The sequence below is a fragment of the Copadichromis virginalis genome, unplaced genomic scaffold (assembly GCF_057382275.1).
Source record: "Copadichromis virginalis isolate Kocher_CV1m ecotype Utaka unplaced genomic scaffold, C_Virginalis_male_GT1.1 unmapped_scaffold_1, whole genome shotgun sequence".
NCBI lineage: Eukaryota > Metazoa > Chordata > Actinopteri > Cichliformes > Cichlidae > Copadichromis > Copadichromis virginalis.
The window spans coordinates 10352655-10424743 of record NW_028188589.1 but is presented as its reverse complement, the minus strand read 5'-3'; the positions used below and the strand labels follow the sequence as shown (position 1 = coordinate 10424743).

The 72089-nt window shown below is 42.8% G+C and overlaps 2 protein-coding genes, 1 long non-coding RNA gene and 1 pseudogene across 3 annotated transcripts; 3 read left to right on the top strand and 1 right to left on the bottom strand.

Annotated features, from left to right (window-relative positions):
• Window positions 1–3696: 3696 nt before the first annotated feature.
• Window positions 3697–5387, top strand: LOC146679816 (phospholipase D1-like). Its single transcript, XM_085450304.1, has 3 exons — window positions 3697–3918; window positions 4209–4457; window positions 4881–5387. The coding sequence occupies exons 1-3, from the start codon at window positions 3697–3699 to the stop codon at window positions 4932–4934; spliced, it is 525 nt and encodes a 174-aa protein (XP_085306430.1). The 3' UTR covers window positions 4935–5387.
• Window positions 5388–14621: 9234 nt separating this feature from the next.
• LOC146679813 (protein NLRC3-like) lies at window positions 14622–64987 on the bottom strand. Its single transcript, XM_085450278.1, has 11 exons — window positions 64952–64987; window positions 63836–63961; window positions 63650–63751; window positions 62886–62964; window positions 61013–61217; window positions 59067–60852; window positions 57311–57484; window positions 56793–56966; window positions 27415–27588; window positions 15650–15696; window positions 14622–15501 (listed from the first exon to the last, which is right to left on the bottom strand). The coding sequence occupies exons 2-11, from the start codon at window positions 63922–63924 to the stop codon at window positions 14960–14962; spliced, it is 3372 nt and encodes a 1123-aa protein (XP_085306404.1). The 5' UTR covers window positions 63925–63961; window positions 64952–64987; the 3' UTR covers window positions 14622–14959.
• Window positions 19175–26614, top strand: LOC146679815 (uncharacterized). The gene is made up of 2 exons (XR_014918578.1): window positions 19175–20315; window positions 22242–26614. It is a non-coding gene; the product is annotated as an uncharacterized LOC146679815 (long non-coding RNA).
• On the top strand, window positions 49374–50134 carry LOC146679814 (E3 SUMO-protein ligase ZBED1-like; annotated as a pseudogene).
• Window positions 64988–72089: the final 7102 nt, after the last annotated feature.

The following is a 72089-nucleotide window of genomic DNA, read 5'->3' as shown; positions in this document are numbered from 1 at the left end:
GCTAGTTTATTGTGATGGTGCTTTGTTTTCTCTATTATTATGTTGCTCTTTGTTGTTTGCTGTCTCCTCTGTTTGTTTTTGTTTGTTTGTTTGTTTGTTTTTTTCTCCATACAGGTGACCCAGGAGTTTTTTTTTTTTTTTTTTGTCTCTCTTCCCCCCCCTTCTCACCGTCTCTTCTCCCCTTTGGTTTTCTTTCTTTCTCTCCCCCGCTCTCTCTCATTCATTCCCCCTGTCCTATTTATTAAAAAAAAAAAAAAAATGACAAAGGATGAACTGAAGCTCTGCCATCACGTAATGTCGCATACTGCTGTTTCTGATGTCATTTAAAAAAAAAAAAAAAAAAAAAAAAAAAAAAAAAAGGAATTCATGGCACCGAGACAAAAACTTGGCGCACAGTGTGGCATCAAAATAGGCGCACACCTTTGACGCTGCGTTTTCTCCGTCTTCCTCGTCCACACGTAAATGCTAAAGCAGAGTTTTCGAAAATATCCGCCCTGGCAGGCGTCTTTAAAAATCTCAGTTTTCAGTTGATGAAACGCAGTTTACGTGTGGACAAAAGGTGCAAACGCAAGGTAGGTGAGCGTGTAGCGTAAAGTTTGAATTGAGTGCGAATCGAAGCGGGTGCTCTCCAATCATTAAAAGTAACAAAGTCATTGAACACATTTATACAGTTACCTTTACGTTTATCAATCATATATCACAGATTTACAATTTTTTGTAGTACTATGCTAAAAAGCAACTACAGAGCGAAAGTCTGGGTCAAGCGCCGAGGCGACGGCAAGAACAAAGGAACCCTCGAAGCGTTAAAGCTAGCTTTGTAAGGGAATATAACGGAAAAGTATGAAACGAAAATGTTTTCTTTGTTGATAGACTTTGTTCGCAGTGCAATTTATTTGTTGCCGGATTGTAAGATGAAAGTAGACACAATATCGGGCTCCCACATCTTATCCAAAACTTTACATTAACAAGTTTGTTTGGTTTTTTTTTACTGTTATTCAAATGCAACCATGGAAATAACGAATAGAACAAAAGTCATTCATTCTTACCTTATACTAATCGTGGTGCAGGCCAGTGCGGTGCATGAACTGATGCCTTCTCCGGTCAATTCCACTGAGAGTAAATCTAATGTCCCGCTCTACTGTACAAGACAATGGTTACCTGGAGGGACGTACCAATGTGATAGGGGTGCTGCGGAATAGTCCAAGTGGTAGCAGCTTTAATTTCCCGCTCAACCATAAATTGATGATTTTTCAACGTGATTGTTGTCACCTTGTCAACTATAAATAGATCAACAATCAACGATGACAGAACAACAGTGAATCAATGTTATTTCAATGTCAGTGTCAGGTTTCATCAGTATTTCAATGTTGTTTCAACATTGGTTTTGTGTTGACATTTCAATCCTGACGATTCTGATGATTCAGATGGAAAATCAACATCTGTTCAATGTCTCCTTGCTATCTGGGTATATACACTGCAACTGCCATGAGGACAGGGCCATTTTTTTGTTGTTGTTTGTTTTTCCTTTTGCTCTGTGCAGCATTTTGGCAGCATTTTTAAATTTCTCTTTGTATTTTTTCTTTCTTTTACTAGTGAAGAGATGTAGCGTGAACAGTTATACAGTCTAAATATCCCATATGGGTCGTGTGAAATGGTGTTTTCAGTTTCATTCAGTTGAAGTAAAGAACGTTGAATATTTCTAAGTGTGCTGTTTTGAACCAACATGTCACAGTATGATCAGTGCTGTAATTTTTGACAGTCACTGTATCAATGTTATTTTTGCATCTCTTGAATAAAGGTTTTGACCTGCAAGTGCTAATTTCTTTAGTTATTGGGGTAAAATGGGTAATGTTAATAGGAAGGTGTTTGCCAATTCAGTAACCTAATTTAATGTTAATGGAAACTAACATTACCTCAAATTGTTTAGTTATAATTGTTGTTTAACTGAATCTTGATTTTTGATCTTGATTTGTTCTTTCCCAACATTTTTCAAAAGAAACAGTCTAATTTCTTTGCTGTGATTGATTCCAGAGAACACGGAAGAACTGACATTATTTAACTGTTGATTTATGTAGATTCAGTGGAGGAGTAATGTCAGTTTAATTCTTTACCTACTGTCAATGCAGTGAAATTAGACATTTTGTTTTGAAAGGTTACTGGTGGATGCCAGCAACCATCTTGGAAGAGAACAATATAATCTGTTATTAGGCCTCCATTTGAAAATTGTGTATTTGATACTAGAATATAATAGCAAAATATAATTTGAAGATAACATGTAGTATTTAAGTGACCAAGTAGTATTGGGTAAAAGTTATTGAATGGTGTTGGGATAAAGTGAGAAAATTGTGAAGGATTAAAATATTCCAAGAGCTCAAATTACTTCATCAAAACATGTTTAAGTCACATTTTATCAACACAAATTGCACAGGCTTATTGAACATGAATAAATTGTGTTAATTTAACTCAATTGTTTAAGTTGCTGCCAAAGCAAAACATCTGTGTGCAACAAATGTCCACCATTGAATTAAGTAAATCCAACAACATATTTTTTTCAGTGTAGTTTGGACTTTATGATTTCTGTAACTGGAAAATATTATTTTGTTTAAAGACAGAAGTGACCGCATAGTTGCAACATCAAAGGGAAATATTAATTAATTAGCATCAAGTATATTTGTTGCTTAAGCGTTTGCACTATAACTTAAGTAGGATTATAACTTTTAAGGAAGGAAAGATTTCAGATATTTAGTTCACTGCTTCAGTTATTTTATATGAAATTAAAACATTTACGTTGGTCAAATATGATGCTCTAAATCAAATAAAAGTTTGAAAATAAATGATGTATTTTTAAATGCTGCAACAAATGTTCACAAAAAGTAATTATAATTAAAACCAGTTAAACAAAACCAAATGTTTGAATCATGCTTAACCAAATGCCAGGCTGGAGAGCTGAACCTAAAGTATACGTAGAAAGATTTCAACATCTGAGCAGTTTTTAATGTTTTTATCACATATAAATGTCACAGCAGTGGGTCCTGGCCCAATGCTTTGTGTTTTTGGTTTTCTTTGACTCTTGTTTTTCTTGGTTTTTGTTCTTCTTATTTATCAGGCTCTCAGTAATCTTAGTTCTCCCTCCCTCAGTGTTCATTTCAGCCTGTGTTTAGTTTCTGTTCCCGTGTCCCACGTTTCATCGTTTCATGTCGAGTCAGCCCTGTCTCTCTGTTTCCTGTGTCTCCCCAGTCAGCCCCGCCTCCCTCGGGCACTCATGTGTGATACAGAGTAATAAACCTGACTACATTTGCTACACTCTCTTTATTACCTGTTACTTTAAAATTCATACACTAATTATGTCTGCCCATCTCTCTAATGTGAAGGTCAAAGGTCAACATCCCAGTGACACAAGAATAATCCCAAAGGGGCAAAGGCAGCGGTTAATTTAGCACATTTAGCATTAAGGGTACAGCAAGGATATACTTTTACTTATTGTGGCAGGGGTGTGGTCTCTGGCCTGCTGCAGTGGAGGCTGGTGGCGGGACGTTGGACGGCACAGGTGAGGGTGATGGAGCTCATGACTCTCCCCTTTATAGTGACGGAGGAGACTGGCGTGGGGGAAGCGTGTAGTGGAGGAAGCCGAGGAGAGAGCTGGTTTCTGGCTACAAAGACGGCGTCAAACCAGAAAAGATTGCTCGTGGTCAAATAATGTGTCAATCACCTGTGAATCAAACTGTGTGTGGCTCAGTTCATGTCACAGTGTTGTTTAGTATATCTTCACTTGTCTCACTCTCCTTCTGTTCTGTCCATCAGGACGATCCTCAGCGCTTACACAGATCCTCCATCGATGTTTTGGATCCAATCAGTGATCAGTTCTACGAGGAGGCCTGGATGTTCACCAGCGCTCGCTACACCTCCATCTACCAGAAGGTGAGTGTACTCCTTTGTACTCAGATTAACATTTTACTTCTTAAAATACATTTTCATATATGAGCTTTCTATTATTTCATGGGCCATTTAATCAATATTAAAATTACAAGCATATCAACAAAGGTGAAGCTGGTTTTTTCCACTTGCTGTCACACAGTCATGGAGGAATACAATAAATACATAATCAGTCATAGATCCTGAACAATGACATTAAAAGAAAGTCTGTGGCTCTAAAAACTAAACAGTATAAAGACATGCTCCAAGCTGCTGTTTCTCTCCTCCTCCTCTAGGTTTTCCACTGTCGGCCATCCAGCGATGCTGGAGGGCTACCTGGCCAATGCTGGCCTACACAAAGAGGTCCCGGCTCGGAGGAGCTGAAGGAGATCCTTGCCTTCCTCGTCAGTTTCCTCTTCAGTTCCTATCCCAACAAAACCTTCTTGCACCTATTAGCTCCAAAGAGGCTATGGTGCCCGTGGAGGTCTGGACCTGAGGCCTGTGCTCATCACGTGGATAGAAAACACTCTGACACCATTCTGGAGGTCTGATGGGACTCTGACCAAAACACAGATGAAATAAAACTTGTGGCTGGAGCTTTTAAAATTACTTTTTCACCTCATAGATTAATGCTCATGATTGCATGTTAGCCAGACAGCATCTCCCCAAGGTGAAACTCTCAGGAGACATTTACTCTTAAACTGTAATCTGGTTGAGACTACTTGAGGAGATCTTAGTAGCGAGTATGTGGATTTAGTCTCTTCACCAACAGCAGACAGACCCATGCCAAGAAAGCAGACCTGTTCTCAAAGAAAGCCGAGAGCAGAGATTGGAAAAAGCTAAAAAGAAAAAGCTGCAGCTTCAGACGACTATCTGCCTGTAAGGCTGAAAAAGTCCAGTTACGCTCTATTTTGGAAAAGCTCCCAGTTTTGGTGACCTGGACTTTTATTTCCCCTCTTCTGCTACAGATGTTGACTGTGACCTCAGAGGCCAACTGGACCACACAGCTGCAGCAGGAGTGAGGGAGAGGAGTCTTCATCCAGCTTCAAAGAAAACATCCAGGTAAAGTGACGTGGATCAGCGGATAAAGCCGTCTCCACTTTCAAAGGAGATCCTCTGAGAGAGAGACTCTCTGAGCCATTTTAGCCTCAAATTATAGGACTTTATAGTACAGCAACACTTTTAAAGGACAAAAATAAGATAAACTGTGACTGTAATACAAACAAAGTATTGCATGTGTTTTTAAAAGTGTTCCTCCGATGGGCAGGATATCACTATTAGACTGTCCCACCAGCCAACTTCAACAAGAGACCACAGCAGCATTCAGTGATCAGCACAGATGTTCCTCTAACACTCAGCATCTGATCCCTGTTGGTCTGTGTGCTTCTGCTTTTGCTCAGTTAGAAACCCTGCAGCAACCCGACCCAAAACTGTGTCTTCTTGTTCGCCTCAACGTTGAAGTGTCAAACGTCCAACATCTAGAAAGGAAACCACGCCAGTGTACTGTGATGTTTCACCAACATGTGGCAGACGCTGGTCCTGCCTTTCATGCTGACATCAGCAGAGAGCCCCGCCTACCTCAAAGCCTCCCCTGTCATGTATTGATCAGGATGATTATGAAGATGAGCGAGTGCAAATAAGACTGTAAAAGTCCACGAGCAGAATGTTTGGATGCTTTCTAATGATTCATGAATATCATGAGAGTGTTTGTGTGTTTTGTCTTTTCTTTGCTGACGTTTGTTACTAACAAAGACAATTTACGCTCTGTGTGTGTTTTCATCCTTACCAGCCGCACTCTAACTGCAATGAAGGAAACAAACTGTAGAAATGGTCGACTCAGTGACTTCATAAAATATTGAAGTGGTTCAGGTAGAGCCAGTTTTTAAATGACCATGAACACTGAGCGTATTGTATCTGTACAGCATGTTTTTCTATTAGACAGATTTGTAACAGAGGCCTTGCTCTCAGTAAGTTTGAAATCCTTTTCTGATTTCTTTTGTAATCTCTGATCTTTGTGTATCCTGCTCAGTTTGCATGCTGCCTGTAGGAGTTTCTGTCTTTGTATTTGAAGAGAATTCATTGAATATACTCAGCTGCTTCCCTTTGGTGCCTCACACATCACTGAAGTTTTTCAGTGTCCAGTTATTTGTTTTTAATAGCTGTTTGAATTCTCTGTATGTTTGACCCTGTAGACTGTTTAATGGACTGCTCGTCTTCCTGTTTGTAACCACTGCCTGTTTAGGACTAAAGATTTGGATTTTTGACTTTAACACAGCCTCTGCGTGTCGTCCCTTTGTGTCCTCGTCCTCTGTGAATGTGTCACAGATGTTTCCATGATAATAACACAGCTTTCCCACAGTGGCTTGCAGCAGCATTTATTCACAGCACATTTGAGAAAGGTTCAGATTAACTCGATGAGTTTATATTCAGAATGATTCTGACAGTGGGCCACTGTGAATTGTGATCTTTCATCAGGTCAATGTTTAAGTTCAGTATTTCAAAGCAGGAGCTATGAACAGTCATCATGTTGGCATTAGAATTATTATTATTAATCATTATTAATAATGTCGTTACTCATGTATAACTTTGATTAGTATACATGAATTTTATCAATAGTAAAAATAATGAATAATTCATGTATAACTTTGATTGTGTTTTGTATATTAATTATATTTAAATAGAGATGTTGACCCTGTCTCTACAGTAGCATCAGTGTAACAGACATTATTGGTCCAAGCTGTCATAAATGGGGAGCCTGATCCTTTATTATGAAAACATGACGAGTATTTTTCTTGTCAGTTGGGAAGAAGTTGGTCTTTTTTTCCTTCTTTTTGCTCAGTTTGTCTTTTCTTTGATAATTGAAACTCTGATCAAACCTACTCATGTTCACAGCATGTAAAAGCAGCTGACAGTCCGTGGCATTGTTGTTTGTAGAGGTGCAGTGTAGTGGGAGCATAAATCAAAAGAAAACAGTAACATTTATGTAATAAAACATCTGAATGAAAATGAACAGGCCCTTTATGAACTTCAAAGGGATCTGAAAACAACACTTTTTAAAAGAGTATCTTGGGGTGTAGGTGGTCAAAATAGAAAACTGAGCTGAGACTCTAAGTTCAATCCATCCATTGGTTTTTACTTAGGAGGAAGAAATGTCAGGCTGGTGCAGGCTGGTTAGGTGCATGTGGTTATCTTTACCTAAATGAGTTCACTTTGTGGCTGCCAGGTTGGGCAGAAGTACCTGTCCCCTGTTAGGCTTAGCAAGGTTCTCCAGGAGTTTCTCCATGGGTAGAGCTTCTAGCTCCTGCAGCACATCTGTGGCCGTGCAGGCTGCCACTTTCTTGGTTGCTCTTTTTACCCCACTGGTGGATGAGCTGCAATGGTCTCCATTTGTCCCATATGTGTTTACTTCTTCTTCTTCTTTTGCATATTAAACACATTATTCTGTTTCTATGTATTTGCTATGATTTGCTATTTGTTAAGTAACATTGCTTCACTCACTATGCCGGGTTTGTGTGTGGAAGCATTCAGTTGCTGGCAAATCAAACATTCTGCAAATGAAGCTGAATACTCAGTTACATGTTTCTTTACATTTTATTATGTTACAGATTAAGTCATTTGTTCTTACTTTGTTTGTCTTTTCAGTCTTCATGAGGGTCAGGTGTGGGGAAACGCCCGCCCGGCATTTCCTCATTTTAAAGTCCTGCTGATGTCACACATGACATCAGCAGGTCAAACCAAGTGGAGGGGTTTGTTTGTCCATAGAGATGCTTCCTTTTGTTTGTTTTAAGGTTTAAATGGATTTGTTGAATGTGTTTCTTTTCATCAATACTGCCATTTAGTTGTGTAAATGTGCATGTTAGAAGTGTGAAGAGGTTTTGTGTTTAGAAATTGTTAGCAGAGCTGCCCTGTGCAGCATTTATGGCATAATACTTTTAAGGGAGAATAAAAAGTCGACACATACATCTCATTCCTGACGGAGGACTCTACCACAACCCCTCTCCAGTCCATTCACAGAGTCATTGCATGATAAGACATGGATAGGATATGGGCGGGGCCTTTTACCGTCATTTTATTAAGGCACAAAGTACAAACACCTGTGGACACATAATCCAACACCCCCACTTGTACACAGGTTGGGGGGAAAAACAATCCTCCAAAAAAACCATCTTATATTCCAAACACGAATCCAGAGAATTTGTCTAACTTAGACTTTGAGACTGGTTTCGTCATCATATCTGCTACCATTGACTCAGTTGGACAGTAATCAATGAGCACTTTTCTTTCATGTACAGCTGACCTTATAAAATGATATTTCACATCAATGTGTTTACGTCTTTGTCCGTTCACTGGATTCTTTGACAAAGCGATTGTTCCCTGATTGTCCTCCAAAATCATAGGTATTTCATACTCAAACTCATCAAGATCTTGAATCAAATAAGTCAAATACATACATTCCTGAATTGTTGCTGCTAATGCCATGTATTCGGCTTCACAAGTTGATAGTGCTGTAGTTGTCTGCTTTTTGGTTTTCCATGATGGTAAATGGCCTGCATTTGTATAGCGCTTTTCTAGTCCATAGGACCCCAAAGCGCTTTACACTACATTCAGTCATTCACCCATTCACACACACATTCACACACTGGCGATAGCAAGCTACATTGTAGCCACAGCTGCCCTGGGGCGCACTGACAGAGGCGAGGCTGCCGGACACTGGCGCCACCGGGCCCTCTGACCACCACCAGTAGGCAAACATGGGGTTAGTATCTTGCCCAAGGATATTTGGCATGCAGCCAGGGTGCAGCCTGGGATCGAACCACCGACCTTCTGATTAGTGGCTGATCTGCTCTGCCACCTGAGCTACAGCCAGCCCTGATATCAAAGGACCATTTTCATTTAGGCTTACACAATAACCTGTCATACTGCGTCTATCAGAAACATCGGATGCCCAATCTGCATCACTGTATGCTTGTAGACCCAGTTTTCCACTTGAACATTTCCTAAAACACAGTTCTCTCCCTCGACTACCTTTTAGATACCTCAAAACATGTTTCACTGCTGTCCAATCATCAACAGTTGGCGCATTGAAATGTTGTGACAGTTTGCTGACAACATAGCTTAAATCAGGTCGCGTACAATGGCTCAGATAGATAAGACATCCTACCGCTTCACGATATCTCCTCACATCTGGTAATGTCTCGAATTTATCAGAATGAGTCCATTTCTGTTCACAGGGTGTTAACCGTGGCTTACAGTTTTGCATGTTAAATCTCTTTAAAATGTTCTCAATATATACTTTCTGTGACATTGTGACACATTCTTTTTCTTGAAGAAAATCTATTCCTAGAAAATGGTTAAGTTTCCCCAGATCTTTCATTTGGAATTTAGAAGAGAGCATTTCTTTCACACCTGAAAGCACATTTTCATTGTTAGCTGCAATGAGTAAATCATCCACCCACACTATGATGATTACCTTTTCACTTTCAGTCTCTTTTGAATACACACAATGATCAGCAATATTTTGTCTAAATCCACAACTGCTTAAATAGTCATGTAAGGTTTGGTTCCAGTTACGACCCGATTGCTTCAGCCCATAAAGTGATTTCTTTAGTCTGTACACCAGTTTATTAGTCTCACTTGATTCTATCTCAAAACCTTCTGGTTGTTGTATATATATTTCTTCATTTATTGGTGCATGTAAATAGGCGGTTTTTACATCCATCTGGTGAACCAACATATCATCCTGAACCACTTTCTGCATCAAAACTCTCACACTCGATAAGTTAGCAGTCGGTGAAAAAGTCTCCTCATAATCAACTCCTTTTGTTTGACTAAAACCTTTAGCCACAAATCGAGCTTTATATCTGTCTGATCCGTCAGAGTTCTTTTTAACGGCATAAACCCATTTACCCCCCACTGCTTTCTTACCCTCTGGTAAGGTGGTTAAAGTAAATGTGTCATTCTCCTTAAGGGATTGAATTTCTTCATTCATCGCTCTTTCCCATTCTTTTGACTTGCTTGACACAATAGCTTCGCTAAATGATGTGGGTATTTCACACAACAATCTGTAGCAATAATCAACACTGGTTTGCATCTGTTCATTTTCACACTCTTTCACATCCGTGATATAATCACTCAAATAATCAGGTCTCTTTCTGATTCTGGATGGATAACGTGTAGCTCCAGCATCTACTTTATCATCAGTTTTAACCTCAGACTCAGTTTGACTGCTTTCACTACCATCCTGAACATCCTCATCCTTCGTCTGTTTGGACCCACCATCTTTTCTGGATTCATAAACCTCATCTTCACACATCTGATCACTCTGTGTTTGTTGATCCATTGTCACGGGATTTAGTATTTTTATCAATCTGTGCTTTTCAACTTTCCCGGTTTTTGGGAAATAGATCAAATATGCTGGACTATTTTTGTCATATCCCAAGAAAACACCTTTGTCGCATCTTGGATCCAGCTTTCCCCTATTTTGTTTATAAGCATAGCACAATGATCCGAATTTCTTCATTCTAGAAAGATCAGGTCTTTTTCCAGTTAACATCTTATACGCTGTCTGACCTGTGCGTTTGTTAAAACATCGGTTCCGAATCACTCCCGCGGTTTGTACTGCATATGGCCATAAAGACTTTGGCAATTCGCTCTCAACTAACATGCATCTCGCCATGTCAAAAAGTGTACGCCAGTTCCTCTCTGCTGTTCCATTTTGATGAGGCGAATATGGCGCCGAAGTTTCCTGCCTAATGCCGTGTCTACTTAACAAATCTCTGAACTGTCTACTTGTAAATTCAGTTCCATTATCAGAACGAATGCACTTGATTTTCCCATACGATGCCACCTCTGCAATAAATCTTTCAGTTGCCTGAGTTGTATCACTTTTGTGTTTCAGATTATATACAAATGTTGCACCTGAATAATCATCAACAAACGACAAAACATACTTAAACCCTTCTTTAGAGTTTGGCGTAATCGGACCAGCTAAATCCATATGTACCAACTCTAATGCTGTCCTGGCCTTTTCATCTGGTTCTCGGTTCCTAGTTTGAGTAAACTTCCCTTGTATACAGGCTTCACATTGCATATTTTTGTTGATTTTACCCTTAATTTCCATTCCATCGACGACATTTTGCAAATTTTGAACATCCTCATAATTACAGTGCCCTAGGATTTCATGCCACGTTTGCATATCAAAACATCCATTACATTTCTCCTCAAACTCTTGCACAGTATTTATAAAGAACAGTCTCTCATGTTCACATATAGGGAATTTTGTTCCATCAACATGTTTAAGAAAACTGTCCCCGTGTTTGAAAACCACAGTGGCTCCGTTACTAGTAGCTGCTTTTACTGACAAAATGTCCTGTGGAAACGATGGAATGTAGAGTGCTTGTTTCAATGTTACCTTGTGACTGCGTCCTTTACTGTCAATCATACTTATCTCAGCATCTCCTCGCCGCTTTGCAGCTCCTCTGCTCCGCCTTCCATCAGCCAACTCTACACAATGAGCCTCGGGTCGAAATGTATCATCAAACGTCTTAAAACTCTCGAGCTTCGTAAAGATATGTGACGTCGCTCCCGTATCCACCAGTAGCTGATTGTTCAGCATCTCCCGGCCGCCGTCCGGGACCCTCTGGGGTTCGGAGCCCGTCTTGAACGCGTAGTCCTTCTCCATAACCCCTCTCGCTTCATCCCGTCTCAGCTTCCTTCTACAGGTCGCATCTTTCTGTGTACTACTCCGGCAAAAACTGCACCATACTCTGGATCGGCACGTTCTTGCAGTGTGTCCCTTTAGTCCACATTTAAAACACACAATCTCATTATTCTTTGATCTTCGGTCATCTGCTCGCCATGAAGTAGAATCCTGGTCTAATTGCACTTTTGTCCTCATTACGTTGTCATCAGTTACAGCCGCACGCATTCTCTCGGTTTCTTCATAACTTCTGAGTTTTACTTTAAACTCTGAAAATGTGATTTTTGCTTCGCTCTGTGTAACGTGCACAATCAGGGGTTTAAATGTCTCTGGTAGTCCTTTCATTATCATTGCGATCAGAAGTCCATCAGTTAATGACTCACCCGCATTTTTTAACGCTGTGATAATTGCTTCTGCTCGGATAATATAGTCCGTCACACTTTCATTCCTTTCATTTGTGAGAGAAGTAAGTTCGGTGTACAGACTTATAATCCGTGGCTTGCCCACTCCTGCATAATGACCTCTCAAAATTCTTAGGGCTTTCCGTCCGTCATCAACTGCATCTCTCATAACTAACGATAAACTTTTGTCATCTAGAAAGTGTATCAACTCTGCATATGCTTCTGCATTTTTGTCATCATCTTCACCTTCGGCTTCTCCATCACCCTCAGCCTTCAAGATGACATCTTTCAAACCTTGTAGTCTGAGATGACCAAGGAACTTTGTTTCCCATATCTCATATTTCCTTTCATCTCCATCAAACTGCAAACAGGAATATCGACTACCCGACTCTGCCGTGCGTCTGCTCATGATGCTCAAAATCGCTTACTCACTCAATCGTGCCAAACTTTTAACACCTGCCGGTATCTTGCGGTTTCAGGAAACGCTGCCCTTCCTTTGGCAGTTACAGGACCTCCTCTTTACTGCTGTCTGGGCCCATAACCTGTTAGCAGAGCTGCCCTGTGCAGCATTTATGGCATAATACTTTTAAGGGAGAATAAAAAGTCGACACATACATCTCATTCCTGACGGAGGACTCTACCACAACCCCTCTCCAGTCCATTCACAGAGTCATTGCATGATAAGACATGGATAGGATATGGGCGGGGCCTTTTACCGTCATTTTATTAAGGCACAAAGTACAAACACCTGTGGACACATAATCCAACAGAAATGTATAGAAACCAATCATTTACTGACAGCATGTCTGATGGAAATAAGTGCAGATTATGTATGAAGTCTAACTGCACACAGTAACTGTGTTACAATAAGGACTTAACAGCGCCCTCTGCTGGAGTGTTTCAGTACTGCGTTAACTACAATACACCACCTCCTCCTCACACCACCTGCTACAGCTCTACTCTTCTATGACTACAGTCATCCACAGCACTGATGTGAGGTCACATGGTTCATATGTAAGGAGCACAGCTGACCTCAGGTCAGTTTAATGACTGTGAGCAGCAGCTGTGTTATTGTCACTGTGACAGGGAGACACTCTCAGACACAGCGCTCATGTCAGCTTGTTCTCATGCAGGAGGATCAGGAGCTCCATGTTTGTCTTTCTGTTTGAATCATGATGTGTTTGTGCCATCAGAGTCTGTCATGAGTACTCAGGGTTTCACAGCAGCTCTTCTGGATGCTGACGAGGACTCCAACCTCATGTTTCACCTCTCTGAGCTTCTGATGTCTGTGAACACTCGTGTTTCTTCTCTGGGCTCATCTGGACAAAAACACCTTTCTGTGTTTGGCTGCAGCCTCATTCTGACTGACAGGAAGTGTGTTATCCATGAGCTGCACTTCTGTGAGGAAGTTTCCTGCTGTGTTTCCTGTCTGTGGACAAACACGAGTGTTCCAGCTGAGGACTTGGTTCCTTCCACCTGTCCATACAGGACATCACGCTGTCTGCAGCTCTGTAAATGCAGCTCCAGGTCCTTCCACGTGCTGCTCTGTATTTGTGCAGTTTGTAGTGTGTCCTGGGAAACGTAGCACACATGGTGTTCTTCTGCTGTTTCCTCCTTTCACTGAGTGTGAAACACTGATGCTGTGCTGTTGTTCACAGAGGGGAGCTGATTCTAGCTGCAGCTGGACTCTGTCATCTAACTGAATGTGTTGGTGCTGATCACGGGGCTCTGAGGGGGGAGCAGCAGGAGGACTCTGGATGCTGACGTCAGTGTATCTGTGGAAGCTCCCACAGCGTGTCTGTCATTCAATATTGTGCTGTATATTGTATCTATGCAAAGATGAACAGACTGTGTGTTCACTGGTCTCTGTGCTGCAGCTCTGAATTCATCATCACTCCCTCCTCCACCCTCAGCAGTCCCAGCATGCTGCTGTGGTGCACCCCACCCTCACTCTACACCTGAGCCACAGACCACACCCTCCACCTCAATATACACCACAGTTTTCTCTGCTGTGGAAATGAGATCAGGAGGAAATCATGATTATTATTATTTAATAAACGCTCACATTAATGTGGGCTTATTTGTTTCATATTAGAAACATTAGTTGAGTGTTTTTAGTATAAAATGGTCAAAGTCCCTCTTTTTGCTCCTCCCCTCACCTGTGGATGGGCGGTGCTGTTACCGTGGTGACAGCTTGGATGTGTTTCAGTCCTGCCTGGTTATCACTGCAGGAATCTTTCACATTTATTACAGGTAATAACTCTGATTTTTCTGTGTATTATGAACCAAATGTATCCTGATACACACAGAGATGGATGAGCAGAGGTCACATGATGAAAGAACAAACATGGAGTCTTTGATTTATTTAGATATTTATTGATGAATGCAAACAAACCTGACACTGAACCATCGTCCAGCAGAACAAACCTGATCACATGACCTGCTGACCCAAACCCAACATCAGGCAGCAGCCACGTATTTTTAAAAACCCAGCACACTGCTTCAGAAACACTGAGTCCAGGTGACCAGAGTCATGTGATCAGTGAGGTCTGAAGCTGCTTCAGGACCACTGTAGCTAAAGAATGCTAACACATGTGACCGTATTGGAGCAAACAGCTACTGAAGTTACAATTCAGTGAAACTGACATTGATCCTAGACAGTCAGCTACATCACTGGCAGCCTCTGGCATTTTCTCACAGGAGGCTCGGCTGGCAATCAAACAACTAACCAACATGTGGATCCTGGTATAATGGGAGCCTCCATCTTTAAATGGCTGAAGAGGAAGAAGTTTACAAGGAATCATTTAGAAGAGTTTCAAACATCAACTGATTGAATCCATGAATCTGAAAACGTGTTTGTGAGTGAAAGAGACAGACATGTACAGACTGAACTATCTGTTCAACAGTCAGAGTGTTTCTGTAACAGGAGACACTCTTTACACTCCACTCAGCACAGGGACACTGAAGAACCAGGATGCCAGACTCCAAACCCAGGATAAAGAGTTTGAGTGAATGTGGTGTTGAAGGTGTGGAGGTGGATCAGAGTGTCAGAGGAGACTCTGTAGAAGGACAGAGTGCCAGCAGGACAGTCCACATACACTGCTGCTCTGTTAGAGACAGAGGAGGAGGAGGAGGAGGAGGAGGAGATGGATGTTTGTCTGTTATTGTGACAGACAGACCGAGGAACATCATCAGAGCACCACAGACTCCAGGACTGATCGTTGAATCCAAACTCACAGTCATCACTGTCTCCTTTCCTTCTGATGCTTCTGTAACTCACTGATATAGAAACTTTTCCTCTCCACTCGACCTCCCAGTAACAGCGACCAGTCAGACCATTTCTACACAGCAGCTGAGGAAGAACATCAAATCTGTCTGGATGATCAGGATATGACTGAACCTCCTCCACATGTGTCACCTTCCTGTTGTTGTCAGACAGTTGGAGGTTTGTGTTCACTGTGTTTGTGTTGATTGTGAGTTGACAGGAATCTGATGGAGAGAACAAACACAATCCAGCTGCAGTTATTGATCCATCATCTGTTCATTGATTGACACTTTGATGATGACTCCTGACATGATGAAGATGGTTGAATGTGTGCTGCTTTGTTTTCATGAATCCCATTAAAAACACACTTACACTTCCTCAGACCTGGTCTCAACCATCGGACTCCAGCAGGCTCCACCCTGAAAGGAGGAGGGGGGTCAGAGCAGCACAGTCAGCATGCACACATGGACATTACATGGCTCTCACACACACACTGTTACACACTGAGCTCAAAGCTCGGCTCCACTGTTTTATTCAAAGAAATCTACATTTATTTATCAGCACATTTAAAAACAGCTTGAGCCAAAGTGCTGCACAGAGTAGAGAGAAAATAGGAAACATACACAGTAATGACTATAAAGACTGGTCAGGATTGAAAGCTACAGAGTACAAATGTGTTTCCAACCGGCTTTTAAAAATGTCCAGTGTTGGTGACGACCTGATGTGAAGGGCGACTGTTCCAGAGTTTGGCTGCAGCCATCGATAAAGCTCACCTCTGTTTTTACGTCTAGTTCTGGTCAGAAGCTGCTTATCTGCAGACCTGAGGGCTCCACTTGGATTATTTTGTTAAAGAGAGATAAGATGGAGCCAATCCATTCACAGATTTAAAGACAACCAGATCTGGAAGTGGATTCTACCACGTACTGGTAACCAGTGGAAAAAGCTGGTGATGGGTCGTCTAGCACAGACCCACCGCTGGAACCAGACTATTGATGAGGGAGAGAACTGTGACAGCGCCGTTCCTTCACTTGACCTCAGTCGCTCTCGTCTGCTCCCTCGTAACACTGCTCTTTATTGAGCTTACATGAATATGCACAAGTTCATTATGACGTCTTACACAGGTATGAACAAAGAGTACCAGTCTGTGCATAGTGTGTGTGTGTGTGTGTGTGTGTGTGTGTGTGTGTGTTCCAGATGTGACCCTGTGACCCCAAAGCTGGTGCTATGAGTCCAGCGGTCCCCCTAACAAAGGGCTCTTATACTTAACCAGATACAGAGTAGGTGTTCTCCTACACCAGCGGTCCCCAACTGTTTTTTGCGCCATTTATGTTTATGCCCGACAATATTTTCATGGACCGGCCTTTAAGGTGTCGCGGATAAATACAAGAAAATAAAACTAGTACCGGAACCAAAAAAAAGAAAATTTATTCATAACACACGTGAAAAGACCAAGGAAAACCGAGTTAACGATAAAAACGATAACAAAATAACGCTGAAAACCGATAAAAACCCTGAAAACTATACATTTCACACCTGAGCCTCAACTCTCGCGGCCCAGTACCAAACGACTCACGGACCGGTCCGAGGCCCGGGGGTTGGGGTTGGCTGTCCTACACCATAAATGAGTAGAAGGTACAACCTCTCTCATGACCCCAAGTTGTGTGTGCATGCCAGAGCACTCTGGAAGGATCAAACCTCTATCATTATGCAATCGATTATAAAACTCTAAGCATATATGAGTAAATATTTCTAAGCATAACTGACAATATGCTAACACTCTTTTCCCCAGCATTACAACAATCTGAGCTGCTAATGCTAAGTAGTCAAATACGCATTAGAACCTAATGCTCATATAGTTTTCCTTTGCTTTATAACAATGTGAGCAGCTACTGCTAAATAGACTGCTGTTATTAGCTAATGCTAATTTAATGCGAGCTAGCATCATTTGCATTATAACGATGTAAGGAGTTAATGCTAAGTATGCTGCCATTAGTGGCTAATTCTAATTAGGGGTGAATAATTATGCTAATATGCTAATATTATCCATTAGGGGCTAATGCTAATTTTAGGTGAATGGGAATTGGCAGCTACTGCTAATACCATATTTTGTTGCTTTATAACAATATCAGCAGCTAATGCTAACACTACTTTCATTTCAGTTAAGCCTATTTAGCATTAATTAAGTTCATGCTAAATAGGCTACCATTAGTGGCTAGGGATGGGTATCGAAAACCGGTTCTTGTTGAGAACCGGTTCCCACTGTTTCAATTCCTTGGAATCGTTTGCCATTTTTGCAAACGATTCCCTTATCGATTCCAGTCGCCCCGAATGACGTCACCACGTTGCGGAGCGTCATTTACCTGGCAGGAAACACAGCGCCTAAGCGGCTCAAACGCTCAAAAGTTTGATTATACTTTATGAGAACCGATGACAACAGGGCAACTTGCAAAGTAGATATTTCATTTAAGGGAGGAAACACTACGAATATGCAAAAGCATTTGCTCACAAAAACACGATAACCTTAAATGAATGTCGTGTTTTTAATTCCGCTCCGGACTTGTGAATCTCAACCCAGCAGCAGCAGTAACGTTTGCACATCCTCTCCCGTTAATGCGGCAGGTAAATAATCAACTAACAGTGCATATTATGTTAGCGCAATCTGCCTTATTACAAGACCTGCCATTACTGTACATGTAGGTGACCATGAGAGAGACAGACAGAGTCTGGCTGGCGCTCGCTGGCAGTTCTCGCTGCAGTCTACCGGTAGCGTCTCCTTTCAGGCCAGGATAGACGAATGTCACCGAGCAGTGTCTAAGTTTGTGGTCAAAGGCTTGCACCCATTTGCCACAGCAGATGCCACCGATTTTTGGTAAGTGAATGTGTTTAATTGTAGGCAGGGACATTACTGGATATTCTTGTGTAATTGCCACAGAACAATTTATGTTATACTTTGTTATTGCTACAGAAGAATATTTATTTTATTATTTTACATTTACAATTTTTTTTCCTGGGGACCCTGTGACACCCCATTGAAGAGCCGTAGGCTGGATCTCTTAAGATCTCACTGTTGGGTTTGTAAGGCCATGTTACTCCTAAATTTCTACCTTGTTCAAAGAGAAGATATAAAACAAAGTTCTAAGCTAATCGACCTTAGTGTTCTCCTTTTTAAAAAAAAAAAAGAAAAAAAGAATCGATAAGAGAATCGATAAAGAATCGAATCGTTAAACAGAATCGAAAATGGAATCGGAATCGTTAAAATCTTATCAATACCCATCCCTATTAGTGGCTAATGCTAATTATAGGTGAATAAGCATTGGCAACTAATGCTAATACCATACTCTCTTGATTTCTAACAATCTAAGCAGCTTGCGCTAAGTAGGTTGCCGTTGTTAGCTAATGCTAATTTATCCACTAATGCTAACAAGGTGTTTTTCTTACATTTTAACAATATGATTTGCTAAAGGTTATAGTATTTTTCCTTCAATTTTAACAATGTGATGTGTGTTACCCTTAATAACTATTGCTAATTTGATGTGAATTAGCATTATATTAGTGAGAAGTTAATGCTAAGTAGGCTACCATTAGCAGCTAAAGCTAATTTGAGGTGAATAAGCATTAGTAGCTAACGCTAATACCATTTTTCTCTTGTCGCTAATGCTAATTTTAGGTAAATAGGAATTGGCATCTAATGCTAATATCATATTTTCTTGCTTTATAACAATGTGAGTAGCTAATGTTAAGACTCTTTCACTTTACTTTATAACAATGTGAGAAGCTAATGCTAAGAAGGCTACTGTTATTAGCTAATGCTAATATCGTTTACTCTTTACTTATAACAATATGAGAAGCTAATGCTGATTTGATGTAAATTAGCATTATATTAGTGAGGAGTGTCGAGGAGGGAAATTATTTTACTGCTATAGTTAAATAATTGTCATCATTACCATTGCATTAATAATATAATCTGCAGCATGGATATTGCATTCCAAGGTTTAAACAGTGTCTCTTTCAGAAAGACTGAGTTGCAGGCTGACAGGAAGTTGTATGCAGAAAGAAGCAGGAAGTTATTTTGAGCCGCAGGCTAAGACGAGGCTTTAACAATGTAATAGATAGCTTTAAGAAGGCCTTAAGCAGCTATGACTATTTTATACACAATGCATATCTGTGCTTATTAAAGAGTTGGAGCTCGGTCAATTAATTGGGGGTCGGAAGCTTTGTTCGGCGCGATGTTCGGACAATCTATTGTGCAAGTGACTTGGAGCCATAGAAGGAATTGCAATACATGCTTACAAAACACTTATATCAGGTCATTTTATATTAAGGTTTAAGTAGAGGTTCTTGATTAAAACATTTATTTAGTAGAAGACATACACATAGTCTCAGTGAGCTTCTGGTCTGGTAAAAGGTCAGAAGTGCAACAGGTGAATTGAGAAAGAGCATGTGAGGTCAACACACACACACACACACACACTTTAAATTAGATTTATTTAGAGGAGAGGTTAGTTATGTTTGGCTGTAACTGCAAAAGTGTCTCGGTAAAAGAGGAACCGTTTCTTGTTGTCTCGGCAAGAAAGAGGAACAATTCATTTTAAGATAAGAACGGAAAGTACCAAGCCATGAAAATAGAAGATGATTTTCTGGGTGAAAAGTCATGATGATGTTGATCTGATCTATGTATAAAATGTGTCTGTGACGTATGAAGGGGCGTCAGTAAACAAACCCTGATGCTATAAAATATCTGTTCATGCTTTGATTAAGTCGAAGACTACTTCCTGTCTGCGTACAGAGTTGTCTTCCCACGCGTGTATTCATTAAAATCATCGTTTGACTTCACCCGGCCGGATCGGTGTGGTTATTCTTCGATCACCTCTTGTACCCTTCCTCAATATTGAATCTTAACATTTGGGGGCTTCGTCCGGTTATTGAGGAGGGAGAGTTGGAGGTTTGGACGGAGAAATCCGGGGTCTTGGGTGGTCTGACGGGCAGACATGAATTCCAGTGGTCTAAGTGAGTGGGCATAAGCCGGCTTATCCAAAAGGTAAGGCACTACCTGTTGAATTATTTCCAAAGTGTGCCAAATTGGACATGATAAAATTTAAGTCTACTCACTGAAGTTACTGGTGGATGTCTGTTTTGATTTTGATGAAAATCTCATGAGTTGAAGCAGTTAGAGTTCTGCTAAGAAGAAATGAAAGTAGTTAAGAGTCTGATAAGAAAAGTTTAAATACTGGGTTGAAGTCCCAAAGGAATTGAGTTAGAGTCTCAAGTAGTTTGGTAGGGAATTGGTTATTGTGTTGGTTAGAGTCCAAATTTGGTCATAAGAGTGGACCTGAGCGGTCATTTTGTGAGTTGGAGTCTCCATTTGACCACTAGGTTGCACCTGCTTCAGTTATACACTTGTTTCGGGTGTTGATTGTTGTTTCAAAGTATTATAAATTATTCTAGAACGGCAGTTCGAGTCTGCTAGGAAGCGCAGAGCCCGGAGGTTACGCTCCCTCCTTGTCGTGGACGCGCGACATTGACCTCTCGGCGAAGAGGGTTAGTTCAGTGTGGTTTAGCTGTGGGGTACAGGGCATCCCGGAATTAAGCTAGGAGTTAGAGTCTCCTTACCGTTTGCAACGGTACCTGCGCTTTTTTGGACAGGAGAAGTTGGTCTTCGGGCGTGTAACTTTAACTTAACACTTCGGGGTAAGCCTTGGCTGTGAAATGCCAAAAATAGAGCTTCAGGCAAAGTTTGGGTTGGTTGACGCTTTTAAATTGAGTTAGGGATTTTAGAAATGAGGCCAGAAACAGTTAAAGTCTTGATACTGGTTAATTGGTGGGCGGTTATTTTAAATTTGTCTAAATTGGTTAGGCGCTAAAGCTGACAGATCTGACAGTAGTTGTAAATATAAGACGTCTTTGTAATAAGAGATCTCTGTGTGAAAGGAGTCTGAGGCAATGCTGCTGCTATTTTTAGACGGTGTGTGTGAGTGAAAATGCAAATGAGTAAGCAGTGAACTGTTTAAGCCACAGTTGGTTTTACAAATACTGCTGCAAACATTGTTGAGTGTGTGTTTCAAATGCCATTTATGTTTATTAGAGGACTATAAATAAAGTTTTGAGTTGCCGTAGTGGATGTATAGTAATTGACTGAGTTTGGATGTAGATATATAAATATATTGAGTGCACTGTATATACTTAAGACTAACACATCACTTTCAGTAGTAACTTTTCTCCAGCATTAGCTGCTGGTGGGTTTTATTTTTCAATTTCTTGTGTGTGCGGTGAGAATTAATGGCGGTTTCAATTTTTTGTTTGTTTGTTTTTTACTTGCTTTTTTGATTATGACAAGCATGTCTAAAAGACTCTTAGGAAAGTGTTTTTAATTTGAGAGAGGCATGAGTGATGTTATAAGAGTTTAGTTTATTTAAAAGGTGTGTGTGAGAGGATTATGAAATCATTGTGTGAATGATGCTACATTTTAGGTCAAAAGTTAGTAGAGTTACAGAGGGTTTGTAGATTGTAAATACAAAATAAGTTTGATCAGCCTGGAGAAACAGCAAAGCAGTTTGAGCTGCTCTGAGCAGCTGCGTGCGGTGTGTGTGTAACAGGAAATGGTGTGGGTGACAGGAAGTTTGCATGCCCATATAAGGTGATGTGTGAACAGAGGAAGTCTAAGAGAGAAGTGTGTGTGTAGGCAAAAGGCAGAGTGTGTGCGTGAAATAAGGGAGTATTGTTTTTACATCAAGGTTTAGTAGAGCTAAAGTAGAACGTCACAAACAAACAAAAGAAGGTAAAATGAAGAGAGAAAATAATGTGGTTCCCTGACCGGGAGAGAAAATAACTGACAATTACATTAATGAATAGAAAACACACATACACAAAGTGCCATATGAGAAATTATTCTAGGAAGGAGTCAGAAGTAAGATAGTTTAACATAAGATGCAATGAAGGAAGCAGCTTACATTCCTTTAATTCCCAGAGCCAGTGTGTTCCCTCCCCTGCCCACTTGGGCCCCGTATCAGGCGAGTATGGAAGGCTGGATAGCCCATGACGGGTAAGATCCCACCTCGAAACCCTGGGACAACCTAAGGCAGGCACAGTCACGATTACTCTCGGCTTCAGTAAGAAGACGGGTCCTGACGGGTAAGGCCGCTGGGCTAGGGTGGAGGTGGAAAGTGGCAAGTGGAGCCCTACCTTCTGGCTGAGGACAAGGAATGCTGCTATTTAAGGTAGGAAATCAGAATTTGGGTTAGTAAATTTGGGGAGGAGAAAATTGACTGTTTAAAGGCAAAATTATGAAGGAGTCTGACACACTGTAAAAGCACCATATGCAAATTCACACACACAAACAGGAAATGCATTAAACTTATAAAGACAAGACAAGCTCGTGGAGTTTAATGCATAGACACTGATTAAACCTGGCTAAGAACACAAACATAGGCAATGAAGAACAGCTTGCTATTTTGTATGAATGATACAAGGGTGTGAATGTTTAATAAAATACATTTGAGTTTGTAATTGAGGAATAGAATAAGCCATATGACAAAGGGAGTTATGAAAACGAAAAAGGGATTAAAGTAGTTTTAAAAAAGAGTGACTTAGGAGTGCTCTCGTACTGAGTGATCAACACTAGTGATCACTGTTGGAAGAAATAAAATGATTTAATGAGTTAGGAATGTTTAAACATATGTTTCTGTTGTTACAGCTTCTTGAGAGATGACTCAGTATGCAAATTAGCTGGAGTATGTGTGTGACTGTGACTTTCAGGAAGAGGAAGCATAGCAGAGACGAGAAGTGCAGATTGGGGTAGGGAATTTATAGTTTAGTGATTATATGATGTCGTAAGGGGTCTTATGCTGAATTTAAGAGTATAAGGGGGTGATTTTTGTGTGCTAATTGAGTGGTTTTAATGAGACTTTTGGTGTATTGAGGAGGTGAAATTATGTGGTGGCAAGATTTGTGTGTTTAAGGTTGTTGTGGTGATGGGTTGATTCTGTCAGGTAGGTTGTTGGTGTTTTTGTTTTAAATAGAGGGAGTTTTAGGAAACATGGACATGTCTAAAAAATTGGGCCCATTATTTTGTAACAGTGCACTTAAAGAAAACCTGTCAGGTGATTTTGTTTTGTGTTTATGAGCTAACAATCAGCTCTATTGTTTCCATTTTTGTTTTAAGCAGGCCTGCAACAGTGAATAGCAGCGCTGAAAATTCTCGGGAAGAGCAAATATAAGGCGGCTTTCCAGATTACAATTGGCTGAGGAGAGCTACCTGGGGACAATTCAGGTCGTAAGTCCCTGTAAAAAGGATTTTATGCGAGTCAATCCAGTCCAAAAGCATAAAGAAATATTTTCCTATGGAAAATAAAAAATGACGGAGCTCATTTTGCTGAGGGTGGAGTATCTGATCGTGCGGGAGGCTCCACTATCAGCAAATACATGGTGTGACTGCGTGTGAGTGAATGTGTGACTGGATGAAGGTGAGGATGAATAAATGTGGATAAACAATTTGTTTTTACCAGAGAAAATTTCTGTTTTGTTTTATTAGGTGGGGTTAGATTATGAGATTATAGTATATTGTTGGGAGAATGCCAAATGCTAAAGGGGAAATATTTTTTGATGTAACTCAGTTACCATTAATTGTAGAAACACATGACTGATAACTGTTCTGTTTTAAGTTTATTTTTATGACATAGATTGGATCATGAGTGGGGAAAACTGAGCAGTTTTAAGTCTTGTATAGTATCTTGACACATGAAATGTATCAAGATAAAGGGGGGTTTAGGGTTTAATAATTTAATTGTTTAATAATTTAGGATCATTTTAGGACCTTTTGGGTTTTTGATCATTTGGATATGGTAAAACTGAAACTGTTATTTTTAAGTTAAGGTTAAAGGATTAAAAGTGAACTTGTCACGGTTTGCGAGGACCCAAAAGGCGGCAGCTCTGGTGCAGGTGAATATTTATTTACAACGGTGGGCACAAAACAGCACTGGTGGAAAAACAACCTAAACTGGGTAAGCTAATAACACAAACCAGAAACGAGGATGCAGGGAGACCGAGGGGAAACAACACAGACAAACCAGCAACTACCATAACAGAAGACACAACTTAAATACACCCAGAGCACGAGGAGAACACAGACATAACAGGCTGGGGAAAACATGGAATAAACACAAAGAGAGACGAGAGCTCATAAATACACAGAGGGGCACAAGGGGGTAAGAGTCACAAAGGGAAAAAACACTTAGGGAACACCACAACAGGACACCTCAGAAAACCTGGCCTAAATAAGGAGCGAAAATACAAGGAACCAAGAATACTGGGCCAACATGGCCCAGGACCATGACAGAACTGAATCCTGTTTAGAAGATACAATGCCGGTTTTTCAAAGCTGTGAATAATTCTTAGAGGGAAAATTAGTGAGGGTTGAAGGGGTAGAACAGCTTTGATTTTTGATCTTTAGAAGAAGTGGTTATAATGTAGGCTTACACATACAGATATTACATAGGAGGTATTTTTGGGATAAAAGGGGGAGCTTATAAATAGAAATGATTTTTATACATATTGCATTTTGTGCTTTTAAAGGAGTTGTGGCTCAAATTTGTCTCTGGAGGGTCACGAGCCTTTGGCTAGCGCTATGATTAGCCAATCTACTGTGAGGATAATATGAGTTCATGAAGGATTGCACACGCTTACAGACACAGAGTTAAGAAACACACATGACAGTATTGATTCCAGGCAAAAGGCCTTAAATTCATTTAGCTTTTAACTGAACTTAAAGAAGGACCAAAGAGGAAGGAAAGCATATATCTTGGTTAAGTCTGATAAACTAGAATTAGGAGGTATTGTTACATTAAAAGGAGCAAAATGAAATAAAAAGGCTATACCAAAATGGGTTATAACATAGGAAATGTGAGGTTAAAATGAAGTTAACACATAGGAGTTGTTTCAAGGCAGCATTTAGCTATGATGAAATGTATACAGGAGTAATTGCTTATATGCTTGAACTTAATTGATTAAAGTGGTTGTTTTCTTTTGGAGTAGATTAACTTGCAGCAGCGACAACTTGTGCACAGGATGTTGATGATCAGATAAGGGAAAATAGAGCGAGCAACCGGACGTGAAAGCAGGGCTTAAAGAGTTCTAAAGGGATGAGTAACGTTGAAGAGTATACATAAATACAAGTCAATAAGTTAAGAAGATAATTAGGATCAGGCTTTTGATTAAAGAGTCCCAGATAGGATAAGTTAGGGAGATGCAGGAAAGGTGTTTTGTTTCCTTTGCAGAAGATCTCGGCGACCACAGGAGGGGCGAGGATCCTGGAGATCTCGAGGTTCGAGACCACCAGAGAAGGGTCTGCGTGAGGACACAATGTATTGTGACCTCTGGTGTTCCAGAGGTCAAAAGGGGGAGTGTCGAGGAGGGAAATTATTTTACTGCTATAGTTAAATAATTGTCATCATTACCATTGCATTAATAATATAATCTGCAGCATGGATATTGCATTCCAAGGTTTAAACAGTGTCTCTTTCAGAAAGACTGAGTTGCAGGCTGACAGGAAGTTGTATGCAGAAAGAAGCAGGAAGTTATTTTGAGCCGCAGGCTAAGACGAGGCTTTAACAATGTAATAGATAGCTTTAAGAAGGCCTTAAGCAGCTATGACTATTTTATACACAATGCATATCTGTGCTTATTAAAGAGTTGGAGCTCGGTCAATTAATTGGGGGTCGGAAGCTTTGTTCGGCGCGATGTTCGGACAATCTATTGTGCAAGTGACTTGGAGCCATAGAAGGAATTGCAATACATGCTTACAAAACACTTATATCAGGTCATTTTATATTAAGGTTTAAGTAGAGGTTCTTGATTAAAACATTTATTTAGTAGAAGACATACACATAGTCTCAGTGAGCTTCTGGTCTGGTAAAAGGTCAGAAGTGCAACAGGTGAATTGAGAAAGAGCATGTGAGGTCAACACACACACACACACACACACTTTAAATTAGATTTATTTAGAGGAGAGGTTAGTTATGTTTGGCTGTAACTGCAAAAGTGTCTCGGTAAAAGAGGAACCGTTTCTTGTTGTCTCGGCAAGAAAGAGGAACAATTCATTTTAAGATAAGAACGGAAAGTACCAAGCCATGAAAATAGAAGATGATTTTCTGGGTGAAAAGTCATGATGATGTTGATCTGATCTATGTATAAAATGTGTCTGTGACGTATGAAGGGGCGTCAGTAAACAAACCCTGATGCTATAAAATATCTGTTCATGCTTTGATTAAGTCGAAGACTACTTCCTGTCTGCGTACAGAGTTGTCTTCCCACGCGTGTATTCATTAAAATCATCGTTTGACTTCACCCGGCCGGATCGGTGTGGTTATTCTTCGATCACCTCTTGTACCCTTCCTCAATATTGAATCTTAACAGGAGTTAATGTTAAGTAGGCCACCATTAGCAGCCAAGTAGCTAATTTGAGGTGAATAAGCATTATTAGCAAACGCTAATACCCTTCTCTATAGTGTTATAATGATGTGAGACGTTAATGCTAAATAGGCTTCCATGAGTGACTCCTTTCCCTTGCATTATAAAGATGTGAAGAGTTTGTGCTAAGTAAGCTGCCATTAGCAGCTAATGCTAATACCGTTTTCCCTTGCTTTATACAACTTGAGCAGCTATTGCTAAGTAGGCCACGTTGCTCTGCTAAGGATTTATGTGACCATGATGGAAACTGATAAGCTAATGCTGCAAAGCTAATGCTGTTCATGAGCCCTGTTAGAATCAATATTTCATTCTCATTCTGTTGTTTGAAAGCAATAACAGAAATCTGCACTTGAGAACAAATTTATTGTGAATTCAGCTGTGAATGTAGAGTTTGTCATTATTTAAGCTTCCATTTCCAAATGTTAGCTGACACTTTATTAGGCACACTGGCATCTATCTCAGGCACACCTGTGACCTAGATGTTCCTGCAAACAGACTCCTTGGAGACCCCTACATAAATATCCACGTACTATCCAGCTAGACTAGTGTGTCTGTCCCTGAAAATATTCCTGCATGTGTGATTGTTCATGTGTCATCTGCAGGAAACAAACAGGAAGTGAGTGAAAGACACAGGAAATTTTTCCAGCTCTTTCTCCTCTATCAGACATTCTTCATACCTGAGAGTGTCCAGTCTCCAGCCTGGATCCTTCAGTCCAGCCGACAGCAACTTCATTCCTGAGAGACCTGGATGATTGTAGCTCAGGTCCAGCTCTCTCAGATGGGAGGGGTTGGAGCTCAGAGCTGAGGCCAGAGAAGTAGAGCCTTCCTCTGTGATCAGACAGCCTGACAGACTGCAGACACACAAAACAACAATCTATCTGTCAACAATTGTTTTCTCTTTGTCACAATAACATCTATCCATTTACATCCATTCAATGTAACTTTATTTATAAGTGACAATACCCACAGACAACAACAGTCATCTCAAGCTGTTTAACAGTGTAAGGTAACAGCCTCCAATATTAGAGAGAAAGCCTCAAACATCAGACAATTCACTTTGAGCGGCACTTGATGGTGGGAAGAAGAACTCCCTTTGACACAAAGATCCTCCCAGTGAAAACAGGCTCCAGGAGGAGCATCTACCATGACTGGTTGCAGGGTGAGGGGAAAGAGAAGAGATGAGCTCAGAGAGACAAGAAAAAAAACACAAACTAAGGAGAGAGTAGACAAAATTTAAGGGCATTCAGTAATGACATATAAAAGCATGAGGAGTAAAAAGAGGGGAGTGGAGAAGAAAGCAGAGCATCATGGGAAGTCCACCAACAGCCTGAGCCTATAGCAGCATAACTAAGGGGTGGTTCAGGGTCACCTGGTGAAAAAAGCTGTAAAAAAACCCCCCAGAAAGAGTCAGTAAAAGCCTCTTTAGAGGGTCACCAGTTTAAAACTAAGACATTTAAACTGGCGATTCTCCTTCTCTGCTCCATTTCCTCTCTAGACTTCCTGTTCCTTGGAGGGATTTGATTGGCTGAACGTCCTTTTAGCCTTTCTTTAGTTCTTTGGGTGCTAATCAAAGAGGAAAACACACGAGTCATGTGACGTGACTTAAAGAGCGCTCTGATTGGTTGGGATTGACAAACTATGGTGCTGTTTGCAAACTTAGCTTTGCAGAGGCAAGAAAATCTCTTAGATAGGGATGAGACGCTCCACAGTGATGTTTCCACACTTTGAAGCTTCTGAAGTGCAGATGTTTGGAAATGCTGCTCCAATGCGTGGTTCAAACACTCAGATCACATGACCTCAAATACCACAGGTGGCATACCTGCTGCTTCTGTGTTAGCATGTTAGCCTTTTTGAATGTGAGTAAACACATCATGGTTCTGGTGCTGATGTGGTATCTGGGACAGGTGATGATTTTGAACTCAGTCTGAGGTTTAATTACATTGCTTTATCCTGTTTATGACACATTTATACGCAAAGTCTCAGCTGGATAACAAAGAACAACGAAAAAAACATTTGTTGAGAGAATTGTTTACAAATGTGGTGAGAGTGTAATAGTTACAGACAGAACTATGATTTATTTATTTAAATTCATTCCAGGACGTCTTTTTAATCATATTATGTCTCTTCCACAATGTTAATTTTCTCTCCTACAACGTACGTTACAATTACATTAGAATGACCATTTACCCAAATTAGGCTATGACATCATTTAGCAACTTCCAGTGACTTTTAGGACATCCAATAGCAATTTTCCTTACTGAGGAGCAGTGTTGGGACTAACGCGTTATTAAGTAACGCGTTACAGTAACTACGTTATTATTGTGGTAACGAGCACGGTAACTAGTTATTATGCCAAAACCAGGAACGCGTTACTCGTTACTGGGATTTAGATAGTCTCGTTATTCGTTACTTACTTCATGTGGTGGCTATCGCGGAGCTTCCACAGATTCAGTAACATTAGCAAGTGGTGGAGGCCAGCAGGTGGATGAGGAAAAGGGGAGGCAAGATGGCGGCGCGCACAGACGCAGCGGCCCGGAGCTCCTACACTTTTGCACTTTTGGTGGTACTGTGTATTATTTCACACAGTCTGGGGTTACTTCAATACAACAGAGATGATCTACTACAACTAAGCCGTGGAGATCTTCAACTAACATCCGAGTATCTCATCCCCCCGGAGATCGTTAAGCAACCCCCGGGGCTACCCGCAACAGCAAGCCGCAAGGGGGGGACGTTGCGAGCGGAGGCAGAAGAGAGGCAGGCGGGGAGGCTGTGGGCACGGCTAAAGACTAGTCCGTTTAAACCACCACTCCCGATCATATTCCTCTCCAACGCCCGTTCAATCCGTTACAAACTGGATGAAATACGACTGCAGATCGCCACTCGATGGACTTTTAACAACTGTTCGTGCATGATTTTCACTGAAACCTGGCTGGACAGCGCCATTCCCGATGCGGCTATTGATCTAGCAGGCCGCACCGCCTATCGAGCCAACAGGTCTGCGGACTCGGGTAAGAAGACTGGCGGGGGGCTGTGCATCTATATTAACAACTTTTGGTGCACGAACGTCACGGTAACGGAAAGACTGTGCAGTACAGAGGTAGAACTGTTGGTGTTAAAGTGCCGTCCATTCTATCTCCCTCGGGAATTTTCCGCCATTTACATCTGCGCTGTTTACATTCCACCAGATGCTAATGCTAAGCTAGCGTTAGCACAATTGAGCAGCAGCATCAATAACAGCCTGGTAGCACACCCGGACAGTGTCTTTATTGCGGCTGGGGATTTTAACCACGCGGACCTGAAATCTGTACTTCACAATTTCCACCGTAATGTGAAGTGTGCTACCAGAGGAGATAGAACGTTGGACCAGGTGTACACCAACATGGCGAATGCGTACAGAGCCCAGGCTTATCCCCACCTGGGTCTGTCAGACCATCTCTCCCTTCTGCTACACCCAATATACACACAAAAGATCAAGAGCACTGGGATTACAACCAAAACCGTGAGAACATGGCCGCAGGATGCTATTCCGATGCTTCAGGACTGTTTCCACTGCACAGACTGGGATGTATTCAAGGTGCAGGACACTGACAATCGTGTCGCATTGGACAGTTACACCTCCACTGTCTTGGACTACATCTGTTTCTGTGTGGACAATGTAACAACTTGGAAACGATTCCGTGTGTTCCCTAATAATCCACCCTGGATGACACACGGAGTTCAACAACTTATTCGAACGAGGAACAACGCTTTCAAATCCGGGGACCAGGAGGCATACAGTGCTGCCAGGGCCAACCTGAGAAGAGGCATCAAGACTGCCAAGCAGCAGCACAGGAGGCGTATCGAGGCCAGGTTTGAGAACAACACAAACCCAAGGCAGGTCTGGGAGGGCATCAGGGCTATCACGGACTACAAAAGGAGAACACCATCACCCTCAGCCGACAGTTCTACTCTGGCTGAGGATCTAAATCTCTTTTATGCCCGTTTTGATAGGGAGAACACCGACCCTGTCCTGTCCCCTCTCCCCTCAACCGATCCTGCTCCAGTCCTGAGCACTCATGAGCTGAGGCGTGTGTTCCGGAGCATTAACACCAGGAAGGCGGCCGGGCCAGATGGAGTGCTGGGCCGGGTGCTAAAAGACTGTGCTGCGGACCTGGCAGACGTCTTCACCTCTATATAACACCTCGTTGTCCTGTTCACTGGTACCATCCTGTTTCAAAGCGGCAACCATCGTTCCCATCCCAAAACAGTCAAATGTCACATGTCTGAACGATTTCAGACCTGTGGCACTCACCCCCATTCCCGCCAAATGCCTGGAGAGACTGGTCATTAAACACATCAGAGCTGCTTTTCCACCATCCCTGGACTCGCACCAGTTTGCATACAGGGAGAACCGGTCAACCGAGGATGCGATCGCCACAGTGCTGCACACATTACTGAAGCACTTGGAACACAGGAACACCTATGCACGGCTCCTCTTTGTAGACTACAGCTCGGCTTTTAATACCATCCGGCCATACAAACTCCGTCCCAAACTCCACCAACTGGGACTTAACTCCTCTCTGTGCAACTGGATTGTGGACTTCCTCACTAACCGTAGACAGAGTGTCAGAGTGGGTAAGAACACCTCTTCCACCCTTGTGGTTAACACCGGTGCCCCTCAGGGGTGTGTTCTGAGCCCTCTGCTATACACTCTCTTCACCCATGACTGTATTTCCTCCTGCGTGTCCAATCTCATTGTTAAGTTTGCCGATGACACTACGGTGCTCGGACTTATATCCAACAACGATGAGACAAACTATAGGACAGAGGTGCAACAACTAGAGTCATGGTGCCACGACAATAACTTGGTCTTAAACACCAAAAAGACCAAGGAGATCATTGTAGATTTCCGGAGGAAGGGTCATAGCAACCATCTGCCTCTCTTTATTGGTGGTGGGGAGGTGGAGAGGGTGAGCAGTTTTAAATTCTTGGGGGTAACTGTGACCGAGGACCTGTCCTGGGGCAACCATATCACCTCAGTTGCACGGAAGGCCCAACAGCGCCTCTACTACCTGAGGAGACTGCGGAGCGCACACATTTCCAGATCTCTGATGTTGAACTTCTACAACTGTGCCATCAGCAGCGTTCTGACGTATGGACTTCTAGTGTGGTTCCCCAGCTGCACCAAGGCCGATCAGCAAGCACTCCAGCGGGTGGTGAAAGAAGCTGGCAGAATTATTGGAACAAGTCTGCCAGAGATCAGTAATATCTTCCCCACTCGCTGTCTGAGGAGGGTGCACAGTATCCTGCGGGACCAACATCACCCTGCGCGCCACCTTTTCCATCTGCTGCCCTCAGGGAGAAGGTACAGGTCTATACAGGCCAGAACATCCAGACTGGCCAACAGCCTGTATCCACAGGCTGTGAGGCTCCTGAACTCTCTGCCCCCCTCTCACGGACAATAACCATATCCAACTTCTTAATAGCAATGAACTGGTCTGCATTGGTGCATCATATCTTTATTCTCTTCCCCCTCCTGCCCCCCCCCCTTTCTTAAATAGATAACTATCATATCTGATATCATATCTCACAGTACAATAATATTGAATGGGTTGCATTGTTGTACTTTGTCATGTTTCTCAGGTCTTTGTCTGAATTTCTACGAACATTACTTGTCATGTTCTCATGTTATTGCTAAGGATTGTCTATTGCATTGGAGTCACACTGGGTTAAATATGTACACTTGGGTTTTAAGGGGTATTTATTATTTTCTTCTTTTTTTGGGTTGTATGGAAGCCCCAAACGCAATTTCATTGTTCTTGACAATGACAATAAATAAATACTACTACTAAGAGGAGAGACCCGAAGCGACCGAAGGTCCGAGTGTCAGGTGAACTGAACTTCAGGTGTGACGGCCAGTGGGCTGGCCTTGTGTTTTGCTTTTTCTTTTACCTGTTTCTTGCAGGTAGGTGGAGCTGACCCAATTAGTGATGCAGCACACCTGAGAGGCCAGTCCCAGTGTATATAAAGACACCTTGACTGAACCAGCAGGCTGGCTTTGGCTCTGTCTCTCTCCATCTGGCACCCATCTTGTTCATTTGGAAGTTTCAGTTATGGCTGTTATGTCCTTTAAATTGTCTTTAAGTTGCTTTACCTTATTTTCATTAAATATATCTTACAGCCTTTAAAAGCCTGTGTGTGGTCTCCCTCTTGATTGTCACTTCCTATGAGCCGGGTTGTGACAAATGCCGGCTCGTCCGGGATCGTCTGTGCAATTGTCCTGGTTTGGTGAGCTTTCTAACATTTGATTGAGAGCTGATCTGTTTGCAGCTGCTTGTCTAGTTGTGTCTTGGCTAGGGCTTGCCTTGTAGGCAATTGTTGAGTTGATTGCTGATCAGTTTGGTTATTTGTGGTGCTTTGATATTCTGGGTGTATTGTGTTTGGGAGGCCATTTGGTTAGGCAGATTGAGTGGAGGCAGTCATGTTAATACTGTTGTTTTGCTGTAGACTTAAATTTACTGGAGCTAGTGTTGATGTGCTGTCTTTTGTCAACTTTGGAGCGTATGAGCTGTGTTGATTATTGAATATGCAAAGTTAAAATCAGTACTTTCCCTGTTAGGTTGAAGGAGTGTTTCTCTCTTGAGAATCATTCACTGAAATTTCTGTTGCGGTGAACACGGTTAGAGTAGTTGTCTCGGGAGCACGTCCCCAGGATTGAGGGGGTCGCTGTTTGTGCAGTTGCCTTTCTCTTTCTGGTGGTTTTTAGTGCATAAGTACCCACCGTAAGTAACTGCATGAAGACTAGGCTTTAGTTAAGTAGATTTTGGTTAGGCAGTTAGTGGGAAAGTGCTGTTTTCAATTGCATGTCAAGAATCAATACTTTGCTGTTATGGCTACGGTTGATGCTTTTGTTCAGTCTCCATCGGAGGAACTCTTGAATAGTTGTACTAAAGAACAACTCTTGAAACTTGCTGAACATTATGATGTCGACGTTAGAGATAAACGGTTGAAAGATGAGATTAAAGGAGTGTTGAAGGCTGCATTAGTAAAGAATGGCATGTTGCCAGGTAAAATGCAGACCTTAGTGGCTGAGGTTGATCAGTCTGTGGTCTCAACTGTCGTTGCTTTGTCTTTTGAGCAGCAAAAGGAGTTGTTACTCTTACAAATGGAAAGAGACAAGCTCAGCATTGAGAAAGAACGTGTAAGGCATTCTTTAGAAAAGGAAAAGTTGGAGCTAGAGCAGTATCGGCTAGACCTAATCAAGGCGGGCAAGTTATCAGGTGGTGTTGAGGCTAAAGAGTCTTCTCCACAAGGAGTTGAAACTTTTGATGTCGTGCGTAATTTGCGCTTGGTGCCGAAATTTGATGAAAGAGAGCCAGATGCCTTTTTCTCCCTTTTTGAACGCATTGCCAAATTGGGAGGATGGCCAGAAGCTGACTGTGTGATTATGTTACAGTCTGTTTTGACTGGAAAGGCTCAGGAAGCTTATTCAGCACTCAGTGCAGTTGATTGTCGGAGTTTTGCTACTGTTAAAGATGCAGTTCTGAAGGCGTATGAGTTGGTACCAGAAGCTTACCGTCAACATTTCAGATCATGGAGGAAGTCTGATAAGCAGTCGCATATAGAGTTTGCGAGGGATTTAACTAAACACTTCAACAGATGGTGTTCGGCACTGGGAGTGACAACTTTTCAGGATTTATGTGAGTTGATGGTATTGGAGCAGTTTAAAGATTGTGTTCCTCCTGTGGTTGCCACTTACATTGCTGAACGGGAAGTGACAACCGTTTCTGACGCTGCTAAATTGGCAGATGAATATATCTTGGCACATAAGGGGCAGGTTGGTAGAAACTGTTTTTCAGTTGGTGCTCCCGCTAGAGCTTTTGGTCAAACTAAGTTTATGTCATCGGACCCTGCGAAGGCCATTGGTGGTGTGAAGCCCAGTAAGTTTGGTCAAGCATGCAACTACTGTCATGGCGATGGACACTGGAAAGCAGAATGTCCCTTGTTGAAAAGCAAGTTGGCGCGTACAGGCAAACAAGTTAAACCTGCGGCTCTTACCATTCCTGCACGGGAAATTTCAGTAGTCTCTTGGGAGACGCCAGTTTCGACTAAGTCTGACTCAGAGAGCTATGCGGGGTTTGAGGATTTTGTGTCCGATGGGTTTGTATCACTCCCGGGTGATGTTCATAAAGTTCCTGTAAGATTTTGCGTGACACAGGAGCGAAGGATTCTTTTATCTTAGCCTCCGTGTTGCCATTTTCACAGGTTACTGATACTGGTGAGTGTGTGCTTGTTCAAGGCATGGGTTTAACCACTATCTGTGTCCCATTGCATAAAGTCAGGCTGTCATGCAGTTTTGTGGATGATGATATCTGCATTGGTGTTCGTCCTGCTTGGCCACTTGAGGGCGTACATGTGATTTTGGGGAATGATTTGGCTGGAAATCGAGTCTGGGCTGACAATTCTTTACCTGTTAAATCTAGAGTTCTGAATGAGTCCCATGAGTGTGAACAGGGTTTTTCTGACTTTGCAGCTTGTGCTGTTACAAGGGCTGCAGCTAAAAGGGATGCAGAGCCTGTAACTCAAGCAGAAGAGTGTCAGGTTGAACCAGATTTGATTGTTCCTGAACATTTGTCAGTTTCCCAGCAAGAGTTAATTCAAGCACAGCGTGCTGATGCTTCACTGACTGAGCTGTTTCACAAAGTGCAACCTAGTGATGACGCTAGAAGTGCGGCCTCTGGTTATTTTCTGCAGAAGGATGTACTAGTCCGTAGGTGGATTCCGCAAGGGTTGGACTGTGTTGGAAGTCCAGTTGTCCAGATTGTGGTTCCAACTAAATACCGTGACGAGGTGTTGAAGTGTTCTTATGACAAATCTGGGCATTTGGGAGTGACGAAGACTTATAATTACATCTTACACCGTGGTACAGAAACTGTCTGAACAGAATTATCTGATTGCTACATCAGATCGCCGGAAAAGAAATCAACTTTGCCATGTTAATTTGTTGAAACCCTATCATGTTCGTCCTTTATCCGTCGGTCTGTCAGGCTCTCTCATTTCTCCTTCCACATCGAGTCCAGGGTTGACTGCTTGTACAATGGTGCAGTCAGATTGTGGGGGAGGATGTGGCAGCACCTGATGATCCTTTAGTGCTTGGTCGTCTGAAGAATTCAGAAACTCTTCAGAACTTGGATGTGCTGTTGGGTCATTTGCCTGCTGACAAATGTACAGAACTGTCTGCATTAATTAAAAGGTATCCAACCTTGTTTAGAGACACACCTTCTAAAACAACTTTGATAGAGCATGATATTGATGTGGGTGATGCAAAACCAATCCAGCAGAGGATCTACAGGGTCTCTGAGGAAAAGAGGAAAATAATTGATAAGGAAGTTCATTACATGTTGGAAAACAACATTGCAGTGCCGTCGTCATCAAGCTGGGCTTCCCCATGCTTGTTGGTTGAAAAAGCTGATAAATTACCACGTTTTTGCACAGACTTCCGTAAAGTAAATGCAGTGACCAAACCCGATTCCTATCCCTTGCCTCATATTGACGACTGTATTGACCAAGTTGGTGCAGCAGAATATGTGAGCAAGTTTGATCTGTTGAAGGGATATTGGCAGGTGCCACTGACTCCCAGAGCTTAGGAAATATCTGCTTACATCACGCCATCTGGTCTTTATTCATACAGTGGGGCAAAAAAGTATTTAGTCAGCCACCGATTGTGCAAGTTCCCCCACTTAAAATGATGACAGAGGTCAGTAATTTGCACCAGAGGTACACTTCAACTGTGAAAGACAGAATGTGAAAAAAAAATCCATGAATTCACATGGTAGGATTTGTAAAGAATTTATTCGTAAATTAGGGTGGAAAATAAGTATTTGGTCACCTCAAACATGGAAAATCTCTGGCTCTCACAGACCTGTAATGTCTTCTGTAAGACGCTTTTCTGTCCCCCACTCGTTACCTGTATGAATGGCACCTGTTTGAACTCATCATCTGTATAAAAGACACCTGTCCACAGCCTCAAACAGTCAGACTCCAAACTCCGCCATGGCCAAGAACCAAAGAGCTTTCGAAGGACACCAGGAAAAGTATTGTAGACTTGCACCAGACTGGGAAGAGTGAATCTACAATAGGCAAGCAGCTTGGTGTGAAAAAAATCAACTGTGGGAGCAATCATCAGAAAATGGAAGACATACAAGACCACTGATAATCTCCCACGATCTGGGGCTCCACGCAAGATCTCATCCCGTGGGGTCAAAATGATCATGAGAACGGTGAGCAAAGATCCCAGAACCACACGGGGGGACCTGGTGAATGACCTGCAGAGAGCTGGGACCAAAGTAACAAAGGTCACCATCAGTAACACACTACAACGGCAGGGAATCAAATCCCGCAGTGCCAGACGTGTTCCGCTGCTGAAGCCAGTGCATGTCCAGGCCCGTCTGAAGTTTGCCAGAGAGCACATGGATGATACTGCAGAGGATTGGGAGAATGTCATGTGGTCAGATGAAACCAAAGTAGAACTTTTTGGTATAAACTCAACTCGTTGTGTTTGGAGGACGAAGAATACTGAGTTTGTATAAAAGGCCCCAAAGTTCATATAATAGTTTACTGGTGTTTATAAGTTTATATAAGTTCATGTAATGTTCCGTCTTCTGTCAGTTTGGGCCAGCCCACCTTCTAGTGACATCAAACGGTTAGTAGGGTGGGCAGTTTAATGGCGGCTGGGCAGTGTTGGTCCGGAGGGGGTGCATTGATTCCTGGGGCATGTTAGGTGTGCGTAAATGACAAGTAAGTAGTGACCTGTGTCGTATTTTGCCTTTGTTGTGTCAATACTGTAGTATGTTACCATTTAGGAGCTAATGTAGTCCATAGTTGGAGCGGTAGGCCACGCATGCAACGCGTGAGTTCACCCTCATTTCATATGCTAACTTATGTTGTTAGCTTGCCCCCGGTTTAGCTTTGTTGACGCATGTACGGTCGCTCGTATGTCCATAATGTCATTCCTGTGTTATCAGACCTTCTCTATATGTTGTATGTGATGCTTGTGATTGTTTACTTTGAAGTAGCGGAGTTTGTAGCGAACAATTAGGTACGTGGATTAATAAAATAGCGAACGTAGTTTGACCGGAAGTATGGCGTCCCGCTTGCCCTTCACAATAAGAGCATTATAGCGGATTATAATGGGGGACGCTTTTATTTTGTATAACTACCGGAAGTAGTTCCTGTGTACTGACGGTTGCTTAACCTCGCACTAATGCTATAGGGCTTTGGAGCGTGATGTCACGGGGGTGGGCGTGGAAAGGATTTTGGCCCGATCCGCCATTTTGGGGGTCTAAGTGAAAAAGGAGCGAAAGCATAGCCATGGTTCGTTCTTGCTGTGTGGTCGGCTGCAATGTTCGATCGCACGACCGGCACGGGAATAAGCTTGAAAAGGGTTTATCTTTTAATTCTTTCCCAACCTGGAAGCGACATGAGGCAGCTCGTGTATCGATGTTACCAAACGAAGGCGTCCAGCCTGGATAGCAGCTGTGAGACGAGCTGACGTGCAGTTCTCTTCCATCTCCAAATATCTGTTGGTGCTCCAGACATTTTCATTCCGGTAAGTTCTAAATATGTTCATATCACTCTTTATAGCCTATTAGTTTTATTTTTGATGCGCTCTGAGGTCATAGCAAATTAGAACAAACATCCTACTGAGTGCAGAACTACCTTCTATTTATAGAGTTGCTAATTATTTGGCATTATTGCAGCAAACCAGCCGATGAAATGGATTAAACATCGGGACTGGTTTCCAGCGCTACACGAGGGACCTGCTTCAAACATACCACCATGCCAATCAGATTACTTCTTCCATGTGAGGGTGAAGAGGTGACGGTTTGCTGCGTTTTGGTGAACAGTGTCATAATAAAACCAGGGAAAATGAAACCTGCTCCTGTTAAATATTCTTAAGTCTTTTGCTGTATAAATAGCAGTATTTTTTCAAAAGATACAGTAAATAAAGTAATGTTAGTAGTGGGTGATATCATGTAAACACTCATGATTTTGTGTGAACATTTTGTCATTTGTAAACTATCAATGACATGGATTTTACATTGTACCTGATGTGATGTTCTATAAAGTGGTTTCAAATAAAAAAAAAAAGAGGCAAAAATTAGTTTGTTTCTTTATTCAACATTTGAACAGTGGGACTCAGTCAGTACATATTCAGTAAATGCAAATTATTTACACAGCAGTGCACTACAGGCATACATCTAGACCCCTAGATAAAACATCATGGCATTATAGCAGTGACAACTCCTCCACAGTAGCAGGTGGGATTTTTCTGTTTTGAGGCTCCTTTTACCTTTCAATACAGATGGTCTGTCTATGTTTTGATCAAGAGCCTTTTTTGGGCAGCTGGAGAGGAGAAGTCTATCTTATGGCCAACCTCTGGCTGTATCTTGGTCACATTACCCAGCAAAACCCAGTATACAGGTTCATCTGTAACAGTCCTTGTGCCACGGATCAACACTGTTCCGTCTACTTTAGACAGAAGAGCAGCGACGTGGGTGCAGGTCTCCGCGACTCCGGCCATACAGCTGCAGTGGGCGGCTTCAACCTTCCCTGTGATGCTCACAGTGACCCATGGCTGCAATGCTGGTTCATTCAGTCTTTGAGTGCAGCACCTGAAACACACACAGACAAAGTTCATTTAAAGACAAGAACTATGAGCCAAGGCCGACACAAATGTGTTTTATCTACTTTATCATAAATGTAACAAAGTGTCAAGAAAGTTAGCACACACATGTAATTATGCATTTCTTTATGTGTCCATCTATAGAACGCTGCATGTTATAGTGTAAACCTGCCTGTTCTCTGTCAGAAACCTGCCTGCAGAAAATGAACCTAAAGTATGTAATGCAAGGATGTCATCACTGTAGAGATGGAGAAAGCATAAAGTGACAATTATGAATCACTTAATATGATAAGGAGATTCTGCAGGTCATTAATCAATGTATAAAACTAAAATAAAATGTATTTTTAGTGACACAAGATACAAATATGGAAGCAAGATGTATAATTAGAATTATTTATATTAAACATTAATAAATCATTGCAATTTCTTTAACCATAGAGAATAACCAAATCCTTCAGGACAATGTCTCATCAATGCACTGAACTCACTATGTTCTCCCTCTAACAGCCTCCACACGTTCTCACTGTAATTTCCCCTCATGAATGAATTTATGCTGCACTAATGTGAATGTTTGCAGGGAAATCAAACGCATTTCACACGCAGTACTCGAGCTGACTTACCTTTGTTTGAATGACGACTTGTACGCGCTGATTCCACAGATAAGGTATGAAATATATCAGGCTACGTCAATAGCGGTTGGTCTTCAGGGTTTCTACTCCACGGCCGTATTTCATACGGGTCCACATTTCCAATGCACGCTATTTTCTGCAAGTACCGCCGCTTCGCCTCTGGACGCAATCGGTCTCTATACAGTCCATTCTCTATTGAGCAGCTTTTAAGCATCTTGTAATCGTCGTTCCAACACAGTGTGTTTGTTTTGATTCGTAGACCCCGAAAATGGTGCCGCGCTCCCACAATGCATTGCGGCGTGACGTCAACTCCAAAGCCCTATTTAGTTGCATAGTGTGAGCAGTTTGAAGTGTATTATATTTTTCTGATCCTTATATTTGATTATGTTAACTATGTTGTATTATGTTTATATTTGAGTATTTGACTTGTCTATTCTCTTTATTTATTGTTATTTCCCTTGTTTATTTCCTTTGTAGGAAACCACACACACACACACACACACACACACACACCCAGACACACACTTATGTACACCCGCTGTGTTACAGCCCCAGAAATTAAGCGGTGACAATAAAGTGCCTCAAACGGAACCTCAAGCTCCCTCCTTCTTTCGTACTCTGGGCAATTTGGCCTTAAGTGGTGTTCTGGCCGACACACCGGGGTGACCGTAGTGCTGAAAGACTGAATCAGTGCCACAGCCGTGCCTATCTTTGATATCTCCACTACAGAGTTGCATCCCAAGAACACCATACCTACCGTGAAGCATGGGGGTGGAAACATCATGCTATGGGGCTGTTTTTCTGCCAAGGGGACAGGACGACTGATCTGTGTTAAGGACAGAATGAATGGGGCCATGTATCGTGAGATTTTGAGCCAAAACCTCCTTCCATCAGTGAGAACTTTGAAGATGAAACGAGGCTGGGTCTTCCAACATGACAATGATCCAAAACACACCGCCCGGGCAACAAAGGAGTGGCTCCGTAAGAAGCATTTGAAAGTCCTGGAGTGGCCTAGCCAGTCTCCAGACCTCAACCCCATAGAAAATCTGTGGCGGGAGTTGAAAGTCCGTGTTGCTCGGCGACAACCCCAAAACATCACTGCTCTCGAGAAGATCTGCATGGAGGAATGGGCCAAAATACCAGCTACTGTGTGTGCAAACCTGGTAAAGACCTATAGTAAACGTTTGACCTCTGTTATTGCCAACAAAGGTTATGTTACAAAGTATTGAGTTGTATTTTTGTTATTGACCAAATACTTATTTTCCACCCTGATTTACGAATAAATTCTTTACAAATCCTACTGTGGCGTGAATAAGGCACGGTGGGACCACAGAGCAACGTTCAGAGCCAACTTTATTTGATTCACGTCACACCACCAAACCACCAACCCCTGAGTCCCCGTGTTTTAACACGGCAGGTGTGATTGCGGATGCCGTGCAGGTGCGTCCGCACGGCACCGCAGACCACGCCCCACCACATACCCCCATCGCCCGATTGAGGCCGGGGAGCAATCTGGCCGAACCTACTCCCCCCCCCGCGAACTGGGGCGAGACTCGGCCCCTAAACATCGGCGCCCCAGCCCCTGACCAAGCGACGGGGAAGCGTCCATTCTGGTGGCCGCCCGCGCATCCAGCGGCAACGGCGAAGCTGGTCCGGAGGTCGGCCGCGTAGCAAGCGGACACGGCCCCACAGGCATGGCCGTGAGCTCCTGCACACAGGCGGCTGGGCAGACGTCAGGCGCGCAGAATCGACTGGTGGCAGCGAGGCTGGACTAGCCAGCCCGCCGACCCCCGGCCTCCGATTGGAGCGGCTCCTCCACCGCTCCCGGCAGGAGCAGCCCTTCACCCGGCTGCTCCTCCTCCTCCGGCAGGCTCGGACCCCCGCGTGGCTCGTCCACCACCTCCGGCTGCCGAGGTGCCCCACACGGCTCCTCCACCGCTTCACTGTCCTCGGGACACACTTGTGGGGGTGGCGCCCAGGCCCAGAGCAGCGCTGCCAGCTCTGCCATCTTCCCCAGGTGGCGTTCGCTCTCCTTCCGCAGCTCTTCCTGTTGGCGACGCACCTCCGCCGCCTGCTTCCGCTGGGTGGCCGCTATTTCGGCCACCATCTCGGCCAGCTCTTCCCTTTCCTGGCTCTGGTAGGTACCCGCCATGCCGCCTCCTGGGTTTCGGCACCAATGTGGTGTGAATAAGGCACGGCGGGACCACAGAGCAACGTTCAGAGCCAACTTTATTTGATTCACGTCACACCACCCAACCACCAACCCCTGAGTCCCCGTGTTTTAACACGGCAGGCGTGATTGCGGATGCCGTGCAGGTGCGTCCGCACGGCACCGCAGACCACACCCCACCACACCTACCATGTGAATTCATGGATTTTTTTTTCCACATTCTGTCTCTCACAGTTGAAGTGTACCTCTGGTGCAAATTACTGACCTCTGTCATCATTTTAAGTGGGGGGACTTGCACAATCGGTGGCTGACTAAATACTTTTTTGCCCCACTGTATACAGTCATGGGTTTTGGTTTAAGCAATGCTCCAGGTACATTTCAGTGACTCATGAATATGGTTGTTAATGGGCTGAAAGGCTGTGCTGTTTACCTAGATGACGTGGTGGTGTAGTAGCACCTGGGAGGATCATCTGGATCGCATTCGCACTCTGTTTGAACGATTAGTTTGGGGAAATCTGACTATCAACCTGGCAAAAGCAACTGTGACCTATCTTGGTAAGGTTGTGGGCCAAGGTTATGTGAGGCCAGTTGATGCAAAGGTGTTGGCCATCAAAGAATTCCCTGTTCCAGTAACCAAAAAAGAACTCATGAGATTTTTGGGTCTGGTCGGTTATTATCGCTGTTTTTGTCGAAACTTCTCAACAGTGGTTGCTCCTCTGACTGATTTGTTGAAGGCCAAAGTAAAGTTTATTTGGTCTGCAGCATGCCAGCAAGCTTTTTGGGATGTAAAAGCTTTACTGTGCTCTGAACCTGTGCTTTTAGCCCCTCGTCTGGATCAGCCCTTCAAGCTGTACGTGGACGCAAGCCACATTGGTGCAGGTGCTGTTCTAGTCCAAGCTGACAAGCAATGTACTGAACATCCAGTTAGTTTCTATTCCAAGAAGTTCAACTCCCATCAGCTGAATTATTCAGTCATTGAAAAGGAAGCTTTGGCATTAGTCTTGGCCTTGCAGCATTTTAGGGTATATTTAGATTCTGATCTGCCAATTGAGGTATTTTCTGACCATAACCCTCTCACTTTCTTGAACACATTGCAGAACCCAAATCAGAGGCTCATGCGGTGGGCTCTTTTTTTGCAGCCTTACAATTTGGATATCCAGCACATTAAGGGCAAAGATAATGTCTTGGCAGATGCTTTGTCCCGTGCCCCTTTGTAACCAGCAGCTTCACTCCTCATATGCTTTGAAGTATGTCCTCTCCAGTATCGTTTTCCTTCCTCTTAAATTGCTCCTAGGTACCAAGGTTGCTGAGGTTGGAGTTGAGCTGAAGATGACTTTTGAGCATACAAAAGGTGTTGAAAGTGAGGTTGCATGTGTGTGTATATATGTTATGGATTTAATATATGCATGTTCTTCTAGTTGCAAATTCATAATGTAAATGTGTTTGCCAATTCAGGGTGAGACCCTGTTCTATGGGGGGAAGTGTGACGGCCAGTGGGCTGGCCTTGTGTTTTGCTTTTTCTTTCACCTGTTTCTTGCAGGTAGGTGGAGCTGACCCAATTAGTGATGCAGCACACCTGAGAGGCCAGTCCCAGTGTATATAAAGACACCTTGACTGAACCAGCAGGCTGGCTTTGGCTCTGTCTCTCTCCATCTGGCACCCATCTTGTTCATTTGGAAGTTTCAGTTATGGCTGTTATGTCCTTTAAATTGTCTTTAAGTTGCTTTACCTTATTTTCATTAAATATGTCTTACAGCCTTTAAAAGCCTGTGTGTGGTCTCCCTCTTGATTGTCACTTCCTATGAGCCGGGTTGTGACACAGGTAAGAAGTTATGACCTGCAGTCTTTCTGGGTCAGATATAAACCAAGTTTAGTTGGAGTTTATTTTCGTTATGCTGACTTTTTCGTACTGCGTGCTAGCTAGCATGACGGGGTTTCTATACAGCTGGGTGGGTGCTATGTTACTGATGTTGAACTTTATTTTGTTCATAAAGTTAATTATTAGAGTTGCCAACCGTCCCCTAAAAAACTGAATCGTCTTGTATTCAGAGAAAATATTATGCGTTTTGTATTGAGGTGAAAAGGAACGCAGTTTGTCCCGTAATTCAGCTAGAATGAAAAAGACACAAAGCTGGAGTTATTCTGTGTCTTTGCTGCACAGCTACCTCTTCTTCTCTCATCCTCTCCCCCTCCCTCTCCTGTTTCTACTTTAGTCGTGAAACTGATCAATGATCAGCTGATGGCTTTTCTCTCTTGTTTGTTTATCGCCCACTTCGCGCGGATGTCACCTTAAACAACAGCAGCACATTTGATCAGCTGTTGTTAGAATTTATTTAATATTACTTTCTAGTATCAGCTGATGTTTGCTGGAGCCACAGCTGTAAAGCTGCTGGTCATGATGTCGGTTTGGATATGTGGTGAGGGGGAAACATGAAGATGAAACCAGGAGATGTCCTTACTGAATCATCAGAGCTGAACAGGTGATGGAGAAACAGGTTTACCTTTTAGGTGACATGAATGAGTTGAAGGGAAGTTATGAACTGTTTCTGAGAGACAAATAACACCAGGATCCTTTTCTAAGTAGCTGACAGCTGGTAACTGTGCAGGGGCGGGTCTAGCAAAGTGTTGCCAGGGGGGCAGGTAGGGCATTAACAGGGAGAGGGGGGCACAAAGAAGTAGTTTTCTTTCTTATTCTCATTTAAAATGTCTCGCTTTTAAAAAATAATTATCTGAGTCTTACAACAAACGATTGATAGCTTGACACATATATACCATCAGAACAGTGTTTATTTTCATTCAAAGGCTTTATGATTTTTCCTATAATGGCGGCCGGTCTCTAGTCAAAATGCCCGGGACGATTTTCTGTCCCAGTCCAGCCCTTTATGCAGCTCATCTGCAGTCTGGTGTTACCTACATCTTCCTATTCAGAAGGCAGACTTTCTGAGTTCTGAGTACAATCAAAGCACCACGACTGCAGTTTTTGTGTTGGATGTAAAAAGCGCACATGACGCTGTGACGTAGGCTAGAATCATGGCAGCAGTCAACGATGGTCCAAGCGTGGGATTTCTCTCGTGGAAATGTGCACATTATTTTTTCCTTTCTATTGGTAGGTGGCACAGTGCACTTGTGGCAAGTAAGCAAGCTTAGAAGACTGGCAGTCTGGCTGGGTATCCAGTTACAGAAGCAACACATTAACAAGAGAAGTCTGAGTAAAACCAAATTTACTTTCCCTAATAACTAGTTACTTTGAAAGTAACGAGTAACTTGAAGTAACTGAGTTACATTACTAGTTACTTCCATCAAAAGTAACTCAGTTACTAATTTAAAGTAACTTACCCAACACTGCTGAGGAGTTGGCAACACTGCTAGGAGCAGTGGGTGGATGGCTGTGTAAACTTCAAATATCTGAGCCGATCCAAACATCGTTTTCAAAACCCCGCGGTCTTTCGCTACTCGGGTTAAACATGATATATAAGTCACTTTGATAACTTAAAAATGTTATTGTTTGGCATTTTTAGTGTTTTATTTGTTCGTGAGTAAATCGGTTTGGCTGAGATTAAAGTTATTAGATTATATTAAATTAAATTTAACTTTATTAATCCCTCAGGAGGGTTCCTTCGGGGTTTTCACACAGCTGAATAAACGTCAAACAGAAAATAATTAAACAGAAGAGTTTACATCAGCGCCTGGTTATATTTTAGATAGCAAGGAGCAGACGGCAGTTTCACTCCACCGAGGGAGCTCGTGACGTACTAACTTTCTTTAGACCGGGTCCTCAGGTAGAAGCAGCCTCTGAATTTGGACACTGTTGTAAAGGCTCACCTTTCAGCACATTCACTTCACCAGATGCACCTTGTTTCTTGTCCTCAGCTTTGATTGGGGGTGGTGCGTGGCCTTAATTGCACTCACCTGTCACTTGTTATATAATGACTGCTCTCACCTACCCCTCACTCTTTCTTCACTCCTACACGGGGCGGCAGCTGAGGTGAGTTTCTCTTTGAGTCTCCTGAGTTCATGCATCATTTTGAGTAACTGAAATTAGTGATGGGCAGATGAAGCCCCATGAAGCACTGAAGCTTTTCATCCAATTGGTTCACCCCAACGCGAAGCTTCATGAAGCTTCATTTGCTCTAGCAGGACACCTACTGGACGTAAAAATAATAGCTGGCATGAATTTGAAGAGTGTGGCATTTTGCACACAGCCTGTAAATGTCAACAACAAAAGGAGTGTGTAAAACACCTATAGTGTAGTGATGGCAGTATACTGTGTATATTTATGCTGGCAGTATGGAAAATGATTATTTGCGGCAAAGTTCGAACCGCTTCATGAACCAGTCACGTGGTACAGCCGGGCAGCGAGGCTTCGGACGTCATCATTTTCAGCTCCTCCCATAAATGAAGCAAGCCTCGATACGCGCTTCGCGGAAACGCCCCCTCCATTACTCGACACACGCTCCGAAGCCTCGATACAGAACGTCACATCACTAACTGAAATCATACTTTGTCCTTTTTAGAGATAGCAGTCCATGTGTGTCTTTCCTTTACCCGTTATCCAATAAAAAGATAAAACCTGCAAATCATTGATGACTGCTTATCATTGATGACATTCTAATCGGATGAGCCCATGATGATGACTACTTAAACCCTGAAACTTCCTTCCTCCAAAACAGACACCCCCGCTGTTTCCGGGCCGGCCAATAATAACGGTGACATTTAACGTATTTTATCTGATAAATAAACCCTATAAAATGTATTTATCCCCCAGCACCCCTTTGAATGTCTCCCTAGTATGGCCACAACACCTCACTCTTGGAGCACTTTTTTTGCCACATTAATCGCAAACCACATCTCAGCTGTTTGTGGAGATAAAATACGTCCGCTCAGCCATTGTTGTGAGTGTGCACGCCAAGGTGCTGCGAGACATTTATACAGCCACATTTCGCACATGACTATGAAAGGCAGAAGAGGAAGTAGTTCCTCTGAATGTAGACAATCCGAATGTTATAGTTTCTTTCCACTGTGTTCCTGTTAATGATAAACTACAAATTTACTATAAATTACTAAAATATCGATATTTTAATGTGAGAATCAATTCTAGAACATAAACGATTGGTATCGGAGGAATCGATCTTTCAGGATCGATCCGCACATCACTAATGTGGAGTGATGCCCAACCCATTGTAAAGTGCTTTGGGTGCCTTGAAAAGCGCTATATAAATCCAATCCATTATTCTTATTCTTATTCTTATTATTCTTTTTATTCTTATTATTCTTATTATTATTAATGGCAGCATCATCATGAAGGATCAGTGTGAGAATACATCATCATCCACAAAGAAAACCAGTCTGAGAGTCTGATGTTCTTAGAAAGACGCAGTCGCAGCTTGTGGGTGCAGTTAGTTGGTGTGCTAGTTAGCTGCTGGGAGCTAACTTACTCGAACATTTGATGCTAAACTGTCTAAAATGTGTGAGCAGCATTCATTGCTGCTCTGTTACTCTCCAGCCTCTCTTTAACTTAGTCCTCTCAGTCTTTTCCTCCTTACAAACTAGAAAACTTTTTTTTCAGCTTGTCCTCCACACCCGAGCTGTGGCTAAGGTGCTACCAGCATACAGGCTCAGTGTGTCCAAATTCATGGGCTGCATCCTCCTGAGGACGTATTTGTAGACCGATAACGTCACAGCGATGCACCGAAGGCTGTCCAAATTCGTGGACTCCTCCGAATCCAGCTGACAAATGCGTCCTCGTTTTCCCCAAATTTGAAGGATGGGTCGAGTGTGTCCTTTGTGGCCCACCATATTAGGGCTGGGACAACGCGTAAAATATGTCGACGTAAAAAAATCTGCATCGATGCGCCGCCACTTTCAAAACAGAAATGGCGGCAGCGAGTAGCGGCAACATGAGTGAGGCAGTCGCAGTCGACTTAAACCACTCTACCCGAACACGCAGTTCTACAGTATGGGGATATTTTAACCGAAAAGGAAGTGATTCAGTCGTTTGCCTGCTTTGTAAGGTGGAAATGGCCTATCATAACAGTACAACGGCTATGCACCAGCACCTCAAACGACGGCATCCAGGAGCAGCTTCTGAAAAGGACAATCCATCGTAAGTTTTCAACTTTTTTACTAACGCTGGTTTTTACCTTTTAATTCATCCAGACACTCTCCCCACGTAGATATAAACTCACTCATAGACAGAAATAAACACCCAACCTTCGTAAATGCAAAACCCATTTAAGCTGCTTAGTAGTAACATATAGCATCTGCTGTTTATTTTATTTTATTTTTTATTTGTGGCCCATGCTGGCAAAATGAGTCAGAATGCACACAGGCTGATTATCAGAATCGGCGAAAGACAAAAATGTCATGGTCCCTGTGCCCCGCTGGTCGATCCTCTATTGGGCAATATGTTTGTGGTTTGTTTGCTCTCTCTCTCTCGCCGCGGCGACGCACATTGCGGGCTCCCGCTGCTAGCCCACACACCTGCTCATCACCGCACCGGCTGCTGATCCCAGCTGATTACTGCACTACTTAGATGGCGAGTCTGCACTAGTCTTTGCTGGATCGTTGAGCTATCAGTGTCAGTTAGACTTGTGTATCGGCCAACCTGTATTTTGAGAATCTCTTGTAATTATCCCGCTAACCCGACATTTTGTGTTTAGATCGTTTTTGGAACCCGATGCTGAGAGGAGTGATTGAGGAGGAACATTTATACAGAGAGTGTGGAACACCCTTCTCCTGACCCTGTTTCCCACGGACCCTGGCGACCCGGACCCGTTTCCCCTGCACATTGTATATAGCCACTTGGTGAATGTGTTCACTGTAAATAAACGCACTGTTCTTCGCTTAAGGAATACCCTGGCCTGCGCCTGAGTCTCTTTCGGAAACCATATCAAAAAATGTGAGACAGCGAATTGGCCGCAGGAAAAATGTTAACAAAGATAATGCACCACCTGCTAAACATAACCGTCGTGGACACTATTACAAGATAGATGGATAGATATGATAACCACATCCTTATCAAATTATTTTAATATAATACTTTCCAATAAATTATTTTGTAATTATTCGAATTCATCTGTTTGCTGCGTGTGATTTATGATTTCAGGAACAAACAGAAAAGTCTGGAGGACTACTGTCAGAGAAGAAGTACACCATAAGGCACTATCAGCTGCACGGGGCCTTGTAAAGCACATCAGGAAAAGTGAGCCAGCTAGCACCTAACTTAAGCAGAAGCTAAAAACAGATGGGTAGAGCTGAGCATAAACTAATCCAGGATGTCACTGTCAGATGGAACAGTTCATACTACATAAATGAACGTCTGTTGGAACAGAGATGGCCAGTGGTTGCGACGCTTTCAGATCCAGAAGTCACACAGCGTGGGAAACAGTACCTGAACCTGAAAAATGATCAGTGGATTATTCTGGATGAATGGAAGAAGGTGCTCAAGCCTTATGAGCACGCCACTAATGTGCTCAGTGGACAGTCTTATGTCACAGTCTCTGTTCTTCCCCTGCTGAAAGGTCTCCTGAAATCCACCCAAAACAAATCATTTGATTCTGCTGCAGTGAACTCTTTACAGAACTGTGCAGGAGAGGAAATCTTGTATAGGTGGCTGCCAGAAGTATCTGCATTTCAAGCAGATGGAAAAAAATGTGTCACTCATTGCTGCTGCCCTCGATCCACGTTTTCGTAAACTGAAATTCCTTTCTCCAGAAGATGCCTTGAAGCTGCAAGTAAGAGTACAGAGGGAGGCACTCATCTCAAAAGGGAGCAGAGATCACAGCTACAGCAGGAACATGTGGGTAAGGAAGCCTCAGCAAGTCCCCCAACAAAGAAGAGGTCTGTGTTGGACTCTTTGTTGGGTACAGATTCTGAGGAGGAAGATTGTAATGAAAACACTGACCAGGGTGGGGATGGAGAAAATGAGGCGGTGAGGAAAGAAGTACTGTTGTATTTTAGGGAAGCCCCTATTCCAAGGGATAATGACCACCTTACATGGTGGAAGAATAATGCAACAATATTCCCCACACTGCATGCGCAGTCGACATCAACGAGTTTACGGAAGTAGCAGTATGCTTCGTCAATATGCTAGCGGAGGAGATTATCCCCACTGCGAGAGTCACCACATTCCCAAACCAGAAACCGTGGATGGACAGATCGATCCGCACTGCAGTAAACGCCAGGACCGCCTCCTACAACGCGGGTCTCGCCACTGGCGATATGAGCGCCTACAAAGCGGCCTCATACGGCGTGCGGCGCGCGGTGAGAGATGCCAAACGCCGGTACCGGGAACGTGTGGAGTCCCGCTTCCACCAGGGCGACACACGGAGTATGTGGCACGGACTACGCACCATTACGGACTACAAAGCCAGGGACGCTGCGCCGATCAACGCCGACTCTGCATTCACCAACGAGCTGAATCGGTTCTACGCCCGTTTCGAGGTTAACCAGGCGGCTAATGCTATCTACCGCCTGGCTACCGAGGACAGTGACGTCATCAGCGAGAGACCGGTGACCAGCATCGCGGAGCATGACGTCCGAGCGGCACTGAGGAGAGTGAACACAAGGAAAGCGGCGGGGCCAGATGGCATTACCGGCCGTCTGCTGCACTGCTGTGCTGACCAGCTAGCAGGTGTGTTCACTTACATCTTCAACGAGTCCCTGGCGAAGTCTGTGGTCCCCACATGCTTCAAAAGATCCACCATCATCCCTGTGCCCAAGAACAGCAAACCCTCATCCCTGAACGATTACCGACCAGTTGCACTGACCTCGGTAGTAATGAAGGTGTTTGAGAGGCTGCTGAAGAACATCATCTCCTCCTCCATCCCAGACACCATAGATCCGCTGCAGTTCGCCTACAGATCCAACAGATCCACAGAGGATGCCATCGCCCACGTCCTACACACCACACTCAGCCACGTGGACAAGAAACAGGGTAACTATGTGCGAATGCTGTTTGTTGATTACAGTTCAGCGTTTAACACAATAGTGCCCTGCAGACTGTTCACAAAGCTGAGGGATCTGGGACTTAACAGCCGTCTGTGTGCATGGGTGTTGGACTTCCTCACTGGCAGAACTCAGGTGGTGAGGGTGGGCAGGTGCTTCTCCAACAGCATCACCATCAACACAGGAGCACCTCAGGGATGTGTCCTCTCGCCACTGCTCTACTCCCTCTACACTTCAGACTGTGTGGCCACCCATGGCTCCAACACCATTGTGAAGTTTGCTGACGACACAGTGGTGTTGGGTGCCATCTCCAACAACGATGAGGCGGCCTACATGGATGAAGTGAAGAATCTGGCATCGTGGTGCCAGGACAACCACCTCCAGCTGAACGTCAGCAAGACCAAGGAGCTGGTGGTGGACTTCAGAAGGGGTCAGCACAGAGACTACAAGCCCATTATCATCAATGGAGCTCCAGTGGAGAGGGTGCAGTCCTTCAAGTATCTTGGTGTCCACATCTCCTCAGACCTGACATGGGCTGCCCACATTCAGGTCCAGACCAAAAAGGCTAGGCAGCGCCTGTATCACCTTCGACAACTGAGGAAGTTCAGGGTCTCTCCAAAGATCCTCAGGATTTTCTATACAGGCGCTGTGGAGAGCATCCTCACACAGAACATGACATCGTGGTTTGGGAACAGCTGTGTGAAGGACCAAAAAGCTCTCCAGAGAGTGATCCGTACAGCAGAACGCTGCTGCAGGATTGCTCTCCCCCCGCTTCAGGACACCTACACCAGGAGATGCCGGACTAGAGCAGCGCAGATACTGAAGGACCCGTCCCATCCTGGCAACAAACTGTTCCAACTTCTGCAATCTGGTAGAAGGTTCCGCATCTTCCGGGCAAGGACAGAGAGACTCAAGAGGAGCTTCTATCCCCAAGCCATCCGGGCCCTAAACACACACACCCGCCCTCTCACATCATCTATAATTGACTGAGACAGGACTCTCTTCCAGACACTAAACCAAGGCACAATGTACATTCCAAATTCCTTTAATTTTAAAATATGTTTATATTGTCTATCCTGTAAAATAGTCAGATGTCTATTCATATTAATGTACAGAATTCACCTGCTTGCTGCTACTACTGCACATTCACCCAGTGTATATACTATATATATATATATATATATTTATAATGTTCTTCCTCTACACCCCCCCCCCCCCAAATTTTTGCACATGTCGAGGAGCGTGTCAGGCCACATTTCACTGTGTGTTATACTTGTATAACTATGCATGTGACAAATAAAGAACCTTGAACACACTGGCTAATTTAGCCAAATCATACCTGGCTGTACCTGCCACATCAACACCATCTGAAAGTCTTTTTTCAGTTGCCAGAAACATTGTCACCAAAAAAATGGCAAGTTTGACTGCTGAGCATGTAGAAATGCTAACATTCCTCCACTCCAATGCATAACTACTTCTAATGATGAATGTGATTGAACACACATACAGAAATAGAAGAGAAGGCAGCAAAACGGATATTTTGTTAATGAAGAGCACTTTTTTTTGCAGAGAGCAAAGTGAATGTTATGTTTTATTTGTTCAAAGACGCCATTGCTGCGGTTTATATTTTATTAATGTTTTGCAATGATTTCCTTTATTCATATTTGTTTTGCACAACATTTAATTTTTTGTTAAAAACAGAAGATTGTACTACAATTTTACTGTGGATTTTGTTTTTATTAAATCTCAAAGCCATAACTACTTCATGTAATTAACATGATTGATGATTGAACTCACACACACAGAAATGTGAGAAACGGGAACAAAATGGATTTTGAGAGCACTTTTTTGCAGAAAGCAAAGTGAATGTTACATTTTGCTTGTTTAAAGACACAATTGTTGCTATTTATTTTAAATGTTTTGTTAACTTTTCCTTAATTTTATATATGTTTGCACATTTCATTTCTTGTTAAATGCTACCTCTAATATAAGATGGTACGACTACTACAACTTTATTTTGCATTTTTTTTTTTATTAAAAGGTCTTCAAATTAAGAAATTGGTGTTTTTCATTGATATACATAAATTAGTAAATTTGAAATTGCTATACAAGTCAAATAATGGGGAAATAATCGAATCAAATCAAAATCAAATCGGATTGAAAAATTAATCGTTAGATTAATTGATGCATCGAAAAGTTAATTGCTAGATTCATCAAGTTTTAAAATTACTCTTATTAATCTTCCTGGGTCACAAAATAAACTTTAAACATATTTCAGGATTCAGAATGTAGCCGTGTAAACTTCAAATATCTGCTTGGTTTATAAAGATATCGCAGATTTCTGGGGCCCGTTCTTCGTACGTCGCTTACTACATCCAAGATCAAATGACACATCCAAGACCAAACCATCGCGCTAACCGTGAGCTCGCTAATCCGGTTCCCCGAACACACCTGCTGTTGACGATTAGTACAGCTGGACGCAGTAATGTGACATCACTGGGTGTCGTAAAAGGGGCTACGCATCGATAGTAGAAACATTGATCGGCAACCCGCTGATTGGTCGGCGAAAATGTCGAAGGGGCGCGCTCGGTATTTTCCGGCAGCAGAGCAAGAACTCTTGATTGAGGGATTTCAGGAGTTTCAGAGTTTAATTAAAACGCAAGGGAACACTGCAAAGGCTGCAAAAGCAAGGAGAGAGGGCTGGCAGAAAGTTGCTGACAAATCAAACTCGTAGGTAATTTAATAATAATAATAATAATGGAGTGGATTTATATAGCGCTTTCCAAGGCACCCAAAGTGCTCTACGATACCACTATTCATTCACTCTCACATTCACACACTGGTGGAGGCAGCTACGGTTGTAGCCAGGCTGCCATATCGCGCCATCGGCCCCTCTGGCCAACACCAGTAGGCGGTAGGGTAGATCTATCATATGACACTATATTGTCCAATATCATATGGCATTATATTATATTATAATATGTTATATTATATCCCCTTTCACATTAGAGCCACAACAGGACCCACAAGAACATGGGAACAAGTAAAAGTGGAATACAGGAGTATTCTACAGAATGGTAATATTTATCTCTTAGATTGCTTTTCGTCTCTTGGCAAGGTAATACTGGCCTGTAATAATCTGTTAGTTTGTTCATAACAGCAACCAAAAAAGGGGCAGAGGAAAAAAAGACAGGTGGTGGTCCTGCACCCCCTCGTCAACAAGTTGGTTAAGTAAATAATACCCTCACGGGAATATCGATATCTCTCAATGAGCACACTGTCGCGCTGAGCTAAAGGATCCTGTCTATCCCGCAATATACGCTGAATTCTGAGGACTCTCCTTATCAATCTTGCACCTTCCGCAATGGGTGGCTCGCGTATACGGACAGGACATGGCTGCGACAGGCTTCCCAAATCCACCTTCGCTTTTATAGCCGTGGTCTCTCATCTTGATTACACGAAGTAATTTACAATTACTACTCTGAAATATGAATTACATCTGTAATAATCACATACATGTAATAGAATGTTAATAGTACATTTCCCTTTTTTAGGAAATGACCTGTATGTATCTGTGTGACATCAATAAAAGGATCAAGTGCTGCATTATCTTTAGTTACATTGATGTTATTTATTTATGGTGAAACAGTGGTGGAATATCGCTGTTGCTTTCGTATGAATGACGCGGACATACCTGCGTGGCCGCGATCTAATCCTGTTTACATAAAGTAAACCTGCTCCCGAGCAGGTTTACGCGTACGGATCTGTTGCTATGACAGCAAGTCCCGGATGACCTTCGGGGAACCGAACGATCCAGGATCACGCGAAATCGTCAACAATCAAATCCAGCTAACTTACTTAGCGAGGTACGAAGAACAGGCCCCTGATCTCTCTAGTAGGATTGCTTCTGTTGGTAGCCGCCTTTCTGATCTCTGTTGAAATAACCGCCAAACAAAACAAAACGCATGACGCCTTTTGTATGGCCTGCTTTAACAACGTGCTAACCTTATTTACAATCAATATTGTATGGATGTAATAATGGTGCTAAAGATACAGAGGGCTGTTAAAAAATAAAAAGAAAGTTTATCCAGGTCCAAATATTTGCAAAAGTGCTTTGACGTATTTGGAGACGTCTGTTACCTGCCAGCTTGATAGCTAGCCGAGAGCCTGAGGGTCACGGAAGCCGCTGAGAACGGGACAACTCCCAGCACATCATTTTCAGATCACCGCGGACTTTCGCTACTCAGGTTAAAAGTAATATTATTAACATATGACTGAATCTATATCACACTTAAAGTTTTCTGTAAATGAAAGAATCAGTGAAAAATGAGGCACTTCAGTTTATTTTAAACAAAAACTCTGAACATAACCTGATCCAGACCAGGTTATTGGTTCAGCATCAGTAACCACAGTGATGTAGCCTGGTAAACACTTATGCATTTATGCTCACAATCACTCCAGGTAACCCAGCATGCATGTTTTTGGACTGTGGGAGGAAGCAGAGAACCTGAAGACAACCCACACAGGCCACACTATCACTCTTATTTACAGAATTATAATCTAATTAGATGATAAAGTAATAAATTATTTGGTATTTTAATGAAAATACATTTTAGCAATTGTTTATAAGTCAACAATTGTAGTTAAAAAAAAGTGACAAATCAAACAGTCAATAAAATCTTCTACAGCTGAAACTAATGTAGACAATGTCGGGGGAGGAAGTAAAAGTGAAAACCAGAGACGATAACTACCAAAATAAAAAAGGAAGTGAATAACATTCAAGATCACTTTAAGCTCAACAGTCAAATTCTGTTTTGTATTAATCTATTGTTTTGAATTTTTGTTTACCTTTTATGTATAAGTGAGGCAATGAGTCATATCACTATGACCAAATATATATATATTTCATCTTTTCAGTCAGAAATAATCAACTGATCATGTTTTTTATTACTAAATTTTTCTGAAAATCAAATTCTGATATCTGAAAAAACAGCTCTGTAAAAACCTACAGGAATCGAACTAGAAGGTTTTGGTGGATGAAGCACTGCTAAAATAAAGATTTTGAACTCAGAGGAGCAGATGGGACATTTCATTGCAAATGAAAGACAGAAAGTGAATAAATATCACTAAAAACCCCAGACACTAATTTCTACATTAAGACTTTTTTTTTAATCAAGTTAAGCTGGGCATACACTGTGCGATTTGTTTTCCAGTCGCGTTATTCAGCTTCTGCTCAAACTGCACGATTGACTTGCAGGGGTTAGAAGTTTGTAGGTCACGATGCAGGGTCTCACACTATACCGCCCGATGCTCTGATGCGACCTGAGTGCTCACACTGTGCGTCCATAAAATGAAGGTTATAACAGAAAATCTGTCGCTCACTCTCCCTCTGTCTTTCACTCACAAAGACACGCACACCACCACCATCAACTTTGCTAAATTGCTTCTCGTTACCCCACGTATACTACATGACGCACGATGAATGCCAAAATCGGGCTGATCACCAAAACGGTCGCACGACTCAAACATCGGCTCAAAATGTGCCAAAAAACGCAGTGTGTAAGTGTGTAAAATCAATTTCCTGTTTATGCAGTAATAGAAATCAGGTTTAACATGATCATCAGTGGAAAATTTTTAAATCCTGACCTGAGAGTTTCCATTTTACAGTGTGGACTCTTCACTCCAGCAGACAGAAGCTTCACTCCTGAATCCTGCAGGTCAGAGTTACTCAGGTCCAGCTGTCTCAGACTAGAGGACTGGGAGCTGAGAGCTGAGGACAGAGCTTCATAGCCTCTCTCTGAGAGCTTACAGTGACTCAGTCTGAAAAATGACAGATAAACATTAAACAAACACTGTTGTTAAATTGCAATGAGGGTGCACTAAAGAGTTATTGGATTTAGCAATTAATCCTTTTTTTTTACTGAGAGACAACAAATGGATGACACTGACATTTGTTAACTGACAATGGTCAATCAATTTTTGGTATTCTATTGTAAATGCCAATTGGGCTCCATGTGCCGGGCAGTGCATTAGCACCAAAGTAGCTGAAATATTGATCAATAACTCTCTGCTCATTAAATTATCATAAAACTATTACAGAAGTTTAACTGACTTTCTTCCCATTTAGTGGATTCTTATTGGTTAATTCTGTAACTTGATCTCACCTCAGAGTATTCAGTTTGCAGTGTGGACTTCTCAGTCCTGCAGGCAGAAGCTTCACTGCTGGATCCTGCAGGTTGTTGTTACTTAAGTCCAGCTCTCTCAGTTTAGAAGACTGGGAGCTGAGAACTGAGGACAGAGCTTCACAGCCTCTGTCTGAGAGATCAGGGACACTCAGGCTAAAAAACAAAAACAAAATAAAAACACAATTTGAAAAATTGTAATTTGATAACAAACTGTTATCAAATGACAAGTTAAATGAACTCTCCGACAAGTTACAGAGACTCAGTCTGGGGGAACAACAACAAAGTCCACATGGTAAAGAGATTAGAAATGTGGCAGATGATTATACCATTAGACTAAAAAGGTCTCTCTCGCTCATATATTTAGTAAAAACAAGTGTTAGAGTGAATTGTTAAATGTTTGTCATTTTTATGTTTACCATTTGTACATTGTTTTAACTCTGATGAAAGAAATTCCACTGTCCTTCCCCCCAGATTCTCGAGGTTCTAGGTGGGGGGTTGTAGTCTTTTATTTCAGACACATCCTTGTGCTTTTGATGTAAGCTTCCTGCGTTTACGACCCTTTGGTCAGCAGGAGGTAACACACATACACACACACACACATTCTTACTTAGATACAGAAGTTCACACATATACATACAATGCCTTGTCTTAGAACCAAGGGGGCGTGGCTTTGTTCTGACGTGTTTTGTGTGAACTGTCTCTCAATAAAAAGGCAGCAAGGGAGGTCGTCGTCGAGGTCATTTTCGTGGTGGACACAGGCCTCCCTTGCTCAAGTGATTGATCGATCGACTGTCTTGTTTTCTTCATGATGAATTAGTCTCTAGAATTAGCGAGGCTTGTGGAAACACAGACCCAACAACAAGAATAAACGCTTATCTTGATTTTTTTAGAATTTTTATTGACTTCTTATGCTGATTCATAAAGAATATGACTTCATCTGACCTGAGGGACTGAAAAACAATCAAGCATGCATGATTGAATCTGCCAGCAGCTGCAGATCCTTGGAGCTGTACTGGTGATGCTGATTGTAACATATAGAAGTGAACTCCTCTTCAGCTGAGCAATAAGACCAGAGGAGGAATGAGGGAGTTGATCACCTATGGCTCCATCACAGTCTTTGAACGTCTTCAGTCAGTACAGAATGATGCTGCGAGGCTTTTAACCAGCACATGAAACAGACTGGACATTACTCCAGTTTAATCTCTTCACACTGGTAACCAGTTCATTTTAGGCGTTATTTAAAGATTTAGTCCTTACTTTAAGTCCCAGTCTATATTTCTGACTTTCTACAATCCTACAGCTCTTCTCACATCTGAGATCTTCCAGTTAAAGGCTGTTACTGGTCCCACTAACTCATTTATTCAGACTCTAGTATTCAGAGTGGCCTTTAACTAGTTTTAGGCTGTATGATGTTCAGTGTTTGCTGTTTAATGTTTTTATCTTCTGTGTTTTTATTGCCTGTTTCTATTGTAAAGCACTTTGTGGTTTTTCACCTGTGAAAGCTGCTGTATAAATGAAGTTTACTTACAGGATGATTCTGGACATGACTTTGATAAAAGCTGACACCCAGATATGTTTTAGACACTGAAATTTACTGCTGCTATCAAACATTAACTATAATATACTGTATTTAGTGCTGATGATCATGTAAATAAATATGTTTAAGTTTTTAAGGGTCCATCACACATTACACTGTTTATGTTATAAATAAAAGCCTGATCACATGTTTACTTACAGAGCTTTGTTGGAGGCTTTGACCACTGGCAGCAGCCTCAGAAGAGCCTCCTCTGAAGCAGAGTATTTCTTCAGGTCAAACACATCCAGATCTTCTTCTGATGACAGTAAGATGAAGACCAGAGCTGACCACTGAGCAGGAGACAGTTTATCTGTGGAGAGACTTCCTGATCTCAGGGACTGTTGGATCTCCTCCACTAGAGAACGATCATTCAGTTCATTCAGACAGTGGAACAGATTGATGCTTTTCTCTGCAGACAGATTCTCACTGAGCTTCTCCTTGATGTACTGGACTGTTTCCTGATTGGTCTGTGAGCTACTTCCTGTCTGTGTCGGCAGACCTCGTAGGAGAGTCTGATTGGTCTGCAGTGAAAGACCCAGGAGGAAGCGGAGGAACAAGTCCAGGTGTCCATTTGGACTCTGTAAGGCCTTGTTCACAGCACTCTGGTGGAGAGACTCTTTTTTTCTAAAAGAGCTTGACCGCTTGGAGGTTGTTTGTTTGTCTTCCAGCAGATTGAGTCCAGCGTTGCTGAAGGTCAGATGGACATGAAGAGCAGCCAGAAACTCCTGAACACTCAGATGGATGAAGCAGAACACCTTGTCCTGGTACAGTCCTCTCTCCTCTTTAAAGATCTGTGTGAACACTCCTGAGTACACTGAGGCTGCTCTGATATCGATGCCACACTCTGTCAGGTCTGATTCATAGAAGATCAGGTTTCCTTTCTGCAGCTGATCAAAAGCCAGTTTTCCCAGAGACTCCATCATCTTCCTGCTCTCTGGACTCCAGTGTGGATCTGTCTCAGCTCCTCCATCATACTTGACCTTCTTCACTTTGGCCTGAACCACCAGGAAGTGGATGTACATCTCAGTCAGGGTGTTGGGCAGCTGTCCTCCCTCTCTGGTTTCCAGCACATCCTCCAGAACTGTAGCAGTGATCCAGCAGAAGACTGGGATGTGGCACATGATGTGGAGGCTTCGAGCTTTCTTGATGTGGGAGATGATCCTGCTGGCCTGCTCCTCATCTCTGAATCTCTTCCTGAAGTACTCCTCCTTCTGTGGGTCAGTGAACCCTCTGACCTCTGTCACCATGCCAACACAGTCAGGAGGGATCTGATTGGCTGCTGCAGGTCGTGTGGTTATCCAGAGGCGAGCAGAGGGAAGCAGTTTCCCCCTGATGAGGTTTATCAGCAGCACATCCACTGAGGTGGACTTTCTAGGGTCAGTTAGGATTGTAGTTTTGTGGAAGTCCAGAGGAAGGCGACACTCATCCAGACCATCAAAGATGAACACAACCTGGAAGTCTTCAAAGCTGCAGATTCCTGCTTCTTTGGTTTCAGTAAAGAAGTGATGAACAAGTCCCACCAAGCTGAACTTTTCCTCTTTCAGCACATTCAGCTCTCTGAAAGTGAATGGAAATATGAACTGGATGTCCTGGTTGGCTTTGTCTTCAGCCCAGTCCAGGCTGGATTTCTGTGTTAAGACTGTTTTCCCAATGCCAGCCACTCCCTTTGTCAGCACTGTTCTGATTGGTTCATCTCTTCCAGGTGAGGCTTTAAAGATGTCTTCTTGTCTGATGGTTGTTTCTGGTCTGTCTGGTTTCCTGGATGCTGTTTCAATCTGTCTGACCTCATGTTCATCATTGACCTCTGCAGTCCCTCCCTCTGTGATGTAGAGCTCTGTGTAGATCTGATTCAGGAGGGTTGGGTTTCCTGCTTTAGCGATGCCCTCAAACACACACTGGAACTTCTTCTTCAGCTTAGACTTAAGGTTACGATGACAAACAGCAGCTGGAAGTTCTGAATAATAATAATAAAAATACAACTTTAACAATCATATTTTACAAAATGCTGATGACAATTTCTGACCCACTGAGAAATGACTGAACACACTGGTGTCACAAGTCTCTCATTTATCCAGCAGCTTAAATCTTTAGATAAATCCTCTTACGTCTCTGCAGACGGTCAGCCAGCTCCTCCTGCTTCATTCTCCTCAGGAAGTCCACTGTGATCTTCACAAATGCGTCTCTGCTGTTTCTCCTCTGCTCATCATCCTCCCTCTGAAACTCCAAGCACTGGGGCTTATTTGGATTCAGAGCCTTCTGGATCTTCTTCAGCTCGTTCTTCACAAAAGTGATGATGTTGTCCTCCAGCAGCTGGAACAGAATACTTTATGAATGACCCACCACTCTGAACTTTAGTCCACACAACATCCACTTCTTTACGATCAAGGGGCATATCATCCACGAACTCTTTACCAATTATAGGTTTGACTTTATCTGATTAACTGAGACTTTGTCCACAACTCCATGATCCCAAAACGTTGATGCTGTTCATATGAATGCAGCGATTTCAGTGGGAGAAACATTTCACTGGTGTTCAGAGCTGAACTACCCAGGGGTTGATGATCAAAGCCAGAAACTTGGAGATGTTTCAGGTGACTGAGTTGATCGTACAGACAACTGGTCTTAAAGGTTCACTCTGTTTACGCATACAGATCAGTATTTAAGGTTTGACTCTCATCATCCACTGGGGCACAAACTGGGCATCATCAGGACACTACAACACAGAACAAACACCATCCCCACAGACACAGCAGCCAGCGAAGCAGAAGAACTTCACATCAAGAAGGTCCTGAGTAAATGTGAACGCTGGTTTGAGGGCGGAGTCAAGGAGGCCATTTATGTGAAAAGGAAAGACCATCTCTGAATGGAGGAGGGGCCTAAGGGTACAACTGTCACCATCTTACATGCTGTGATTGCAGCCATTCCCCAGCTCTCTGAACTGGACTCATGACCATTGATCAACAACAATTGTGGCGCTGCCCAGGGAAATAATCTATGTGAGAGGTGGAAAGTCATACAGGTGTCTGCTCCTGCCTTCAGTTATTTTATCTACTGTGTGTCAACTGGCTGAACCTCCTCCAACTGTCTACTGTCTCCCTAAACTCAACAATGACTTCGTGATCTATCCATTCTCTGACCAAAGACATCCTGCTGCAGGAGGTTAACATAGCAGCCAATGATGATCCCACTCACTGTGAACAACACATTTGGACCTGATTTGCTGCTCTGGTTTACACGTGAACTTCCACTGCTGCTGTCACCAACTTGAGAGGCTCTACAGAAAAACTGGACTTGTCCATAAAAACCATAAACTACATTATAAGGACAGCATTGCTCAATCAACTCTAATTACTACTGACATGTTATCTCTTCTAACTAAGGTACAGACACTCAAACTTGCTGCTTTCAGTGAGAAGTCAAATGTCTGAATATGAGCTGGAAGCCGCTGAGAGTCCTCCTCCTTCCCGTGGGGTTTACTTAGTCTACTACTTTCACTATAAACACGCCCCTTTCATGCACCTGCAGAGGGCCACCAGCAGATGGAGCTGTCTTAAACAAATCCACTTGGATAGTTAGCTGTAGATGATTTTCTCAGTATGACTGTAGGACTTTGAGTTATTCTTTAGATTTATTTAAACTCTTATATTGTGCACAAGTGTTGAGCGACCCATAATTTCTCTGTACTTTTCATAAGAGCAGCCAGAATTTCAGCTAGTTTTTCTTTTTTAAAAAATAAGAAGAAACAGTTATTCAGCTTCATTCCCACTGATCTCGACTACAAACTGTTTCACTTTGGTTTCTGTTTAAAGCCTCGATGTTTAAAACGTTTCCCTGTGATCACATTTGCACCGTCTGATTTCAAAGTTTGTTTCTTTTGGTCATTTAGTCCACAGAGTCCTTGGTGTTCTGAAAGGGACCTATAAATAAATGCATTATTATTAATATTAATAATAAAGTAGTTGTTGTACACGTACAGACCATAAATATGGAGTCCAGCTGTGTTTGATGCTGCTGGGCAGACTGACCACTGGGAACCTCTGGGCTCTGCTGGTCCACTCTGTGGAGGAACCATGAAGGATTAGATCAACACAGGATAAAGATCCAGGAGTTTCTGCTCAAATAACTTCATCTGAATCAAGTCTGTCAAGTTGTCAAGACAACTTCGTGGTCAAAAGTGTACACGCACAAAATCTACAATAAAATCCTCACGCAGCAATAGGACAGACACACAATCCATTTATCTCTGTGTCTCAAACACACACACGTGTATTCAAAGCCTCGATTTGTTCATATTTCATCTGTTGTGTTTTTATCTTCAGCGTTTTCAGTGTTGCTGCATTTACACCAAAAATGTTTCCATTGATGAATCAGATTGATTTGAATGTGTTTCATCCATACAAATCCCTCCCTGGTGGTCACATGACTCTATAACATAACAGGAGTCATGTGACAAGAGTTTCATGCTGTGGCCTAAAATGTCAAAATGGTTGAATGTGGTGGAGTAAAAATGTGAGATATTAACGACTTTTCTTCAATATGAAATGTTTGCAGGGCCTGACAGGAAGTGGACGGACGCTCTGATCACTTCCCATCATTTGCTGAAGTGGGTTTTCAGTTGTTTAGAAACCAAAGGCTTGTTTTAAAAGACAGTTTAAATGGGACTGAGGGAACAACGTGTTTGTAGTTTATATCCAACAACATCAAGCAGTTTAATCAAAGAGTTCCTGTTGCTAACAGCTCACCTCTCTGCAGCAGACACAGGCTGGGCTTTAAATTTAATGTAGCGATCTTCAGACCGGTCACTCTGTAAGGACACAGAGCTGGGTGGAGGTCCAGGCTGGATCCTGTGAATAATGATGCAGCAGTGATGTGAGTGCTGAGCTGTGACATGGAGAAGAGTCATGGACAGTTAGAGATGGTCATCTCACCTCTGAGCTTTGGTCTGGCTCTCATGTTCCCCACACAGAGTGCTTTTAGAGGGAGGGACTCCCTCCTCTCTGTCCTCACACTGATCCATGCTGCTCAATTCACATCAGCTCACACACACTTTCTACCTGCAGAGGAAACACAAATCATTCATGTGCACATCAGCTGAAATCCTCCTTTCATCATGTGTGCTGTCCAAATATCAGCTGCTTCTTTCCTGCTTCATCTCAGTGTCAGCTGGATGCAGTCAGACAGCAGTGTGAGGCAGAGGAAGCTGCCATCAGCTGCTCTGCTATCAGTCCACTAGATGGAGCCTGAAGCACAAACGATGCATTCACTGACACACACTGATTCACTGTGACTGGAAGCTTCAGTCAGTCCAACACGTGTGAACAACATTTTAAACGTTTCAGCTGATCCAGGATTCAAAGAGGATCAGCAGAGTTAAAGCTTCACACTAATTCTTGCTGCTGAGTTTGCAGAGAACTGCACACACACTGATTCACTGCTAATGAGAAGCTTCTTCCATCCAGTAATTCATCATCCATCAGCTCTGCTGCTGCTCTCAGTCCTGGACTCTGATCACACACTAAAAGCAGCTTTTTAACTCGTGTCTGTAAGAACTCTTAGCGTTAGCTTAGTGTTAGCTTAGCTTTAGCTTAGTGTTAGCTTAGCGTTAGCTTAGTGTTAGCATGCTGTGTGCTAGCTTAGCGTCAGAGCTCTGCAGGTGTCTCGTGTGTAAATATTAATCACAGTGACAGTAAAGGAGGTAAAGGGCTGTGACGTCATCACGTACGCTGCGTCCTCTGTGGGCTCTGAGTGAACTCAAAGTACAAACTACAAGTACACAAACACGAACGTAGCTCAGAGTGGCGGACACACTCGGCCTCGTTGGTCCAGCTGTGAGTCCGTTACCGTGAACTATGGAGCGGCAGATTTGTGCTGAACTAAGCTGCACACAGCTGATGTTAGCCAGGAAACATTACACACTGACTTTAATGGAGAGACCGGAAATACAAACACACACAGTTTGTTGTGTGAAGAAATCAAACACGAGCTGAACAAACAGTAAAGTTCCTAAAGACAAACTGTTAAAGGAGGAAACAAAGCAAACTTACAGTTTCTTCACACACCAACAACAAGCTCCACTCCACACCTGGACACTAAACAGGGACACACAGGTGAGCTGCTTCCTGGAAGGAGGCGGGGCTCCACCTGAAACTCAGCACAGGTGGGAGGGGCTCAGCTCTGTGTGTGCTGATGTGTTAACTTTAAAAATATGCCGTCTGACTGCTCAGACTGAGTCAGAGTAAAGTTCACATGCTGACGTGTGGAGACATGAAACCTTGTTGTAGCTGCAGGTGTGAACACACTGATCCCAGATCAGCTCTGCTGTATTTGTAACATGAACATTTCTGCTGCAAAGCTTCAAATGTTCAGCATGTTTCTCTGTTTCCAGTCTATAGATCCAGTCACACTTTCTACCTTCACCTGTGCAGTAAAGACTGAGAGCAGAGCTGAAAGCAAGCGTCCAATCAGTGAGCAGCATCAACACCTGAGCTTCATTCAGACTCTGTTATTGAAGATGTTGTTGGTACAAAGTTCATCTGCTGCTCACATGAATCCATGAAAGATTTATTTCACTGAATGTTTCTTCAAAGCTCATTTCAACCTGTTGAAGTCATGAATGAAAGTGCAGACTGAGAGTGGATCACATGATGTTTGAGGTGTGTCATGTGACATGTTCAGTATTGTCACACATGTCTAGATTGTCCCTGATATCATAACTGCTCAAACACTGATGATTATATTTGAAGAATTATTCCTGATGGCAGCAAAGTTTGAATGGAGCTCTCTGTCTGTGCTGATTTGTCGCCCTCTGGAGGTCAAAGCACAAACTGCATGATGTCACTGTAACCACCACAGTGACAGGAAGTGTTTTTATGACTGAAACACTGAAATGATGCTAACGGCTGTCGTTAGGCTCACTGACAGCAGTGCTGATGTGTTCATGTCAAACACTGGCTCAGGTCAGACTCCTTCATCCTTCTCCAGCGTGAGGCCGCCCTCAGACCCACAGGAGCTCTGACCTTTGACCTCCTGACCCTAACCATTTTAGTCTTGTTGCATCTTTAAATGCAAATCCTGTGAAATGGTCAGGGGCGGCTCTAGAGAAATTTTCTTAGGGTGGCAAAATCAAAGCCTTTTCCCCCCAAACACATATGCAGGTGGTTACATATGGTTAAAATGATTCAAATGCAGTAAGTATGCACGTTTTTCATATAAATATAGTCTATAACTTAATTATTGTCTGTACCCACATGATTACACACTTTAGTTACATGAAACATGTGAGTTTTGATGTTATGTACTGTACAGCCTGTATATTAAATACATATGTAGCCCAATAAGTATAAACTCCAGAAAGCTACACAACATGGGGCGCTTCATTTACAAACACAAGTCTAACTTAAGTTTCACTGTTTTTGTTAGAAAACTGTCACATTGTTGCAGCTTAAATGACACAAAATGTCAGAAATCTGCACTGTCATGAACAAACATGTAAACCTCATTTTTCATGATTTGTTGGATTCACCCTCTGAGGTCTGAAACACAACCGGACATTTGTGACTCCTTTGAGTTTACGTTTGTATTTCACCCTCAGATTGTTTCATTTTATTTTTTCCTCCTCTTGCTTTGTTTGGTATCTTTTCAGCTCAACTGAATTTAGTTGTTTTTTCACTGACATACTGCATTAGTATTACTATTACTATTAATGTAACTATTACTGATCTGAAATCACACAAAGAACCTAAAATCCTAGCAGTATTTTTTACTGTAAAATCACATTGTTATAATGTGTTCTAAACCCCCAAACTGCTCCTTTTATACCTGACTTTTAGGACCTCCAAGCCTGTAGTTGTGTTCATTATCAGTTAGAGCCCCTCCTCGTTCTTTTCTTCTTCTTCGGTGCAATCCTATAAATACAGTGTACCCCTTTTGCCTCTCCCCTTTTCTACAATCCCCCTGTGGGAGAGGTGGGTGTCATTTCTTTCCAACACTTTAAAACACACATATAATGCATATTTAGCCACCTGGATGTTTCTGGTTGCAATTTTAGTTCGATTATTGTCATTATTAAGCCTGTTTTTGTTAGATGTTATAAGTGTGTCGTATGTGTGTATCATAAATGTGTTTTAGGCGCCATAAATGCTAGCATGAATATATACTCCTTGCTAGCTTGGGAGCTGTGGTGGGTGGAGCTAACCCTCTTCCCCACTGTTTGTATTTGGTCGTAGGAGCTGGAGTGGGCAAATTATTTACTGGGAGGTCTTTCTTTCTTTTACCTTTTTTATCAGACACAACGCAGAATCACACCGGTTACATCTGCAGCTCATCCATCACCTGTTCTTCCCATCACTTAATGTTTTTGCTGCAAGACGTTGGAGTGAGTGCCATCTATTTTGCTGTTGTTTGGAGGCATTTTAGTTCAGTGAGAGACAGGAGGTCACGCAACAAACTGCTCAAACGAGTGGAAGCCGCTGCCCTCTGCTCGTCAGCTGGGAAACCTGGATCTCCCTTGTTGTGTTAACAGACCTCTCTGCATTGAATCATACCTGTTATTAACCTCTGTCTCTCTTCCACAGCATGTCTTTATCCTGTTTTTCTTCTCTCACCCCAACCAATCACAGCAGATGGCCCCGCCCCTCCCTGAGCCTGGTTCTGTCGGAGGTTTCTTCCTGTTAAAAGGGAGTTTTTCCTTCCCACTGTCGCCAAAGTGCTGCTCATAGGGGGTCATATGATTGTTGGGTTTGTCTCTGTATCTATGAAGCGCCTTGAGGCGACTTTTGTTGTGATTTGGCGCTATATAAATAAAATTGAATTGTCAGGGTCAAAGTTCAGAGGAAAGTTTGTTCAGCAAATGAATGACAATAAATCATACATGTTTGCTGATTCACAGGTTAACAGCCTGGAGGAACAGGGCTGTGTCGTTCCTGTGATGTGATTCAGCTTTATTTCAGCCACTCAACAAAACAACATTATATTATATTTAATATATATTAAATATGTGCCAACTGATTCAGTACGTTTCATGTAGAAATATGTGTGGCAACTTTTTGTTGCAGCAATGATCTCAAAACACGGGGGGGGGGGGCTAAGATGAATGTCTGCTGTGAGGACAGGGGGTGTGCATGTGCTCAACTCACGTGACACGTCATTTACGCAACATTTGGTCGATTTAAAAGTTACAGTGAGATAAAATCATGTTATGGATTGCACTCAGTATATTGTGCCGACATGGTGAGATTGTGTCTGTCGAGCCGAGGAGAGCGTCGCAGTGCCAAAAGCTGTAAAATGAACTATCAGGCTGGAGTGTGCTGCCACAGCACAGAGCAGTCACAGAGTCCTGCAGGCAGAAGAGGAGTGATCGTGTTAGCCACCTTACAAAACAAAAAGACATGAAGTGAAAAGCAGAGCGCAGAGTGAGGCAGAAGAAGACAGACTGGGCCAAGTCCTGCATGTGCGAGAGCGAGCGAGACCCGGGACAACGTCATCCGCCTCGCCTGGACTAGTCCGCCGGCCGGAGGAGGGACAGTGGCTGCACTGTGCAGCCGAAGACTCACTTTGATCGCACAGGAAACGAGCGACGCAACCGGTCCACCGTCCGTGCAAACTGCGCCAGGCAGCGTATTGCACGCTGGAGGACACCGAGGAAAGTCACAGTAGGAGCGGTGCTTAGTGAGAGGTGATGTCGGGGGGACATGGCTTCTTCTCCGGTCACCCCAGCATCGCTTGAAGGAGAAACACCTTCACCCACCGGGAACGAGGAGCCCGCGACCACCCGACAGGTACGACACGCCTCCGAGACCCTCTGCGCGCCCGGTAACGTTGTAACGTTTTACCGAAGTTCATTCGCAAACACACCAGTTTAAGATGGACCCGAGAATCAGCACACGGGAGCACTGGTGTCTGACTCAGCAGAAACGGCGCGACGTGCGTGTAATGCTTCGTATTTGATAACGATGGAATAATTCTTTAAAATAAGCACACAGATAAACACTGGTGGGTGGAAAAGCTCGTGTTTTGCTGAAATGAGTCCCGCCTAGTCCGGTCTACACCTCATTCAGCAAACATCTGAGTCACCCTGAGACGCCAGTGCGCGTCCTTGTGATGCAAAAAGCCGTAAGTGACACGCTGTTTACACGCAGGAGCAGTTTAACACATGCAGGTTGTGCCAGTAGGCGTTTCCTTCAATGTGACACCAAACGTGTAAATCAGTGCTGGGAGCGGATGTTGGACCTGATCAGTCTTAATCTGACAAACTGTAGTTCCTGCTCTGTTTCTAATTCAGCCCCATGACAGACAACCAGCATGTTCTCCTGTCACGTGTTATTGACACGCACATATTTAGTCCGTGTGTGGGATGTTAAAGGTGAGTTTGTTCAGGGCACGATCAGACTGAGGCCATTTCAACAGGTGCAAGGAAGTGTTAGTGTGGTTACTACGGCAGCACTGATGCCCTGATGAGTGCACATGGCTGGAATGAAAAGTCAATGCTATGTATAGCATGAACTACTTGTTGTCTAAGGCGGTGCAGAGAGTGAGCAGGAAATATCTGAGGTTGGATATTTCAGTACATACAGAGCTGTGCAGAGACATTAGGATCTTAAACTATTGTCTGTATCTGGCAAAGCGAGAATCTGAGCCTTGTGTACAAACTGTCTGGTGTTTGTTCTGGCAGGAATATGAAACTACTGTGCACAGCATGCTTATTAAGATGGCCCAGGACCAGGTCATCTTGCAGGATGGTAGTGTTACATCGAGAAGGTTCCTCTTTAATTGTTGGATTTCTGTGTGAGTTTTCTCCCTGTGCCTCTGTGGCCTCTCCCCACAGTATCTGTGTTTGTGTTTAAAGTGTTTAAAGTACAGCACTAGATGATCGTATGGGTGAATGTGACTTGTTGTAAAGCACTTTGAGTTGTTGTCTATATAAAGTCTAAATGGAAATCCACTTATGTGCAGAGGACCAGAAGATCCAGCGCATCGAAATAAAAAGTTCTTTGCTTAAACAATGAATTGTGCGATAAAATATTAATTTACAAATTCATTTTTAAGTTATTTTATTTATTCAATACAAAAGTAATTTATTATCTAGTAATTTAATTGAAAATAAAATTCTGTTGGTTTTTGTTTTTTGCCCTTCTCCCCCGTCCCTCTTCTCAGCTGTTTCTCTTTCTTTCTCCCCTTCTTTCCCCCAGTCAAGTCTGTCCCGTATTCAGTAAGTGAAAATAAAATAAACAATAAAAGGTGAATCAAATGGACCATTACGGCAAGGCTGGGATGGTCAATTTGGTAAAGTAAATCCGTTGGGCATCTTTCTTTGCCTTTAGACAACAATTCTGATGCAAAAGAGCCAAACGGGACAGGCAAAAAAATAAAATAAAATAAAATAAATATTTATAAATCAGTATTTGAAAATAAATTATTATTCCATTAATAAATACTTCAAATCAGAAAAAAAAAAAAGAAATAAAATCTCAATAAAAACCTCACATCAAAAATCCTTTTCCTGTGTCGTCTCATGTCCAACATCTGTGTAGGCAGAGTGTAAACACAGAGGCTGAATGGCCTTTGGTATAGGTGCAAAGCTAAGACTGTCTAACCAATGACAGAGCTCCTTACCTCGCACCGGCTAATTTGCATTGCTCCGGGATTTTGGAAATTTATCCATTTATTCATTATGATGTGGTTCAGCATCATAATGCTGAACCACAGAAACACACACACATATATATATATATATATATACACATATATTAGGGGTGCAACGATACTCGTATCGATATTGAACCGTTCGATACAGTGCTTTCGGTTCAGTACACATATGTATCGAACAATACAATATTTTTAATTTATTTCATCAACTTTCCTTCTGACGATGCTGTCTGTGTTGAGCGCTCAGTGGATCTGCGTTCGACTACTCCGCCTAGGCTGCACTGTCGAGTGCACATCCACTGAGCGCAGCGCAAGCTAGCGAGACAGAAGTTAAGCTCCTTGCAACATGGCAAACTGAACCTCCCCCACCCTCATTCAGATCTGGCCTTTGGAACTATTTTGGTCTTCATGTGACGTATGACCCTGAAGGTAAGCGCGTCATGGACTAAAGTAAAACAGTATGTTGGATGTGCCACGCAATGCTCAATTACATGGGTGGGAACTAGTGTGTTAGCGCAGTTAGCTCGTTAACGTGTTGGCCGTCCAGCCCCACGCACGGGGCGATCCGTGGTAGCTTGTTAACGGAGATTTGCCGTGTTGTGGCGTTAAGGTCATTTCAGATTAACGCTGACAGCACTAGTGGGAACACAACGAATATGACTGCACATTTACTCCGACATCATCCTGGTGCAAAGACAAGTGGAAGCAGACAAAACAACAAGCACCATGCTACAAACTTTACCCGAGTCATTTAGACAGCTGTTAGCACAGGATTCTCCTTATGGGGACCTGATATGTTTAATATGCTGCTGAGAATATAGCCCAGAAGAAGCGTATAGTAGAGCTTTTATTTTGAAAGAGACATTTCTCTGTAATAAACTCTCTTTTCCAAAGATGAGGGATTCCTCCATCAGATAGATTTATTTATTTTTTATTACTTTGTTGTTTCAGCAACATTAAATTTAAAAACTGTACTTTTGAGTTAAAATATATATTTATAATTTTAATAACTGACAAATTAAAAAGGCATGAACATTTTTTTGTATCGAAAAAATATCGAACCGTGACACCAAAGTATCGAACCGAACCGTGAATTTTGTTTGTCGTTGCACCCCTAATATATATGTGTGTGTGTGTATTTATACATCAATCCATTTTCTTGCTTATGGAGTTCAGGGCCTGGGACCTACTCCAGGGCCCTGTGCTTCGTACGTCGCTTACTACATCCAAGATCAAATGACACATCCAAGACCAAATCATCGCGCTAACCGTGAGCTCGCTAATCCGGTTCCCCGAACACACCTGCTGTTGACGATTAGTACAGCTGGACGCAGTAATGTGACATCACTGGGTGTCGTAAAAGGGGCTACGCGTCGATAGTAGAAACATTGATCGGCAACCCTTTGATTGGTCGGCGAAAATGTCGAAGGGGCGTGCTCGGTATTTTCCGGCAGCAGAGCAAGAACTCTTGAGTGAGGGATTTCAGGAGTTTCAGAGTTTAATTAAAACGCAAGAGAACACTGCAAAGGCTGCAAAAGC

Excerpts from the sequence above, each read along its gene's own strand:
- LOC146679816 (XM_085450304.1), top strand. The coding sequence starts at position 3,697 with ATGTGTCAATCACCTGTGAATCAAACTGTGTGTGGCTCAGTTCATGTC. Across the intron at positions 3,919-4,208 it reads ACACCTCCATCTACCAGAAG|GTTTTCCACTGTCGGCCATC; the intron begins GTGAGTGTACTC and ends CTCCTCCTCTAG. Across the intron at positions 4,458-4,880 it reads ACTCTGACACCATTCTGGAG|ATGTTGACTGTGACCTCAGA; the intron begins GTCTGATGGGAC and ends CTTCTGCTACAG.
- LOC146679813 (XM_085450278.1), bottom strand. The coding sequence starts at position 63,924 with ATGGATCAGTGTGAGGACAGAGAGGAGGGAGTCCCTCCCTCTAAAAGC. Across the intron at positions 62,965-63,649 it reads CCTGTGTCTGCTGCAGAGAG|AGTGGACCAGCAGAGCCCAG; the intron begins GTGAGCTGTTAG and ends GTTCCTCCACAG. Across the intron at positions 61,218-62,885 it reads AGCTGGACTCCATATTTATG|CTGCTGGAGGACAACATCAT; the intron begins GTCTGTACGTGT and ends ATTCTGTTCCAG.